The sequence below is a fragment of the Oenanthe melanoleuca genome, chromosome 2, assembly GCF_029582105.1.
Source record: "Oenanthe melanoleuca isolate GR-GAL-2019-014 chromosome 2, OMel1.0, whole genome shotgun sequence".
Lineage (NCBI taxonomy): Eukaryota > Metazoa > Chordata > Aves > Passeriformes > Muscicapidae > Oenanthe > Oenanthe melanoleuca.
In genome coordinates this window covers 17,124,683-17,196,771 of record NC_079335.1, presented here as the reverse complement: position 1 = coordinate 17,196,771, position 72,089 = coordinate 17,124,683, and positions in this window count along the sequence as shown.

Genomic DNA, 72,089 nt, shown 5'->3' with positions numbered 1-72,089 from the left:
ATCCCAACATTTAAAATTCTTGGTTACGTATTTTTTAAAAGGTAAGAATGGATGAGAAAAGTCTATGCAACATTTAATTATCAGTTCTAATTTTTCCTTATTCTGTACCAGAAGGTTTTAATCAGGGAATTTCTTTTAGTTCTAGGCATTTTTTGAGCTTAAAAGACCTAAATCTAAACCTCTTTCCTCTTTTCTGTAGTTTGTTTAGGTTGAAAACTCATCAAGAATAATATCTAGCATGTTATTTCTTTGCTAAGCTTTTATTTATAATAATTTTAAAATTTTGTGGAGGAGAGAAAAATGAAAGAAATATAACTCGGTTGTATTACTTTATTGTTTAAATTATTTTTTTTTCAGTTGATTAAAAGTTATGCATCTCATAAAATTTTTGTCTGATTCTTTTCTTCCTGAGCTGTATGAAAAATTTTTAATATTTTTTAATAACCTTACATAAAATGAGAACTCATATTGCATTTTGATGGGTTTAATATAGGCACCAGGATGAAATGAAGTGAAAATTAAAAAGAGGAGGTTCTTGTCAGAGAATGGTCTAGAAACCAAAAAAATTATTAGATTTGAAGAACAATTAATTATCTACTAAACACAATAGTCTAAATATAATCTTTGGCTCAGAAAGTCCATAATTGACAAGCACTGGGCACTCACAGGACATCCATCAGATAATTCTAGATTTTCTATGGGTTGTTTTTGGATTTTTTTTTTTTCATTAAACACAATTTTCTACAGATGATAAATTACCGTTGCCATTCTGCTAATAAAAATTGGGAAAAAATGTGTTTTAACAGTAAAAAAAGTCTGATAGTCATATTTGCCTAAATTTTCAGCTAACTTGTTGCTGTTCTCCAACAATCCTTTTATTATCATTCTTTAAAAAATAAGATATCCTTAATACAGGTATTACTGCTGATATAAATGTTTTAAAATACTGACCTCTTGGTGAAAGGAATTTTAAATGCAAAGAATTCTACAATTATTTTCTATTTAATACTTCAATTTCTTTTTGAGTGTAAGTACCTAGATAAAGAAAAATGATAACTATTAATAAAATAGTTTATGTATAACCTATTGAATATTATAAAAATTTTAAAACCCATTCATTTAACTGAATTACCTGAGTTCTTGGATCTGATCTGGTTCCACATGTTGAGCCTTAAACTCACATCCAATATAACAGAATGCTCCTTCCACAGGAGGGGATCTCACTGTGAGCAAAAAATCACCCTAAATTCTTAGGCAAAATATTTTTTTTTTGTGTAATCTTAAATCTTCCGTTAGAAACATGAGCAGTTCTCCAAAGTTTTATTAATTTGAAAGTTGTGCTTAAGACTGTATTCCTGTAGGAGTGATTGTATGTAAATCATTAACACAAAAATAATCCAATCCTTAATTAAATGAGTATACATAGCTCTTAGTTGTGCCATCACATCTTCCATAGTAATGTTCCCTTTATCTATTTTAATATAAAAGTTCATGTCAGCAGAATTAGATGTTTTGATATTCATAAGGTATTGGACATATGTATTGTGGATTTTTTCTTTTAACCTCTAGGACAAAATTCTCTACATATATTTTCAGCAGGTGCAGATTAATATTTGTCTTAATTGTGTTACACCAGTTCTAACCAACTCCTTTGTATTGAAAGATAAAGTCCAGTTTTGTTTGATCATGTTAAAGAAAACAAAGCAGAAATAATGAATGCAGGCTTCTAAACAACAGTTTTAAGAAATGAAAGAAATATTCCTGATTTCACTAAATTAGCTGACAGAGCAAGTTGACAATGAAGGACTGAGACCCAAAAATAAACCATGCATAAGGGATGCAGAAGTGAACAGAAGACAGTAGTGAAAGTGCCTGCTATTCTTTTGTGATTCCACTGAGGACTGGATCAGGCAAAACTTCTTCAGAACAAAGAAAATAACATGAAAGTGTCCTACCAGCTTCCTGGTGCCTTGCAGAATTCAGTTTTGGAGTGAGCACAAACTAATTGTCATAAAATGGTTTGGTCTTATTTGGTTAGAATTTCTTCAATTTTCCTTGGTTTGTTCTATATTGATTTGTAGTTCCTTGAAGTATAAAAGCATAATTCTCCTTGGTATTTCACAAAAGCTAATAATGTAAACCACTTGTATGGTTTCATAGGTGTCTGCATTGTTTCACATAGCCCCTGTGAATTGTAGGATATTTCAGAGAGAAAAGAGAAACAGTACTGAAGACTGAAGCTGCAGCCCCTCCTGTACAACTGCTCCAGATACACAACATGAGTTATGGCTATAACTAGATATTCTACCTTCTCTTCTTTTTTTCTTAGCTCTAGTTGAGACCATTTATGAATCAAATAATTCTGCAGCAGGGTACCTGTTTTGTCAAATATGGATCCACTGCCAGACTCTGCTAGAATAGTTAAGTAACTCAGTGGTTCAATTGGAGATGCAATACAAAGAACCATAATAATGTTCAAGTGATACTTGGAGTTAGTCTTGGTAACAAAATAAGATTATTTTCCAGAGGAAGAGGATAAATAATTTATTTTAATTTTAAAAAATAATTAGTAGGGAATTTTAATGGAGATTTTGGTACTTCAGATGGTTGAGTTCTGCTGGCCAGCATCTCCCAGGTAAACAAATGTAACATCAAAACCCTTAGACAGACAAGAGTTTTACTCAGGAAATACATGTGTTGTTGGTATTAACCTTAATAGCAAACTTAGAAACCATATGTACACTTTTAAAAATATCTTGAAAAATTTGAAGATTTTTGTTTTGCTTTATTTATAAACATTAATTTAAACCATATAGAATTAGAAGTATAAACAAATAAATATGTCTTAAGGCATTAGTTAATAAGAAAATCTTGCTCCATATTAGAAAATAAATACAGAAAACCAGAATGCACAGCTCTAACCAGATAATTTTCTCTATCTCCCCGTGGGGTAAATATGTCACATAAAATCTTTCAAATAATTTTTAAGGTCCAAAATTCAGGAAAGACTATAATTTATCCTGACCTCTTCCTGCTGGTAAATTGAGATCCTAACCACTAGGCTAAACAGCTATGAACATATTATATTCCTAAAAACCATGTTTCAATGGCATGCAATAACATTAGCAATGTACTGGAGGCCATGTAACTACAAGCAAAAAACAAATACAGAAATAGATCAAATAAAAAGTTTAGCTTAAATCACAGAAGTTAAATAGAGACATAGAAATGTTTTAGTTCTGGATAAAAATGTGCAAGGTTCTCAAGGATATTAAAATAATCCCCTAAATGTCTAGCCATTGCAAATTAACATCATATTGAAATGTGAAATCATATATGACATATGCAGTTTAATTCAGTCAATAGTACCTTTAAGTTGCAGGTCTATATTAAATTTCTGGTAACTGACACACAAGCCTTCAGTGTTGAGGTCACAACTGCAAATTTGAAACCTTTATTTATGAAAGGCTACAACATTTATTTCAAACAATCCCATCCAATAGCAGCAGTAAACCCATAGCAATGTGTGATTTTGCTCTTTCATATCCCTTTCAGAATTGTAAGCATCTCACCAAACTCATTAGTTAATTCTCTTTTGCAGAAAAAAGTATGAGATTCTTTACACTCTATTTTTGATTGAAAAGGTACAGGGTAAAAGAAACAGATTGCAATACCCGACTTAATAAAATTCCCCATAAATCTGTGTTTATTCACTAACATTAGATTGCCACCATCTAAACACATGGTCAACCAGAATACTCTGGTTATTGTATGACTTCTATCATCTTTTTTGATGGTCCCTAAAGTTACTTTTAAGGTTACCATCAGTATAGATAAAAAAAATCTGAAACAATATAATTAATCAAATGGTTCTTTTTATTACGATGAAGGCAATAGACTTCTCCTATTTTTTACAGATCTTTTTGCCTCCTTTTCATTTTCTCAATTGTATCTTTACTATTTAGATAGCTGAAGCTTCTGCTATTTTATGTGTATTTTATAATTTTCAATGACCTCTGTCTGTAAGAGATATAAGACAGACATTATTTTGTTATATAAACACCATTGGAATATAGAACATGGAGTTCACAGGATACAGTATCACAGATAAAAAACCTCATCCCTACTTTGTTCTGGCTGTAACCAACAAGGTAACATGCCTTGTTGTAATTTTGTCTCAATTTACTATGTATCAAGCAGTGGCACTATCTGCAAATGAATCATTAACATGATACAAATCTCTATGTATCTTTATCTATCTAAATGTCTATGTATTGTGTTGTGTTTAGCCTTTTCCTCCATTTGATGCACTGACAGATTTTTACTTTAGTTTCAATCTGTCCTAGAAAAAATCCAAAACCCAAGCCAGATCAGCTGCTAACATCTCTCTCATTCTTCTTCCCTCCTCCCACTTACAAAAGGATCCCTATTATTCTCTGCAGAACAATTGCATGTGAGTTTGATTAACAGCTGAATCTTGGCAGGATTGTTCCATCATTTTTTCTGATGACTTGCAGCTGCAGAATCAGCTCATCACCCTTGTAGCTGATGAGGAATTGGGAATGATGTCAAACAGCATCTCTTGTGGCTGAGTCTGAGCTCAGGACCACAAAAAGAACGTGGTGTGTGGTGGTGGCAGGGTGGCCACTCTGCAGGGGACAGAGGTCCTCCCTCCCCTGCTGGCCAGACTTGTCCCATGAAGAGGTTTGCTCCTTGCTGGGGGCTTGCATTTGTGACTTCCCTGAGAGGTGACCAATGCCTCAGCCAGCTTAGTGCTTCTACAGTTACTCCACATAGGCACCAATGCTATGGACAGGGGTGACCTGGGAATTGCCAAAGTGTGTGTGAAGGGCTCTGTGGACAGTGTTCAACAGCATATACATAATGTTTGACTCCAGCCAGTGAGGAAAAAGGCATTAGGAGGACTCAGCAGACTTTATGGCTCAACAATAGTTTGCAGAGGTGTTTGAGTAGGGCTTCAGTTTCTACAACCTCTCCTAAAGGATCAAAACCTTCTTGCAAGAGACTGGATCCATCCTGACCCAGTCAAGTGGGGCATCTTTCTGGTGAAGACAGCCTCCTCAAAATTCAACTGTGGAAGTTTTAGGTGGGGTAGATAAACTAAAAGCTCAGGATGATGGGAAAAAGGAGACAGAGTGATGAACTGTAACCACCCAGCTGAGCACTCCAGACACAGGACTCATCCCACCAGGTTTCCCTTTTGCCAGTGATATCAAACCTCTGGGACTGGGCCAAAACTTTAAACTCCTCTTGTTTGTTCTTCATTCAGGTGTGGTGCTTTGTAGCCAACCCCTCATGAAGCAGGTGAAGAAATCATAAATAGGTAAACTTGTGGATTTTTTTTTTTTTGTGGTTTCTCAAGAGGATTTTTTAACTCTTTGTGAAGTCATTGAAGAAGAACCTCCTTCCTAACTAGTTCTAAAACCTCTGAGAGGTATTATATCCCATGTATGGGAGAGTCACATGCATATCTTTTCCCATATGAACAAAGATATCATAACAATGGTAAAAGTCAAGACCTTAACTGCAGCCTCTGAGCTACTGGACTCTGGAGTGCTCTGTTGCTGCTGTTTAATTTTCTCCATTTGGTATAAAACAGTATTATAGCAGATATAATTTCAGTGCTCTGGTCACTAACTGTAAAGTTATTGTCTCTTTTTTAAAAAAAAAATCTCTATTATATACTCACATTATTAATATATTAATTTCTTTTTATTAAAACTGCTGAGAAATAAAGTAGAAAATAGGTTACATAAAAATTATTATTATATTATTATAAGAAAAATATTTAATGAAAACTTTTATTTAAAAAATGCATTCAATTTAATCTCTCCTCTTTGCTCATTTTATGCAATATAAATTAGATTATTGGCGATGGCAAATTTATCCTAAGAGGTGGAAGTAGAAGTTAGCTTATTCCTCCAGTTTAAAAGGTAAAATCTTTACTTTTATTACTGATTAAATAAAAAAACCCCTCAGTGTTAGAAATCTCAAAAATAGTTATTATGTATATATATGTTTGTTTACTTTTGCATTTATTTGAGCTTTCTAGTTTTTGTCTCCTTTACTGTATTTAGATATATTAGTAGACTGGACATATAATGATTCCATCCTGAATGAGTCTTTTAATTCAATTTCATGTTCACACACTGATTCATGACTTGGTTAATCACACCTTCTCTTTTCATAATTTGTCCTCACAGACTTTCCTCATTTTTTATACTTCTGTTTGTATTTGAGAAATATTTAGCATAGCTCTTAGTGGATTAATTTCTTCCCATTTATCAGCTCTGAAAAGCATCAGTTCTAGTGTAACATGATGTTCTTTATAGGAGGCTGTCCTATCCCTGTGCTCAATTACTGTCTAATACATCTTTGCAATTTTCCCAAATTTCTTAGTACTTGCTACTTCAATCCAATACAGCACTGAACTCTGTTATAGATCTATTATTAGAAGTGCATCATGATAAAAACAGAGCTTTGGAAATACTGCCAGGTCTTTCAGGTAGTTATTAACTCACAAAATGTGAAGTCTCTGTCCATTCCTTACAGTGGCTGAATAAAAGAGTTCCTTGTAGTTGCACATGGTTGTCTGCTCAAGGGAATATTGTGTTGTGCAGAATTGACAAAGAAAACCAAGCTGTGATCCAAATGACTTCAATCCACACCAAATCTACCTGTTCTTAATATTCCTTGAATGTTCTTCCTATTAAAAAAATACCAAAAGAAACAAAAACTCCTGTCATGGCTAAAAGACTCAAAAATTTAAAAATTCAGCACTTTAGCACCTAAAGTGCTAAAATTTTGTTAAAGGCCAGAAGATTGCACAGTACTTGTCAGATGCTTTTTTTTTTTGGTTTTTTTTGGGTTTTTTTTGCAGTGGGATGAAATAGTTTCTGGAATGTCATCTGCAAGTGACCTTCATAGTTTGTCTTTTTTACTGAAGCAAATTAAGATTGATGTTAGGTCTCGTCATCAATGACAAAATAATTAAAATACAAAGGAATAGCTTCTTCATCACCTTATAGATACTATAGTTTTGTTTTTTTTTTCAAAAATGTCAATCACCTTTTTTATAAATAGATATAGAATTTAATTGAAATGTGCATTCCGATAAACTTTTGTTGGCATAAAATCTTAAATAAAGTTTCGTAGCAATCTTGGAATCTGGGAAGTGGAGTTGAAGGAGATGAAAATATCATGTTATTCTCTTTGTGACAAAAATTCTTCAGTTCATTACTACAAAGATGGCACTGGATGAAAAAAACATTTCAGCTTCAATCAAATAATGTAAAATTCTCTTATACCTAAAGACTACTTTCAAGCAAAATATTGGCCTTTAAGTCTTTAGGCAGATTATATGGAGCCTGGATAATAAAAATGTGTATGTCAGAATTTTTAAAATATATATTTAATAAGCTACAATATGAGAATGAGAATTCTTGAATTCTTATTCCAAAGCTGTATTTTTCCCTTTCAATGTAATAACATTGTCTATGTTTAATAATATTGCCTATATTTTCAACTGTTACAGATAATTGATGCATGTAATTTATTTATTGCACAGATACGAGTATTTTTTTTGCACTTAGAAAAATTTGGTGCTGTTTTGATCAAGAAGACATTTTTTTCTTTTGCACCTACGATGTTCTAAATCATTGAATAAAAGGCCAGTGAACAAAGAAAGACGAATTTCCAGTTGGCTTCATTGCCATCTTTCTTTATCAGGATAGTACCTATAAATACAAAAGCTTCATAGAAAATGGTTTAGGTCTGGAACTAAATGTTAGGTAGCCTATGGCACACATACCACAAATAGACACTTAACAAGCCATTCTGCAAAGTGACAAAAGAAAACTCAAAAGAGAGGCATGTGAATAAAGTTCCAGACATGTTTTAAGTACCAAAACATGACAAATGCTTAATAGAAAATTCCTTTAACACCTCCTCCTCTGATAAATACAAAGAAGACAGTGATAAACCTAGACAAACTCAAATAATTTAAGTACTGAGAAACTCTTTATGGGAGAAGTGCCATCAAAGAGTTTCTACAGATGATTTTTCCTTTAAAGAGAGCTTCTTGCCAAGAAGGAGTGGGAAATGCCTCAAAATCCTTTGTAAAAGTTGATCACAATCTCTCTTTTTGAGAAAATATTGTCCCAGTATTATAAGGAAAATGTTTATTTCCAGTACAGAAGTTTTTCGACTGTGAATTGTTTACTTCTGAATTCCTGTTTGGAAGCAATTTATTTAGTCTAGATCTGTAGCTTAGAATACTATTCTACATAAATTTTATCTACTCAGAAGAAACTAGCTCTAATATTTAAAAAGCATGATTGTTCCTTCATAAGATTTCTGTTCTCTTTTTTTTTTTTTTTCCCCAAAAAGAATAAATTACAATTACTCGAGTTTATATCCAAGCAATATTTTCCATTTTGAACATAAGATATTTTTATTGCCTTATAGTCTGCAATAGATAACATAACCATGTGATACAGAATGCACTTAGATGCTCTCTATTTGCAAGTTGTGTTTGGATAATGTTTTAATAGCACAGACAGGTATTGAAGATTGTGCAGAATAGAACTATCACAAAAACATAGTTATATTCCCAGAGCAATGAAGTATCAAGAATATATCATTAAAACACACATGGATGCATTCAAAAGCTGTTTAAACTTAATAACTCCTGCTCAACAGAGATTAGAGAATGTAGCTGTCCTCAATTCATTTATAAGGGATGTTTAGTGGAAAGTTCAAGGTTGTCTCCAAACAGCCTTGCACTGTAAGGACAGGGAAATGTTTCCCCTACAAGCAGTTTTGTCTTAGATGACATTTCTGTACAGCTCCACAAGCACTTTGTAGATGTGGATGCAGATTTGGATGCTTGTTCTCAGCTGAGGTGATCATCGTGTCTGTGTCCATTTCTATGTGCTTTTGTGCAGACAAGAAGGCTTCTAAGCCAAATTGCTGAGAATCTAAGCTATAATTTTGATTTTGAATTTTATTTTATAGACAAAAAGTCAAGTATTCCCAAAATAGGTTTTCATGCATATGCCTTCATTTCTCACAGTACAATTAAATCTGTACAGAATTTCACCTTTATTTAGGATCAACTTTTTTTTCTCCCTTCTTTCCAGAAACTACTGAATTATTCACAAATAATGTATTAAAAAAAAATCTATTCAGTGCTGTCAAGAAACCCCAAAAGTAATTATTATTATTACATGTTGCAAATTATTAATTACATTAAAAATACTGGCATATGTTGTCTTTGTATATAGGATTAATTGAAAAATTACATTGGAAAGGTACTGTTCTCAGAATCACCAGATATATATATGCTAAAACACTAAACCCTAACAACAGTTCAGTACATATTCATGGGCATACATGCACCTGCTACCATTCTGTTTATTCTTTTAAGCAAAGGAATAATTCGTACAAGAACACAGAAATGTAGAACTGTTAAATCACTGAGGTTGAAAAAACCTATGAGAGTTGAGTCCAGTTTGACCAAACATCACCATGACAATTAGACCATAGTACTAAGAGTGATGTCCTGTCATTCTTTGATCACTTCCGGGGATGGTGACTCTACCACCTCACAGGGAAGTCTCTTTCAGTGTTTAACAACCCTTACCATGAAGAAATTCTTCCTGATCTCCAACCTGAATCTCCCTTGGCACAGCCTGAGACCATGTGCTCCTGTCCTGAGGGGCAGCTGCACCAGTGCTGAGTCCAGGAGACAATCACCTCTCTGATCCTGCTGGCCACACTATTGCTGATGCAAGCCAGGATGCCTTTGGCCTTCTTGGCCAGCTGGACAAACACTGGCCCAAGCTCACCTGCTGTCAACCAGCTCTCCTGGTCCTTTTCCACTGAACAGCTTTCCAGCCACTCTGTCCCCAGTCTGCAGCACTTCAGGGACTTGTTTTGACCCAAGTGCAGGGTCTGGCACTTGGCCTTGTTGAATCTCAGATTTTTTTCAGCCCACAGATCCAGCCTGTCCAGATCCCTCTGCAGAGCCTTTCTACTCTCCAGTGGATCAATGCTCCTGTCCAGCTTAGTGTGTTCTGCAAACTTAGTGAGGATGTTCTCCATCCCCTCATCCAAATCATTGATAAAGTTGTTAAACATCACAGGCACCAGTACTGAGCCTTGGGGACCCCAGTATTTTCTGGCTGCCAGCTGGATGTGGCACCATTTTCCACCACTGCCTGGGCCCAGCCCTCCCAGCACAGTGAGCCTCTTCAAGCAATGGGCTGCTGGTTTTTCCAGGAGGCTGCTGTGGGAGACAGTGTCAAAGGCTTTACTGAAGTCCAGATGGACTAAATCCATAACCTTTCCCTCATCCACTAGAAGAGTCACCTGGTCACAATAGGGAATCAGGTTGGTTTTAAGAGAAAATCATGTTGGTTAAGCAGGATCTGCATTTCCTAAACCTATACTGGCTGGGTCTGATCCCCTGATCATCCTGAAAATATCAGGTCCATAAAACTCAAGGAACTTCCATTACTAGCAGATTCCTCATAGATGCATCAGAGTTATTTTAATGACTCCCATCCAGTAGTCTTAACACTTTACTAAGCACAAAAACATAGGTCCCTGATGTACCAAGAAGTTATTCTGAAACCAGTCAGGCTAGACCCTCTTTCACTCATTCTTTTGCATTTGAGAGCAGTCTTTTCTCACAAATATTGCAGTTCTCTACAAGGTTTATAGAAGCAAACACTTTAATATTGAGGATCTTGCAAATATTGAACCAGAAGGATGTTACACAGATTTTGCCCTGAAAACACACTTGCCCACCAGCTCAGGGCCCTGCTGCCCTGGTCTGGCTGTGACCAGCACTGGGGTCCAGGATGCTCCCTCTGATCCAGTGTGTGTGTCCCAGCCCTAGCAGTGCCTCCTGGGACTCAGCCTTCCTCAGTGATGGGCACACCTGCAGGTGTTCCCACTAAGGTGTGAATATTTTCATTATTTGTCACTTTCTAACTCTCATGGGTGGCACCAGTTGCCAATGGCTTCTTTGGTGGTGTAGTCCTAGATAAACCTCTTTTATTTTGCCTATATCTAAAGGCAATTAGTAGTCTTTTGGGTGGATGCAGCTAGAATTTAATTTTCTCTCAGAGGTGCATCTTGGTAGATGTCAGCCTCTGACACATATAAACATGTTTTTCACTGAGTAGATGGGTGGCTGTGATCTGCACTTCTTAAAGTTGTTGGTCATTATGGCTTAAAAAGAGCTGAGCAATTTTAACCATAGCAGCAGTATCCAGTGTGTTTACAGAAAGGAAGCAACTTGAATGCTGTTACAATGCTGTTATGTGTTACAAAACACTATTTCCTGCAATGTCCAGAGAACTTCCAAGGCAAGTACACAGGGCTTGTATTTTACACTTTGATTTTTCATGTTCTGCACTGGACATCAACCTTTCAACCCACCAAAGAAGCAAAAAACCCACCTTTTCTTTTCTTTGCTACCAGCAAATAATTTTCATCCACCCCCTAGAGCATAGTATAGTATAGCAGGTAGTTTTAGTAGAATAGATTGATTATGCTAAATTTTAATTGTGGGATGCAATCTCTGCAGAAATGGTTTCCTTACTTCCCATCACCTTCCCCCTGGAAAAAAAGACAAAAAAGTTAAGCTGTCTACTTAAAACACAATCTTTCCTACCTAGGCAAGTAGAGAAACACACACTGCATTTATTCTCTCAAATGTATTTTATTAAACCTTTCACTTTGAGGAACTTAATTCCTTTCTGCAAACATTCGTTGTAGAAAAGAGGAAAGAAACCTTATGGCAATATAAAATTCAGATTCTACTTCATGGATTTTGTCTCAGAACAGATTAATAATGTGCAGTTTGAAAACTTTCTCTTTTCAGGCAAGACACTGCATTATCTAGTTGATATATATAAACAGAAGGAAAAAGAAAATTTGAATAGATTTGAGGAAATTCTTTGTTTGAAAGAGAGATGTAATAAACTGTATTAGCTGCATTGCTTTTGCTCTTAAGGAAATATTGAGAAAGGTATCACCATTAATTCAGGCTTTTGTTAAACTGAATTTATTTGCAAAATATAACAAGTATAAAAAGGTTTCTGCTTTATGTCATATTCATATTTGCATTCTTTCAATGTTTTTTCACTATAAAAATTATCTATATAAGCAATAAAACCCCAAATATACTACATCTAAATTAATCTAAAAGAAATCATTATCTACAAAAAGAAAACTTGAAAGGAAAAAAAAAAGAACATATTTGCTGCTATTCTCTTTGTATGTAAAGTAACATAACTGCTGAAATCTGATTCTGTTGGACATAATTAATTAAATGAAAATCTCTTAATAGTCTGCTGATAAATAACAATACCACCCCCCAATGCATGAGCCCTTGTCTTTTATAGCATTGGATTTCTTGATTTAATCAACTATGATTCTTGGTTTTTTTAAAGGAACATTTAAAATTTGCGTTTAAAGGGATCCATGGATTTTTTTGGAATAAAACAATGGATAACTTTATATTATCAAAAAATTGAGCTTATGAAACCTTTTTTTTTTCCTGTCATTTTGTTTTATTCACTATTGCTCAAAATGAGATTTCAGTTTTTCTAAGTCATGGGTTGAACCTGTAAACATTTCTGAATATTGGATCAATGAAAACCTTTTTATTTCCTTCTAGATGCCTGCTGATATTTACAATGGCTTTAATTTTTTTTTGTAATTCCTTTCTTCACTGATCTCTAAAGGTAGAAGTTATTAAATATTAGCTTTAGTGTAGTTTTTTGCAAATAATACCACTTTCACCTGTAAGCCATTATTTTATGCATTTTCTGTTTGGAAGGTATCTCTCTTAAAGGGACATGAAACTCCCTGCTTAGAAATGAAAAAAAAATTGTTTTCTTTGACAAAAAAACCCCAAGAAAATCACCAACCAACCAACTAAAAAATCCCCAAAAATGCAACAAAAACAAATCAAGCATAAAAAGCTCAGCTGTTGATCAGAAGGTGAAAAAGGAAAGCTTTTAAGAAGGATAGCAAAATACTAGACATCAACAAAAAATACAGGGAAAAAAATACTTCTTTTGGGTTCCCAGTCATCTAGAGCAGTGTCATTCCCTCACTGTCTGTAATATCATGCTGATAAGTTTTTTGGTTTTTTTCTGTTTGAAAAGTGCCTCTCTTATAATCATTTTCCTCTCCCTAATTTCAAATCAGAAATGCTTCTAGCTCTGTGGAATATATTAGAGCTACAAGCTACTCTCTCATCAGCTGACTGTACCATGGCTTGGAACTTAGGAAACTACTCTTAAGATAATAAGAGGCTGAGAGAATATGCTGCTCTGACTCAGACTGAGTCTTCTGGTAATGTGACCTCTTATCTTGGAAGCACTCAAAGAGAAAATGAGAGAACAGATTTCAGCACCATAAGCCTCTGGTAAAAATGAGACCTTTTTTCTTGAGGCAAGAGGGCTTGAGGACATAGTATCAAGATGTTTTCTGTTAGAACTGGGGGTGGAGAGAAATGAAACCGAGTATCATCGTGCAGGGACAGGAATCAGAGTGCACAACATACAAACCAATTCTTGCTCTCAGCCCCCTCTGACTCAGGCTAATCTCTTGCCACCTGGTTGTCTTGGAGCTGTGCACAGAAGAGCACAATTCCATGTGTGCCCATTGGAGGCAAGACAGAACTGATTGCTTACCCAACAGAGAGGGAAAAACCCCTAGAATCTAGCAGTCATACTTCTGTATGTGAGCACTAATATCTATGACACAGTCTGGATAACCAATTCTGCAAACTTATGTTATGGTGAGTAGGTTTGAGTATTGATCACAGTGAAATAATTGCTAGCAGGGAAAACTGGTGTGTACAGGGGAGATCAAGCCATAATTTATTTTTTCTTGGAAACCTGTAACATATCTACAGAAATTGTAGAAAAAATATATATGGAAACTACAGTTTGTTTGTTTTTTTTAAGCTTTCCTTAAGGTAAACTTCTCTGGTGACATACAAAACTCAGCAGAATCTATGGATTTTTATGGAATATTGTGGACCTGAACATGATGAAACTGTGTAATAAATTGATGAACTAAAAAAAAATAAGTATAACCCCTATTAAAATTAACTACAAATTAAGGCTAGAATCCAGAATAAAAGTTGGAATTATAAGACAAGATGTTCACTGGTGCCAAGGAGTCTGTCTATGCCTTGGGTCCTCAGGAAGTTGCTGAGTCTCTGTTCATTTATCTGTGAAGTCATCATTAGCAGAAGCAAACACATCTTGAAATATAAAGGTTCTGAGAGTTTTTTTTGAAAATTCCTTTTTTTTACAAGGCAATACTGAAGCTTCTTCCCCCTACCCTTTCCACCTCATAGCAGGACAGTTAGTACATGCATAGTTTGAAAACATAACATTGTCACTCACTCAGTAATTAGGGAGCAGGAGAAGTAACTGGCATTATGCAAGGAATGAGAAAGAGAAGAAATGCAATTAAAGGCTGAGAGAGAGAACCAAATTTAGAATTCTATGGAAGTGCCTTAATGGACCTATAACAGCAGTAATGTGGAAGAAGCCAGTAGGAAGCAGGCTTTGTTAGTCCTAATTAAGAAACAACTTCTCTGAAAAGTTTTTTGTTCAGATGTCAAATAATCTTTAGTTCCTTTGAGTCCATTGTTTTCAGTAGTGGGATGTAACACAGTACTAATTTTACCAACAAATACTGTGAGATGACACAGTACTTGCTTGCAATTTTTGTAAATGCACCCTGAAATGTTGCAATATACTTCGGAGGAGAGAGGGAAAGTAAAGGAGGGAGATATTTTCCTTCATGAATTTTGATATTTGGATAATTCTACTAATTCTTAATATATGTAGTTAAATATAAATGTAATTTGAGGTATCCTATACATACAAGAATCCAAAAGGATTATTTGATATATGGCATGGCACTTAGCTTAGCTTACCATGAATGGTGAAAAAATAAAATATTGTATCTGTATCAATTGCCTGTCTTTGAAAATTATATAAAATTCAATAAACATATTCTGTGAGCTTTGATAATTTTATCTGAAGTGGCCTTTTTATTTGCACTAAAATATGGTTAGTACAGAGACCATGCAAGTAACTTGCAAGTTATTTTGTTATGTGCTCTAAATGCTCTCAGGAAGGTTGTTGATAATTATTTTTATATGAAACACCAAGTTTTACTGTGTTTATTTTTTAATTTAGAGGATTTGATTTTTGGTCTTATAACATAATATGACTTTTGAAAATATGTGTTGGAGGCCATTTCTCCAGATCTGTGTTTTGACCTTTTTATAAGAATCTGTCTCAGAACAAGGATCTATGTTTGGTGAAAACACATATAAAAGTTTATAAATGATGAAGCTTTAGCCTACTTCTGATTTGGATCTGGCATCATACATAAAGTGCTGGCGTAATTTGGGCCAAATATTATTTCTCTGTCTTTGTCTTTTCCAGGTGGAGTTTTCTAGAGCTCCATGTTTTCAAGTCTTCCATTGAGAATCTATTACCGTGAATAGAATTTGTAGCATCTTCATATAGCTATTACTGCTTAGAAAAGCTGTGAAAATATTGCCTATATTCCTTATTTTTTAATATGCTATCCTTTTCTATCAGTTAAAAATCTGATCTTGATTCCCTCTTCTTTATTCCTCTTCTTCAATAATGAAATCTGTGAAAGAATATATCAGAAAGGAAATTGCCCTTGCAGAAGACTCTAATAAACATGTCAGGAGCATTACATGGAAACTGTGTTTATCTGGAGTTGAAACAAAATATTAGCATAAGAGAGAATCTAAACACATCTTGGATGTCCTTCATTTAGGCTTTTGGTAGGAAAAAACCTTTCATAATGTAGTTTAAACTCTTTTATCAAAATAGAAATCTATCAGCATTTCTTGTTAAAAATATGTTGGTTGACAGAGGTTTTTGGGAGACCTGTTCTGTATATATATAAATTCAGGACATTTGTACTTTGAATATTATTGGCCATTAATTATAATAGGTCAAAAGAAAATCATACCATTTTTAAACTTAATTGCTTCCAAGCCTATTAAACTGGTCTTTTAAAATCCTGTGAAATGGGAGGAGTGTCTCACTTCAGTGCTATTGTAATTTTAGTTACTCTTGTGCCTTTAAGGAACTTTTTCAAAAGCTATATTCTTAAAGATTCATGCTGGGATATTATACCTATGAAATGCCACCTACTTACTATTTTCTGACTGTGTGACAGGTGAAATCTGCTGAAAAAAGTGACCTTTGGCAGGAGATAGAATGCAGGGAAAAAATAACCAGCCAATTTCACATACTAGTGACACAATACATACAATATCACAACTTTCACTTTCTAGAGAAAGAAAAGCTGGTGAAGAAGAGTCTGAGGAGAGACAGTAGAAGATAACAAATGAGGTAAAGTCTGACAGGTTTTCAAAAACAGGCTTCAGAAGTAAGCAAGATTAAAAGTAAAACAATATGTATCAAAAAAACAGCACATAGCAAAACAACATCTAATCTCTGAAATCAAAAACGAGTCAAGAATAGTAAAATGGATCACAGGCTGTAGTAAAAAAATCAATCTGGGACCACTGGTCTCAATCCCAGGATTGTCTTTTGGTGCACAGTATGACAGTTTTTTTTAATTAGAAACACTTAATGCTGTCCCTACTCTCTAATGTTTTCATTAAGAAAATAACACTTCAGCTAAGGAAAGGTATGAACATTCTTTTGCAAGATTTTGTTCTCACTTGATTAGCTTCTGTTAACACATGCATTCAGTCTTACCAGTCTGACAGAAATCATATGGTTCATATGGAATTATTAGGTATAGATGCATTTTCTATTTTCATATATGCTTCAGTTTGGGAAATGTCTTTGTCATAGACCTAAGCAGAAAGCAACTGAATGTTATACTAACTTGTGAGGTTTTGAAATGTATTTCCATAATGCCTTGTAATGAAATAAAATCTTCCCAAATAATTTTCAATCTACTATGTCAGAAGGTTTTACTGGAAAAGGTAAATTTTGGGACTTCTCCCTCCTTGTCCTCTCACTTCTTTCTGAAATTTTACAGGAATCTCCACCTTGGACTAAATAAAACTTTGCAGAGAAAATACTGTTGAAATTGCAATATTTTTGTGGAATGATTCTGTTCTGCTCTCATCATTCTAATAAATATGTTCCTTCCTACCCTCGTGGTCACAGAGTCAGCTGTAAAATCAACAGTTCCTCTGTATATCCAAGTGCTCTGACTTACCACACATATTTATTCTAGCTTCTGCTGTAACCCTTGCTAGAAGTTTTCCACCAAATATTGGGATATCCTTTAATCCCAGTCTGCATTTTTTTGATGGAGAAGTAAGTATTCATGCAGAAGTTAGGCCAATCAAAAATCAAATTATGACTTATTCATTTTGTTAAGAATAAAATGGATATGAGTTAATTTTAAAAGTGGATTAGGTTTTGGATAAGGAACCCAGCCTAATTTAGAATCTTGGTCTTCTTGTGGATCTGAAAATGGACTTTTTGGTTTTTTTTAGTTTTTGTTTTTGTTTTTGTTTTTTGCTGTGTTATATAGGAACAGAACTTTGTTCCTTGACATGAGGTTATCCATCTGCAACACATCTACAAATGCAGTTTTATGGTCTGGCTTGTACAATCCTATATTCAGTCCTGTCATAAGAAATGGAAGTTCCCCACTTTGGCTGTGATGTATGATAAAAACTAAGAGACTTAAGGCAGTATAGGAAACTTCCAGGAAAAGAAAAAATTTCCTGTGACTTGCTATAGAAATGATGTATTATTAATTTAGTGCATGCAGCACAAATTCAAGGTGTGAGGGTGTTTGGAAAAGTATCACTCCATAATTGCCTCGTGTTTAGGTTTATCTTTAGGTACCTGTTTTCATCCACTCTTGTAGATGTGATACTATTCTAGAGACATCTTAGACATCTCTGGTCTCACTGTAGCCTGTCTCACTTCTATTGTTATGAGCAGAAGAACATAACAAACTTTTTCAACTTTAAATGCAGTCATCTGCCTTTTCTGGTTTCATGTTGCTAGGCTTTTTCAAGAACGGTTCCCAGATCATGCTGCTTTCCCCCTTCTCAGGTTCCCACACATATTCCTTTGCAGGCAGGATGGGAGTGAATGATATGAATTGCTCCTACCTATAATAGGTGATGAGATGCATGAATCAATTTATTCTGGCTAAAATCAGATATGTGAAAGTTAGTCCACAACATATTTACTTATTATTTAATCATATTCTCTCTCTTGGATGATCAGCTCTCCTCTCCCCTTATTTATCTCCTGCTAGTCTCTTAAAACCAACTGCTGGATTTTAATTGCTTCTTTTTTTATATTAAGCATGACATTTATTCATGTATTCTCTACTACCTCTCATCACTGCTCCTAACTAAGGGTTGGAGATGGTTCTTGGTGGTTTTCAAGGTGGTGGAATTGTCACTAGAGAATGTCTTTTGTACTTCAAACACTATAATTTTTCAGTAATTTAATTCCTATGTTCTCCACACCTTTGCTTCTATTTGCAATTTCTTTCCTTCAGGAAAAAAAACAAAACAACCTTACAATTTTTCTCACAAGGGAAAAGCTGTGCAAATAATTGGTAGTCATGTGGCACATATTTTCCTTCAAAAGTAATTATAAAAACTTAAATCATCATTATGTTATGATAAAAAATCCATTACTTAAGCTGTTTTTACTTTAAAATTCATATTTAAACAAAACATATAAAAATTAAATTATTATAACTTTTGAAAAATGCTATTATTTTAATCTTGTCCATTAAATTGCACTTCTCTAACAATTGCTTGTAGACAACAGCAACACTAGCTACACACTTAATATATGACATTGCAACTCTCTTAAGTAGGAAAAAAAAATGTGCAGCTCTGTAGAAAAATACCAGTAATGAGCTCATTCAGGCTAGAAAAATACAGATATTATGTTGTCAGCAGTAATTCAGATCAGGAACACATGAAAAGCTCTACTTGCTAAAACCAGCAGTCTTTGAAAACAACCTGGAATAGTTCACAAATCTGAAGTGTAGAAAGTTTTAAAACAGGAAATTTAAATCCAGTGTATATTGGGAAATACAGAAAAATTGTTTGACCATGTAATTCTGAAAAAAAAAAAAAAAAAAAAAAAAAGCACTCTAAGATTTAACAACAAAATGAGCAGAGAAGCAGCATTAAAGGCTAGAAAGCAGAATACAGAATAAAATACTAAAACTCATACTAGATTTTTAAAAAGGGAAACTGATTCACTGATTTTTTCCATTTTGCAGCTGCCTTTACTTTCACTTCAACAGAAACACCCTTTTGCTTTCATTTGCCTTTCAATATTTGTAAATTTATTTTATTAGTCTTTTGATGTAGCTGTTCTGTGTATGGGTTAGCTAGTTAATTGCCAGATTAAGTATTATTCTATAGATAATTCCTGTTACTTTGGAATCAATACAATGCTGTGTATAGATATTGCTCATAAAAACATTTAAAACAGTATAGTTATATAAAGAGTTCTGCACTATATATATTTTTGAAAATATTTTCATGCAAGTTAAGTAGAATGAGTTGAATGCCCAGATGACAGTCTCAATAGAATAAAAATATTAACAACTGGAATAATCATGATCCCTGTCCTCTATGCTTAAAAGAAACATTGGAAAAATTAGTATTAAACTAGCTAAGGTTCTTCTTTAAAACTTAAATTTGAAACAGAGAAAAAAGTCAACATCTGAGTATTTTTATCTTAACTTGAGGTCATGGCTGGTGTGATGAAACCATACAAATAAAAATTAAATTTATCTATATGGTAATTCTAGACTTAATGCTACATTAATTCAATAATAAGGTGTTATCTCTGATTTTGTTCGTGTGTTTGACATTCATTCAGTAGAACCAACTATTCTGCAATATTTATTTTCTTTTGCATTAAAAAGCTTCATTTATATTTATCTGATTCTTCTCTAGGTCTAGACATTACATTACACCGTGTCACTTGAGCAGATATGTGCTGGAGAAATCAATTTGTGAAATCTTGGAACCTAATTCTAAATGTGGATTTTACAGCTATATGTATTTTCTTATGGACAATATAGAGGACTGTGTCTCAGGATTTTGCCCCAGCCTGGAAGAATAGTTCTTAGAATCTGTATGTTCCAATTCCTGTTTGAGTGTCAGAATCATCTGCCTATTTTTCTTGCTGCTTTCAAATTAAAAAAAAAGAGTTTGAAATTAATTTCCCATTGAGAGTTTACATCATAACTATAGATAATACTTGAAAAAAACCCCAACACAACCTCATCCCTTTTTGTTTTCTATCCTTTACCATTGAATTTATTGAAGTGTCCTGCTACAACATGTGGTTACATTTTGAATTAATGGATATTTAGCACAATATTTCTTTTTGGATATAAGGGAGTCACTTAAGGTTTGCCTCTAGTCTCTGTGAAGAAATGCTGTCATCACAAAAAACAATTAGTCTAAATTTTCTTAGACATTTACTTTAACTGAAAGAATAGGCAAGCTTACAGGCACACCACCTCTCTCCAGCTGACATGCATATTCATTATGAGCAGAATTATTTGTAGATTGGAGTACAGCAGTATTTTATGCCAAAGTCATGTTACAAGGCTTAGTTAATTAATTAATTATTACAAAGCACTTTGAGAACCCAGGAGAGAAGACATTATAAAAGTATGTGATGTTATTTTAATAATTTTCCATTTAGCTGAGTGGAATGAATTACCTCAGAGCCCTCAGGGTTCTGGGCCTGATTAAAGACTGTTGACTGCATTACAGAAAGTACAGCTTCCACTTCCCTTCTGCTTGGCAACCTCCCAGCTTCTAGTCAACAGCTAGTAAAAAAGAGCACTCTAGATTTTTATATATGAGTTCTGAAATACTAGAAAAGGTTTTAGAAGAGCATCAGCTAATTTCATCTAATCAGAAGTTGCTATGGAGAGAAAAAGCTGTTTTTGTTTTAATGAAAACAGAGAGAACTGCAGAAAACATTCTCCACGTGGAAAACCTTGAATTTCTAGAAGGTGCTCATGACTACCAGAACAAAGTTAATGTAATGAATATTTTTTTTTCAAAAGAGCAAGAAGGGAAATTGTGACCAAAAAGCCTCACCTCTATCCCTAGACAGATCTTGGAGTAATGGAATCCATCTGTTTCTTTAGATGTAAAAAGCCAGGACAGAAATCAGGAGCAGTCAGTACGAATTTTTCAAGGATGATGCTTATTCAGTCTTCTTTCCTTCTGAAAAGAAATTGCTGTGGGTGACAGGAGAGTGGTGACTGTGACAGTCCTGGATGCTGGTAGGTTTTGTGACACCATCACTCACTGTGTAGTCTTAGCTGGGAGTGGAGGTTTTGAAGAATACTGGTTTGGGTGATAAAAATTGGATGGATTGCTAAGCTCAAAGGGTGTGAATCAACGAGCTGGTGTCCTGTTGATGATTGTAATAGTATCAGGGGACACTGGAATCCACCTTGTCCATTATTTTCATCAGTGATGGGGACAATGACAGAGAGCCCCCGTAGGAAATTTGCAGAAACAATGAAGCAAAATAACTAATTGACACAATGAAAGAAAGATCAGAAATTCTGAGGGACCTTGAAAAACTTGATTAAGCAAGCATAAAACTTATGAAGCCTTCGAAGAATGAAACTGGATGTTGTACTGGAGTCCATATTTCAAACCACACACTGGACATCCTTTAGGAGAAACTCAAGAAAGTAGTTTTTCATCTCTACTCTGTGCTAATAAGATTACATCTGGCATACTTCTGTCCATTTCTGGAGGAGTGTAAAGAAGCTGCAGTAAATCCAAAGGATTGATACTGTGCTGGTAAGAGGCCTTGAGTAGAGGACCTACAAGAGCTTATTTCTTTTTGAATAAGAGAGGCTAAGTGGTGGTCTAAGAGCAACAAGCTTTAAGTGCTTGAATGGCACTTTAATAGCTCCATCTTTTCTGAGATAAAATTGTCATAGTGGTAGAAGATGAAGTAAGGGGCCATAACAATATGACATCACCTCTTAATAAACTCTTTCACTATGAAATGCTGGTGAACATCCAATCAACAGGATCAAACCAAAGTTGATCTAAAATAATCAGCTTAAAACATACATAGTGTAGGTGTAGTGCCTCCAGTGCAAATTTGTTGTCTTTGCACGTTCACTCTTATCAAATGTTTTTTCCAATATAGGTGAAGTCCAAATCAGGTTCAGTCTTATCTAGATTTCATCTTAGCTGTGTAAATCACATCTTACCATCCTTATCACAACTTCTGTATTGCTTCACTCTTTCTTTTAGAGCTGGATATCCAACACTCAGAACAGAATTAACTCAGGAGAGGGAACAAAGAACAAGAAGCATGATGCTGCAGCATGGGTGGTTGGATGCACAGCTCTGTCCTCCTCCAGGATCTTCACAAGGTAATATGACAAACCTGTTCTCTTGCTGTTCCTGTATTTCTGTGTTTTCCAAAAAAAGTTTCTACTCCAAGGAAAATTCCCCACCTGTGTCAATGTGTTGTAATCTTTGTAGGCATGGATATCCCTCTGGGGGTGGGACTGAAAAACTAGATCTGTTTTCCTTGTTTTTCTGTTGCTGATCAGTGAGCTGTTAGATTTCAATATCCTTCTGGCAGGTCTGACTCTGCATGAACTGAAATGGATCCTAGATGATTGATTTCAGAGAAAAGGCCCCAAGTGTTTTATTTAGATATGGCCCATTGCCTCCTTTGCTAAAACTGCAGTTTGAAAAGCATCTAAATCCATGGTTCTAGGATTTTTAAAAGCTCATTCATGAATCAATGCCAAATAAATTTAGAAAATACAGCAAACAGCAATGGAAAAAAAAAAAATAATTTTTAAAAAGGGAACACTTCAGAGTCTCCTTCAGAGACACTAATTCCTTATGCTGAGCACCAGAAGAAATAAAAAATTAAATAAAAGTTATTCTTAAAGCCTCAAATGTGATGAAAAATCTGAAAGTACTTTATCATTACAAAACCATGCAATGTTATCTCATTAATTGGTCAGGGAAATAACAATGTCCAGTTAAAAATTTCTAGATCGAACCTACAATGAGGGGTTAATATATAACACATAATACAAAAAAGAAACCTAAAAAATTGCATCAATATTTCTCCCTTTCTAACTGAGTTATTATATGAGCAGAACTTGTTATGTATTTTGGATTTACCAATTCACAAGTCAAAATAAATGCTAGTACAGTAGGAATACAAGAACTTTAAAATTCTTTAAAATTCTTTAAAATTATTGAAATTCATATGATATATGATTTTATGACATAATTACATATCCATTTTTGCTTATATGGATCCTTGACCTGTGTTTCTGAATTTCTTGTTCTGTTTTGTATTTTTTCTATATGTAAAGACACTATAATTTTTTATCAGAATTATCAATACACACATACTTCCTAAAAAACATAACCAATTTATTTAAAATAAAATTTTTTTTGTTTGAGAATTTTATGAGTACATATAGACATTAAAATGTCCACACACAGTGTATGTATTACTGAAAACTTTTCTATCAGCAACTGTTAGCATGTAGAAATGGTAAATTGGTAGCATATTCATTTCACCTAAAAAGTAGTCTTTATATTTTTCTGTTTCCTGAGATTGTCTCTTCAAAAAACAGTTGTTCTAACGATTTGAGTAAGTTTAATGAAAAATAATAATTTTGTGATGCAAAATCTTCTAAATAAATTGTCTTAATTTCTAATTTCTGCTTCATTTTTGCATTTTTTTACACAATGGCACTAAATTGGTTGGCTTCCCTGAAATTCCTTTTTTTCCTCACCTCACAGATATTTTTACCTTTTTTACCTATGTAATCTCTGTATAGGTGTGTAGAGAAAGAGGGCAATTTCCTTTTGTATGCTTGTTCTAAGCTGTGTTAGTACTGTTTATTCAAAAAAATTTCAAGACAAGAAAGAATGTTTCTTTTAGGAACTGTTATCTCCAAGTAGAGCCTTACAGCATTGCACTGCCAAAACAAAAGAAAAACAAAACAAAACAAAATTAAGAAAAATAATCTGAGAATAAAGGTATTGTTAGTAAGCTCCATCATGAAAAAGAAAAACATTCTTATAGCACTCCCATTCTTAAATTTTTTAATTTTAAAGCTTTCTAAGAAGGGAAATTGTTGTTTTCATTCAGAATTTGATTCTGAAGTTGATCAGTTCATTCATGCAGTAAAATACGTTTAACATGAGGTTTCCAGAATAAAAAAATCATGATAACATTTTAAAAATCCATTTTCTATGAAAATTCTTGATATTCACTTTAAAATAACCAAACATAAACACTCTTTCCACTTCAAATACATGCTAGAAAATACAATAAATTTTTATGCAAAATCTTGAATTGATTTGAAAAAGTAGTTTGAATTGTAATCCAAGAAGAAATTAATGTTAAAAATTCATATATAAAAAGATGTCTCATGAGTCTTACACCAGTAGTTTGATTTTACAAAGTACATATTCCTCTCTTCTGGATGACTTCAACCTTTTCTCCCTTGCTTGTGCAAGGGGACAGCAGTAAGCCACAATCAGCAATTTCTGGGGAAAGCCATTACTTTCATCACAGCAAAGCAGTGGTAGCTGTAAAATAATGATGTTCACTGCTATGATTCTCACATATTTTCTTTACACATTGAAGTGAGAATGTCAGTACATATTACTTCAGCATTTTACTCTGCATCCTGACAGGATCTTTTACTTGGAATAGCACTGCTATTTGAGGCACAATAAAAACAGCATTCCAATAAATAAACTTTTTGAAATAAATGGACTGTATATTTGTTCTTCATGGTAATCTTGAAGAGCTTTACAATCAGCTGTCTTTTTGCAGCTGCCATCTGCCTGTTCCTGAACTCATTCAGGATGTCATACAGCTCTGAATAGAAAGCCTCATAAGGTCATTTTCTGCCTTAGAGCTTTACACTTAAAAGATTTGGCATATCTGCAGTTGCAAAATGCAAAGCATTTCACCCAGAATAAATTTCCTGTCAAATGACAATTTATATCTATGCAAAGCACAGCTTTTGTTTATGCATCACAGGTCTGATTATGTGTAGATTAGCTGAACCCTAGAGAGGTGTCTTAATTTTTCCTAATAGAGACTAGGACCAGACAGTGTGGAGCAAGAGAGCAGCTGGAAACCTGTGTGACAGAATATTTTTTAAATTGACCCAGGAACTGAATTTTAAATGCATTTTCCTTATTTTACTGTCTCAAACTCTGAGACAGAGGTACAGTTTTAGAATAATTCCATGTTAAATTAGGACTTTGGAAGGAGCTGGGATCACTAGGGATGCATTGTGTTTGGCTTTTAATCTTAATTTCTCTGAGAGTGTGCTACTTTTTCTGAGAATAGGTTTTATCATTAGTTTTTGATTTATACAGAGGAGAGCTTTGGACCAGCATCTGACAAAGAAGAAATATGTCATGAAAATCAAGGCATGCCTCAAAGATCTTTCCATATGAGACCCTTAGGATAGCAGAAATATAGATGCACAAAGAAAATTAATCCAGGTCTTTGTGAAGAAAAACAGTGAAGCCCCTTCTTAGTCACAAATATGTTTTATGTTAAAAGACCACTTTGTACAGAAGCACATATTAGAATACTAGCAGATAAAGACCAAGCTATTAGTGCATAAGAAAAGCAGAGAGATTAAAATATTCTTGAAACTTAAGTTTATTCAGTTTACCTGGGCATTTCTAAATGTATTTTACCCTATCCTTTGGTGAAAAGGAGTATTTTCTGCATTTACCCAGCTTTCAACATCAAAAGAAGGTCTTTAAAAGATAAAAAGTTATAAAGATTGATAATTAACTATGAAATAACAATTTAAATAAAGGTTTTTATGTGCATGAGGTGGAAAGGATATGAACAAATGTGAAAAATACCACAAGGTTGCAGAACTTACTACAGTTTTTCATAAATGACTGTAAAAAGACTCGTATTCTGCACTTGATTTTTAACTATGGAAGAACACAGAGGAATTATTGTGAAAACCATACATGTGATATATTCATCCATTTGCTTGAACTATTAATGTCTACTACATATGCATTAATCTAATTTCATGATTGAAGACTTATTCATAGTCTAAGCTTTTGGGAGCAAATGATGAATTTTGAGTCACCAATACTTTGACTGAATTCCCAATTTTAATCCAAGACTGATTCCTAATTTTAGAGCAAACTGGTTTTTCATATTTTTGGAAATCTACTTGGAAGATAATAATAATAAGATAAGAAGTGAGGCTGCATTTGGTATGGGATACTTTCTTGTTATTCAACAAAAATATCTTCCACTAGTTTCTGAAAGAAGCATAATTAAGTTCTAGGTAAACTTTTTCTGAGGTCTGCTTAGTGTGGAAAGCCAATATCACCACAGACCAAATAGCCATTGATGGAAATTATCCATGCTTCCTGTTTAATACAACATCAGCATAGATTGCAAAGTTTTTAAATAAAACAACAACAAAAAAAAATCAATCAAGCATGCAGAGAAGGTAATTTTTCTTGTCAACAGTATATGGATTCAGGAAAGAGATGGAGAGTTACAGTGCAGCATTAGCCAGTGGGCTGGAGAGATAACACTGCTGAGAAAATAGGGACCTAACAAATGACCCTGTTTTGGGGGTGGGCAGATAATTTTAATGCTGATAATAATTTTCTACATAATGTGATGTGTTAAATAGTAAAATGAAGTTTCCTATCACTTATCTAATGACAGTTAGATATTGAAATGTGTCAGAACATCTTAAGCTATTTGGGGAAAAGTTTATTAGAAAATAGCTAGAGGAGAATAATTCAAGCATTATCTTGATGAAAAGGAAACCTAAGTTTAGGGAGATTTTGTGCCTGAATACAACAAAAGAAATACAGAAAGTCACACATATAGTTTAGAAGTGAAATCTTGAAAGCTGTCAGTCTTCATATAGAATGAAAGCACAAAATACTCAAACATAATGCATGAAACTATACAAAATAATAAATAATTTCATAATTTAAAGACACTATTTAGTTTTTTCCACTGTCTTCAATGATGCTCCCTCACCACTGGCCTGCTTTAATAAGGAGTATTTTATTTGTAGGCTGAGCAATGAGTGAGAAAATAATGTCTTGAAGAACAAGGCCAGAGTTCAGGCCTTATATATGAAGTGAGATTTTTGTCAGTCTCACTCCAACATCTAAAAGACTACTTTCTTCATTTAGCCAAAAAAAAAAAAAAATTCTATTTTTAAATATAAAAAATATATAAATAAAAATATAAAAATATAAAAAAAAAACCCATTTGGATTGGATTTCCAAGGTGCTTGCAAATGAACCTGTTTTTTTCTTGTTTTTTTCTTCTGAATGGTGCTAGTGGAAGGCTACTGAAAGACATGGTGATTGGGGTGAATATGTTTCATTTGCATTAACATTATTCGTGTCTGAAATAAAGCTTAGTGAGCTAAGAAAGAATTTGTGTACTACAAAATGCTTTATCTTTCAATATTACTGATTTGGAAGAACAAGGAACAAAGAAACAAAACTACACAAAACAAAAGATTCTTTATTTCCAGGGATTTAGAATAATTGTCTAAATTGCCATTTCCCTTGTGGTTCACTGAATAGCACAGAAAGCAGATAAAAACAATAATGCATTTTTTAATACTGTATAGAAGAATACTTTTCCTGTTTCTAGCTTAATTCAGACTTAGCTTTCTTAATCCTCAAAAATAAACAGAAAAAAAAAAAAAAAAAAAAGACAAGTAGAATTTTACACAAAACAGACATTTTTTTTGAAAATTCTTAAAATCTTGGCTTTTTCATCTCCCTTCATGGTTAACAGTTAGTTGACAGTATTATAAGTTGATGCATAATTTCTAATTTATTGTCATATATATTAATCTTTCTATGAAAATTAGTCAGTTATTGCCTGCACCTTGCCAATAGCTTAGCTACAATTTAGTGATAATCATCAGACTTCCAATCATAAATTTTACCTGACCTAGGTTTGGGTTGGTTGACAGCTGCCTGAGATCTACTTTTATGAGTTATGGGGATTTTCTTCAGTATGTAAAATAAAATCTTGACATGAAAATGTGGTTTTTTATGGAATTCTCACAGTATTTCTACTGTGAATCTAAAGTTTTAGGTATTTTAAAGTTACTGTTATTCTTTCAATTTGCATATATTGTTTAATATACCATATATCTGCTTCAATGTCTTTTCTGTGCTCTTGAAAGAAAATATGTTTTCTGATAATATTCTGATTTTTGAAAAGTAAGTACATATATGCTTTTTTTTAAAAGGGGCAAAATTATGTTAACTTATGTTAATCTGCTGGCTGAAGCCTTGTTTGGATATATTTCTGTTATGTAATTACAACTCGATATTTATTTTGATTGTTGTAATGCTTGATTTTTTTTAAAGGAAATAGACTTTTAAAGAGGCTGAATTATGATAAATACCTAATATTCCCATATTCAGATATTAAATCCTTTCATATAATAAAGTTGTTCACATTTGAACAATTTTATCAAAACCTCAAAAATCAGAACTACTTTTATTTATTTAAGAAATTGTAACGGTTTCCACTGACTTTGACTGTAGACTTTAATGTAACTAGAGATCAGTTGAAAGCTTGACCAAACAAATACATATTATACTGTATTCAATACTAATCAATCTTGACTTTGGTACTTATCCAAAAGGATAGGTTCAGGACAGGTATTTGTAAAATTTCTGTGGTTTCTCTGGATTGTATACAACACTGAATTACATTCAGGTTTTAGGGTTTTTTTCCATTATCACAATCTTCAGTCAATAGAAAAGAATAATGCAATTAAAAAGAGGACCTAAGCTGAAACTTTAACCTTGATAGCAAACACATATACAAACACACAATAATTTCATGGCAACATACACTTCATTGTTTAAATTTGAACAACCTTGGGGATATATTCCCCATTTTAACAAGATTATTGTGAACTTTTAATTCAGTTGCAGTCTGGAACAAATATTTGTTAGGATCAAACTGACTACTTTAGTCATTAAATGATAAATAACATTATGTATAAACTCAAATTCAAACTGAAATGTCTTATAGATTAAGTATCTGATACAGACATATTAGTATAAAAGGTTTAGAATTTTTTACTGAAAATATAGAAAATTGAAATATCTCTTGAATAAAAATTATTTATATGGCATAATAGAGGCATGATAAAGTCTTTCTCCCTGTGGATAAAGATTTGGGGTGAGCATTGATGAAAAACTCAACATGAATCAGCAGTATGTGCTTGCAGCCTGGAAATCTGAAAGAATCCCAGGCTGCAGCAAAAGAAGTGTGGCCAGCAGGTCAAAGGAGGTGATTCCTCTACTCTGCTCTTGTGAGACCCCACCTGGAAGGAGCAGTCTTGGGAATCTGCAGAATTCCCAGCTGACTGAAAGCTGGCAAATGTTGTTCCAATTTTCAAGAAGGGTAAGAAGGAGAACCCTGGAAATGCAGGCCTGTCAGTCTCACTTCAGTGCCTGACAAAGTGGAGGTGTTGAAAAACACCTGAAAGACAATGCAGGCAATAGTTACAGCCAGCAGGGCTTCATGAGGGTAAAGTCCTGTTTATAAAACCTGATTTCTTTTTATGACAAACTAACCCACCTACTTGATCAAGAGAAGCCAGTTGATGTCATTTTTTTGTTTTTTTTTTAAATTTCAGTAAGGCTTTCAATAATGTCTCTCACAGTCTCCTTCTGGACAAAGTGTCCAGCACACAGCTGGATAAACAGGAGATAAGTGAGCAGCTGGCTCCAATGTCAGGCACAAAGGGTGACAGCAGACTATGACCTGTAACTAGTGGGACTCTGTAGGGCTCCATCTTCTATTGGGCTCTGTGCTCTTCAACATCTTCATAAACAAGACTGGGACTGGAAGGGATACTGAGCAAGTTGTCAGATGACAGAATGATGAGAGAAGCTCCTCAAAGGCAGAGTCCCAGTAGAGACACAAGTTAGAGGGCTGGGCAACCACCAACCACATAAAATTCAACAAGGGAAAGTGTTGGATCCTTCACCTGGGACAGGGCAATCATGGATGCATGGACAGGCTGGGAAATGAGATACAGGAAAGCAGTGCCATGGAAAGGGACTGGGAGTCCTGGATGATGACAAGTTGACCATGAGCCAGCAGTGCCCTGGCAGCCAGGAGGGCCAGCCCTGTCCTGGGGACATCAGGCACAGCATCACCAGCCAGGCAAGGGAGGGATTGTCCTGCTCTGCTCTGAGCTGGGGCAGCCTCACCTCCAGTGCTGGGGGAAGCTTTGGTCACACAATATAAGAAAAAAAAAATGAATCTTTTAGAGAGTATCTAGAGGAGGGAAACAAAGATGTGAAGGGCCTTGAGGGGAAGCCATATGAGGAGTGTCTGAGATCACTTGATCTATGCAGCCTGGAGAAAAGGAGACTGAGGAAAGATCTCTTTGCAGTTTACAACTTCTGCATGAGGGGCAGAGGAGGTGCAGACACTGATCTCTGTAGCAACCAGTGACAGGACCCAAGGGAATGGCCTGAAATTGTTTCTGGGGAAGTTTATGTTGGATATTGGGTAAAGATTTTTCAGCTGGAGGGTGGTTGGGCACTGGAACAGGTTTTCCAGGGAAATAGTCTCAGCACCAAGCCTGACAGAATTCAAGAAGAATTTGGACAATGATTTCAGGCACAAAACGTGGTTCTTGGGGATGGTCCTGTGCAGGGACAGGAGTTGTTCTCAGTGAGGCTTGTGGGTGGCTTCCAACTCTGCACATTCTGTGAACATTCTGTGAATATTGCATACAGCTTTGGTTTCTCCAACATAAAAATGACATAGAAATGTTGGAGTAAGTCCAGAGGAGGGCCATGAAGATGATCAGGGGATGGGAGTACCTACCCTAGAAAGGCTGAGAAAGTTGGGGAAATCAGCCTGGAGAAGAAAAGGTTGTGTGGAGACCTCACAGCAGCTCTCCAGAATGTGAAGGGGGCCTGCAGGGCAGCCTGAGAGAGACTTTTTATTAGGAACTGTAGTGATAGGACAAGGAGTAATTGGTACAGATTGAAAGAGGGGAAATTTAGGTTAGATAATAGGGAAGAGGCACTCTAACAGATTGCCAAGGAAGGGTGTGAATTCCCCAGCCCTGGAAATACTCAGAGCCAGGTTGAATAAGACTTTGATCAACCTGGTCTACTGGGAGCTGTTCTGTGCTTGGAAAGGAGGTTTGGGTCTAGATGATATTTAAAGTGCATTTCAACCCCTTAACACTATGATTCTATGAGTTTATGGTTCTATCTAAGCTTGACCAAAAACCAGACAAAACCAAAAAACCACAAAACAAAACACAAACAAACAAAAATCAACAAAAAGGAGTAAATAGGAGAATGGGTAAGATTGGTCTTTTAAAAAATTTGCCGTGAGATGTTGAGTCAAAATATATGAAAAATCCAGTGTATGTATGCTGAATTCATTCATCTCACTATCAACAGCTTTAGCATATGTTAAAGAAATCAGTTAAGTTTTTAGATCCTCAGAAGATTTGGGTGCATATTTGTTTCAGCTATAGGAAGAAAGTGATAATCAGTTATATCTTTCTTTGATGCATCTGACTAGTTGTAAAGGAAAATGCAAAATCTTGTTTATCTATGCTCTGGAGAAATGAACCACGAGAAAATTTATCTGCATATAATAAAAGTGCTTTCAATAAACCATCACTTCCAAGAGCCATTTCTCCAGACTTTTTCTGATATTCATGTTCTTGGGATATATTCTCACTGTAGCAGTTATGTTTCTTTGTTTTGCCTGTGGTGGTTCTGTTGGAATTTCTTTCTGTTTCATTCATTTATGTGGTTTCTCATTATGCCTTACGTAAACTAAATGTGGATCTCTGACAGATGCTGGCTGGCTCATTTCCCCACCTCCTGGGCTTTCTTGTTTGCTTCCCTGCATTCAACCCACTGTAATTGCTCTTGTGAAAAGAGCAATCTCAAGAGTTTGCAAAAAGATGTGGCAAAAGAAAGGCAGAGCAGAAATCTGCCTTCATACATTTAAATGCAGCAGATTAGGTCCAAAGGCAGAAGTGTGTGCTTGGATACCCTTAGCCAAGCAGCACTCCTCTGCCCACATGGGTCAGATGCATGAGTGAATTTGTGTGCTTACAGCAGCACATATCCTCCTGGAGACCTTGATTGCTACAGCTACCTACTTGTACAAAGAAAATTTCACACAATCATCATATGTAGCAGTTTAATTTAGATTTAATTGCCTAATGACTTGATATTTTATGTACAGTCCATATAAAAAATACATATTAAAGCTTCATTTTTAGATCTTGGGGTTGTTTTAAGCAGAACAAAATGAAGGCAGGGGCAGATAATCTAGGATATTTGACCAAACTTAAAATGTTTAGAGGATTAGAAGTCAAACAAGAAATTCAGTGGTTGAGGAGCATCTGGTTGATGCTCTTAGTCATGTGCCTTAGTTTCAGATAGTCTTGTGAGAAGCAGAGATTTGGACTTGATTATCCTTATGTATCTCTTTCAATTCAGGATATTCTACGATTCTATCATTCTAAGATTTATCATTCCATATCACATAATCTATGAAATCAATTGTTTTCTTATAAATTGATTTCTCTTGAACTGGGTAAAAACAAAAGCAATACTTTTTGCAACACTTAACCAAGGAACAAAAGACTGCTTGTGCAAGAAGAAATATTTTCTTTTAGTTTTATGCATTGAGATACTGTGAGGCTAAAAATAATTTGTTATAATATTGTTATAAAAGCAATCTTATTGCTTTTATAGGAATAAACAGGTTTCTGAAAAACCTGCTTTTCAAATTATCATAGGCTTAAAAAGTTCAATCTATATATGAAGTCTTAATTAAAAAAAAAATCAGTTATAGTCATGTAGGATAAATCTTTAATTTTAAATATGTTTCTTAACACTTTACTCATTCCTCTGCTGTTGTAAATATTTTTACTCTTTCCTGAATTACAAGAACTGGAGCTTACATTGGAGATTTCCATCAGCTGAAGCTAACCTGCATTTCACTTCAAGTTAGCAAGTGAATTCCTAATCTACAATGGAAATGACTCATCAATGTCTTGGATGAAGGGGAAGATGCCTTCTCAGCAAGCTGACTGATGACACAAAGTCAGGAGGAGTGTCCAATTCCCCAGGGAATGTGCAGCCCTTCAGAGGTACCTTGATAGGCTGGAGAGATCACAGAGAAAAACTGTCTGGAAAACAACAGAGACAAGTGCAGGGTGCTGCACCTGGGGAGGAACAGCCCCATGGGCCAGCACAGGCTGGGGGTGACCTGCTGGGAAACAGCTCTGTGGAGAAGGACCTGGGGGTCCTGGTGGAAACAAACTGCCCACGAGCCAGCAGTGTGTTTGTGTGGCCAAGAGGGTCCAAGCAGGTTGAGGGATGTGATCCTGCCCCTCTGCTCAGCCATGTGAGGCACATCTGCAGTGCTGTGTCCAGTTCTGGGCTCCTGTGGAAAAGAGAGACATGGAGCTCCTGGACCAGGTCCAGCAGAGAGCTACTAAGCTGGCCAAGGGTCTGGAGAATCTCTTAGGAGGACAGGCTGAGGAAGCTGAGCCTGTTCAATCTTGAGACAGTGGAGAGGAGACCCCATTAATGTCTACAAGTATCTGAAGGGAGGGTGTCCCAGGATGGATCCAGGCTCTTCTCAGTGGAGCCAAGCAATAGGACAAGGGGCAATGGGCAGGAACTGATGCACAGGAAATTCCACCTGAACATCAGGAGAACTTCTTTCTGTGCAGTGGTCATGCACTGGAATAGATTGTCCAGAGAGGCTTTAGAGTCTCCCTCACTGGAAGTATTCAAGAACCCTCTGGATGCAGTCCTGTGCTATGTGCACTGGGATGACCCTGCTTGAGCAGGAAGGTTGGAACAGACAAGCCACTGTGGTCCTTCCCAACCTGATGCATTCCGTGATTCAGTGAAAATAAAATACTTGCATACATATATATGTTTGTATATATATATATATATATATAAATACATAAAATATACTTATGAAAATAGAGAAAAAGTAATAAAAATTTCAATGAAAGAAAAAATAAAATAAATCTTAAATAAAATATTTTAAATTTTATATTGGCTCTTAACAGATATATGCCTATTAAAGATATTTGTGGTTATTTTGCTCTTTTTTATGGCATAACCTTGGTTTTGAAAGTTGCATAGCAATTAATTCAAAAGACAAGCAAAAAGAATGTGAACCTACCTTAAAGTGCCTCTGAGAGCATAAGAAAATAATTCAAAATCTCTCATACTAAAATATTTATTTGGAGCTACATGATTCTAATGAAATGTAATGGAAGAAAACCCTATAATGTGTATATGCTTCATGTACATCCATAAAGGAATTTCAGTTCTCTCCTGACTCGACTCTAAATCTATTTCTTCAGACATGCACATTGATTTTGAAGATGTTGTGGCACTAAGCATGAAACATTCTTGATCCCTTGCAGTGCTGTCACTGAGATTGATAAGCCACATTATGGTTTGGTGGCCATTTAACTCTTGTGAACTTGACAGTATTTCCCTGGAGCTGGAGAGCGAGGAAAAAAAAAAGGAAAGACAAATGTGCTGAACTTCAGCTGTGCTCAGGATTGCTCCATGTATGAAATGCAGGTTTTCTGACAGCAAGACCAATCTCTTTCTTCTTTGTTACCTCCTTTCTAAGGAATACAGAGAAGGCAAAGTTTTCATTTAAAGCTGTGCAATTTAGGCTTTTCATTCTCTGAAATGAAAAAAAATAATATTTTTAGAATTTCAGTGTCAGCAAGGGAGATCTACAGATTTTGATAACACATAAAATTAGGACATGTTTAACTAACCTGAAAACAGCATCACAGATGCCCAATCGACCTCCTCCTTCTTCCAGGCAGCTCTGAGGGCATAAGGAACTACTAACTGGGACAAAAACTTCTATGTATCCTTTAATCCTTCAGTAGAGGTCCAGATTGTTGAGATGAGCTTATAATTCAGAACATAATTAAATCAAGGAAAAAGGATCAGAACTCCCATGAACCTGTTCCTGGAAAATTTACTATATATATATATATATATATATTTCTGCTAACTGACAAAAGTTGACTGGATTGCCCATAAATAAACCCCTATGTAATTTTTGATGCTCAAGAGCATTAAAGTCAAGTACCCAGTGCTGGCAGCTGGGAGACACAAAGCTGCCTCCCAGAGCAGCTGGAGGCAGGGAGACACCCCCAGGCACTACAGCTGAAGCCTATGGTTAAGGAACAGGAGTCCTGGGATTCTCAAGGGACAACACACTCCACATGTAGCCCAAAGCTCAGATTAAGGACATAAATTCAATCTCAGTTTTGTGGTCCATCCATTTTTTTGTCCTTCATGTGCCTAATTAGGGAATGGATGCCTGCAGACCACAGTATTCCTATTCATTTTGGTTTGAAAAAACTTTTGAACATTTGTTGTGCTTGAGCTGCCAAAATGATGTGCCACAATGTGGTTGTGAGAGTTTCTGCTTCCAACTTTCAAGTACCTCAGAATCTTTTGTCCTAAAGCTAAATCCAGCAAAATCCAGTGTTTCATGTCTCTTTTCTCTGGTTTATGTAACATGAGAGTGGGAGTATTTATTGTCTTAGGGATTGATGTGCAATCTTATTGGCATGTAATAGTATTTTATAAAGAGCTGCTGAGTTATTTTAATTTCTGCATAATCAATATTCTCTATAATACTAACTGAAGGGCTAAAATTCAATCGTGACATATTTCAGCATTTGAAAACAGAAGCAATAAAATGTATTAATTAAAAATGTGATTTTTTCTGATGTTAGAGTGTTGTAAAATAGAAATGTTATTATGATTAATTTAATCAGAATGTTACTTAGCTGAGGTAATTATATTCAGCCGAGGTCCATCAATACAATTAGCTATCGGTTATATAAATTGTAGTGAGAATAGCTGCATAGAAAATTACTTTAATCTGAAATATTGCAGGGAATTGCAAGTATAATAATGTATTATTTAATTAAATTTACTGCACCTCTCTTTTGCTTTGTGCTTTCTTCAAATATTAGTATACTTCTGCTCTTCTGTGTTTGTGTTCTGATCTGTGATGTGGGAAAGTGCCATGTAATTGCACAAATTTATTACATGAGGAAAAAATTACATAGAAATATAAGATTCCATAAAGATGCAGAAACCTTTAAAGCTGTAGAAATTCAAGTAGGGTTTTCAAAACTGAGATTCAGTAGTATTTTGAAATTTTCAAAATATTTATTCCTGAAAATACTTGTAAAGCATATATTGAACGTATATTAATCATGATCTTGCAGAAGAGCACTGTGTCCAGGTTCCCAATGTCTGCAGAGGATGACAAGCTCTGAATTGCACAGAAGACTGTCCTGGCCTGCCACCTGCCTTAGAGCCCAAGGACAGTCTTAGGTACTAATGGAGAACATTTTTTATGTGAAATATTGCATGTGTAGGTGCAATAAAGTATTGCTTTTTGCTGTTTTCGCTGAGCCAAATTTGTATTTTCCATCTACAGGCTACCTGTGAAGCAACAGTGTACAGAGAAGGCATCTCCAGGGTCCAGTATTTTATTACAGAACAACACAGGATTTCCCTGAGATTTTGGAAGATCTTTTTTATTAGTAACAAGAAAGTAGGCACATATTTCTCAGCTTTCCAATGAGTATAATTTCCTGCCAAAACCTCACTGTGATATAGATCTTTAAACTATTTTTGGAGTATGTACTAGAAGAAAAAAAGTGTTTAGTAAATCATGAGTTATTTGCTGTTTCTGTGTGAATGCACCACATAATTTCCTCCATAATATCTTTTCATGGTTAGAAAGAATAGCAAGTTATATACAAGTTAAACATGTAGAGGAGTATCCCAGGCTGCAGAAGTCCCAGATACAGTTCTTTACTATGCTTGCATGAATATCAAACCTGCCATGAGTCCCCTTCATTTCTAGATAGGTGGTTTTCACAGATTTCCTGCTGACACTGATTCATGTTGCATGAAGTATTTAAACTTGCATTGCAGCAGACAGTGCCAAATACTTTCTCTGTTTAAAAGATGAAACAGATTTTAAGGCAAGAACACTGAAGGAAGTACTTAAGGAAAACATACTTTTTGCAACTGGGTTGTGCATGTGTGCAGTCCTTTGGGAGTGTGTTGGACATCTGGCACTTTTGAGAAGCATCAGACCTGCTAATGGCAGAATGACTGTGTCATACATTCATAATCAGCCCAGTGTTTCCATGTGCACTGGATATTCTGATGGTGTGTGCTGATATAGCTCACCTCCCTGTGGCTTATCTGGAGGTCTGGTATCCCAGTTAAAAATTCTGTACACATATCAAAAAGTTGCCTCTGATAAGTACCTGTCAGATGACAGATGTAGAACAGCCATCTAAAACCTCCCATTCAAGCTTTTGAAATCGGGAAAAAACTCAAAAAACAAGTCTTAGGAAAAAAAAAATAGTGTGATATTAGCATAATTTACATTCCATTTCACTAGATCAATGAATATTTAAAATAAATTTTTAAATTAAAGCAGCCTAAAGAGAAGAAAATAATGAAATACCTTCCAAATACTGTGCAATATGTCTGACACAATTCATTTGGATACTAGGAATGTAACAGAGAGACAAAATTCCAGTCCTACTAAACTCTTAGCTTGTGCTTTAATTATTTGTTCATAGATGAACTCTATCTAGGCAAACATATCATTTTACTGTGACCTGTGTCAGTTTAACTTGCACCTCATTTCAAAGTTGTACAAGTTATAATTGAAAAATCTAAATGAAAACTAATATATGGAAAACTGCCTATTACCACTCATAATGTATGTAGCATTGAAAATATTGCTAGTACCATTCCAGAAATATGTTTATTGACATTGATTTAGGGGGAATATTACCCAGTTTAAAGCCTTGATATGAACGTGTTTTTGGAGAATCTGGGAATAAAAGAAAAAGATCTATGGTAGAACTTGCCATCATTGTGCTAAAGAAAGGCAGCTGAGACAAATGACTGCCTTTGCTGCCATGTCCTGCTGATCAATCATCACTGACTGCAAAAAGAAAATGAAATAAACAGGTTACAAGGGCATGTCTCTCTCCTTAAGTTAGACAATGTCTTCAATAAATCACAGCATGCTTAGAAATAAACTGCTAGGACTCAGTCTAACTGTTAGTGTTTCTCTAATAAACCAAGCCATGACTATTTGATATTAATTTAGGCACAACCGAGGACCATCAGAGATAACACCAAACCTCAGAAGCCCTTGGCTAAATCAAAGGTCACAGAACATGCTATTACTGTCTGTAAAATGCTAAACTGTCTGTAATATTCTTCAGCTGAAGTAATTATCTGAACAAATGAAAAAGCAAAGAATAATACGGAAAAAAATCTTAAGGTGAAATATTTGTGTATTAATGCTAATTATGAGCAGTTCTCCAATATTTTCCAGCTGCCATATAAAAAACTGTCACTGGCTGTACTAAGATATTCAGGATTTAAAATTCATCATGATACATAGATGACAAACTTCTGAAACAGGCCACCCAAGGAGGTTGGGAGTCTCCTTCTCTGGAGCTATTTAAAAACAACCCTACACAATTCTGAGTAAAATTATCTGGGGATCCTGCTTGAGCAGGAAGAGTGGATTAGATATCTCCAGTGGTCCCTTCCAACCTTACTGGTTCTGTGATCCAAGTCCAGATGAGAAAATTACAAAATACTGGTCTTAGCCACAATCTAGAAAGGTGCCAAAAAAATGGAAAGTCAGGACAGACTCTCATACTGTAAAATAGTAGACTAAAAATGAAGTATGAAGATGCAGATGTATGGGATTAAGGAAAAAGCCACAGAGCCAGATAAACTAGCAGAAGACATTAACTGTAGAAAAGAAGGGAGAGAAAGAGCTGATATGAAGAAGAAAGATCTTCAATAAAATCATCCAGAAAATTGAAAATTAATTGGATTTACTTTGATCTTCTTTTAAGAAGGTGAGAAACTTCAACAGTTAGATATTTCCACACTTTCCACTCAAAATACATGATGTCATCAGTCTTTAGATTGCAAGGTTTCATACTTGAACTAAATATTTAGTGTAAATTGAGTATCCAGAAGATATTAAACTGCTCACATCTTATTTAACAAGGAATATGCAAGTGTGACAACTGAATGCACCAAAATACCAACTTATTATGTTAATAGTGATATAATGCAATTGTTCTGCTGGTCCAAGAAAAATGATTTGAAATTGCAATTTAGACAAAGAATTTCAGAATTAATTTTAAGACAATGTCTTATCTTTTTCAAAAGCTTTTTTTTTTTTTCTTTATAAGCTTAACAAATATTTTATTTATTTGATTTTTGCGGAAAATAAGAAGTAATCAGCTAAAGGCTTATATTTTTATTTTTTTCATTCATGAACGCACTGTGAATGATAAGTTGGAGCAGATTTATTGCATGTTTGTGGGGAGAGCCCTGATTAGTATGAGCAGATACATATTGTTTGTCACAAGACACCTACATGGTGATGTGTTGGTTTTATTTAGCAAATCTGGTTCATACTGCTGTGTGTTCAGGTTGTAGTCTAATTGGAAAGATGGCAAGGAAACATTTTTACTTTTGTGACCTGTTCAGAACATGCCAAAGGCTAGCAGTGTTTCACTTATCTAAAAACACCACAGTACACCATAGAATTTCTTTCTTTTAGCTGCCAAAAGTCTTTGGTCACCAGAGATCTAATCTGGTGATTACAGAACACAGATGCCCACAAGCTACAGATAATTCTGATAAACTTGCCAATATTCCAAACAACATTCTGCATTCAGTGTAGATTGACAGAGTAAGTAAAAACCTTAAAATTGTGACAAAAACTGCTTTAAAAATTGTAACTGAGTAACCAATGATTGCAAATTGGTGGCTACCTTGATATTGTCTAAGGTAATGAGTAGACAGGTTTTCATAATTTTTCATTCACATCACAGATTGAGATACCTGAGGTCATTAGGTATGGCAAGTACATATGGCTTCAAGATTCTTAATATTCCCTTCCTACTCCTTGTAGGGGGTTTTGCCACTGTCATAAAAATGAACTATTATTTGTTAATTTAACAAATAGAATCAAAGTCTACAAGATTAACATTATAAACCCAGCAGGAATTGTGCAGTAGTAATTCAACTTTAGTGGGAGCTGGAAAACTATGGTAGACATTGTAAAGGACTAGATAAAAAAGAAAATGTCAAGAGAGTGGGAACTAAAGAACTGTAATATAATTATTTGATTGTTTTTCAATGAAATGATAAAATTTGGGTGGTAAAATCCCGGACTTCTTAATCACTTTCCTTTTGGTTTTCTTTGTTTATTTGTTTATTATATAGTACCCTCTTACAACTCAAATTCCTTATTTTTTAAATATACAATTAAAAAAATAGTTTATTTGGAAAAAAAAATAACCCCAGGTATAAAAATCCATTATTGTTTGTAAAAAGCTTAGAGAGAGATGATAAAATCTGAAAATGTTCAAAAATTTGAAAAAAATAAAGTAATGAGATTATTGAAAGAAAGGACAATTGAAAGAAAGGATGATTGAGAGAAAGGTTATTAGAAGAAGGAGTGCAGGTGCATTTCATTAAAGTAAGTAAAGAAATTGTATTGGAGGAGGGGATTGAAGATGTTGAAAAATTTTATGAGTAATTATTCTTTGACTGTATGCTCCACTTTTTAAAATAAATAAATTCATACATACTTCTGTGTTTTCTATAGGTATATGAATCAGTTACACTAGGATGGACAAAATAATTAGAATTTTTTTTCACACTGAATTGCTGATAGACTATTTTGATCAAAGACATCAAAGCAGATGATTAAACTTACTATCAAACAAACATTTATTTACTGAGAAATATATAACATGATGACTGGATCATGTTAGAGAAAATTTGCATGTCTATTTATTGAGCAGTTATGTTACCCTTGAGTCTAGAGTGAAAATAACAGACATTCACTGCAAGTTGAGAAAGAGCTTATCATAGAATCACAGAATGTTTTAGTTTGGGAGAGACCTTAAAGATCATCTAGTTTCAACCTGTTTGCCATGGGAAGTGACACTTTCAGCAGGCAGGTTATTCTAAGTCACATCCAACTTGACATTGGATTCTTCCAGGAATGGGGCATCCACAACATCTCTGAGCAAGCTGTTCTGGTGTCTCACTAACCTTACAGTAAAGAATTTCTTCCTATTATCTAGTCTAAACCTGCCCTCTTTCAATTTAAAGCTATTTCACCTCGTCCTATCACTACATGTCTTTGCAAAAAATACTTCTCCAGCTTCATCTTCATCTTCATCTTCTACTTCATCTTCACCTACTGGAAGGCTGCAATTAGGTGACCCAGACTGCCCAGGTCCCTCTGGATGGAAACCCTTCCCTCCAGCATGTCAACTGCACCACACTGCTTGGTCTCCCTGGGGAACTTACTGAGGATAAATAGTGCAGTGCACTCAAGCCCATTGCAAAGCCAGCTGCCATTTCTAGTGATGTGGGAAATGGCATTCAGTGTCCACAGCCTACACTTCCATGGTGTCCTCAGTCAGCCTGAGGCACCACCAGAAAGGCTCAGCACAGCAATACCCTGTGAGTGGCACTTAAGCAGGACACCAGGCACCATTTTGACAAATATTTTACAGTATGTATCAAGTTCCTTTTTATTGTAATGTTCTGCAAAATTATTTTCTGACACTAACATTATTAGAATTTGAGGTACTGCCATGTACTTATTGCTACAAACAATTGTATGCCAAGAACATAGCTTTGCAGAATTTGCTTACATGAAAATATTCAAATATTATATTCCTGGCTATTCAGCAGTATGTTGTCTATGGTTGTAATGTTGACAGCAAATCAGAGATATCTATTGTTTCTGACCTTATTCCTGAGACAAAATATGTTCTACCAATTTTTTTGTGAGTCAGGAAGACTTTACTAACATTAAGTACAACATATTATTTTTATTATGTTTTCAGTAATAGTTATTTCAATCAAGGTTCATTTTAAAAGCTTGTAAAAACTAAAGAGGGTTTTCATCTAATAATAGAGACATTTATATTACCAGACTTGTCAGGCATTACTGATCATCTTGTAGAACTGTATGCTTCTATGTTTTACTTCCAGTTAAGTCATCTTACAGAAAGAAAGGAAAACTTGAACCCACTTTTTTATTTATTCTTTTTAATATGAGAGAATTATATGAAATACAACTATCAAACTGTCTGTTAATATTTAACATTGTCAATCTTTAACTGAACTTCAAGACAAGTATGATTTATTTTTTAAGTATTTAAGCACTTTATCACACTGCAAAAGTTTGTTGAGTAATGAAGTCAACATGTTAAAATGAACATTTCATGAGTGCAATCATTGCTTCAGAACTTCTCTAACAAAATATTTTAAAGCCACTGTACCAATAGGAAAGAGGACTAGTTTAATACAGAGGAAAAGAGGTTGAAAACACTTAGAACATCCAGTTCTGTCAATTTTTTCTTTGGCTATTACAACCATATGTTTATGGGTGTTTATAAGTTGGAGGGGAAGGGGTGGGGAGTAGGAGTTTAGAAATTAGGAAATAATACAATAGTCACCTCAAACTTGGTTCAAATAAAGATTAACTTGTCAGATTTCCTTTCGTTGTTGTGGGAGTAGCCAAGAGAAGGTCCCTTTAATAAAATCCAACATCTGTGAAATTGAAAAATGAAAAATGATGAGATTGACCTTAACCTCCTGCTGAGCTGTGCTAGCTGCCTCCAAAGCTGAGACAAAAAGAAATTCAATTAGGAAAGAGAATTTGAACAGCATTAATGTTTGAACAAGAAGCACACCCTTTTAAAAAAATAACAAAATACTGGAAAGGGCTAAAGTGTAAAATTAATTGATAAACTGTCAGACAGCAAGGACTCAGATCAGTTTCCATGAAGACACATCCAGTAACATTTGAGGCCTCCAAAAGTGTCTAAGAAATCCACATGGGGTTGGCTGATGTAAAGCCCATTTTGCTCTAATCTGTGAAGAAATCTCTGATTGACAAGATTTTGAAATGTAACTGATTTTGTGACAAGCATAATTTCTTACCAAACCCTGGGAAATATTTATATCACTTGTCTTTTCTAGAATAAATGTGAAGAAAGCATATTTATCATTGACAGATTAATACTTACAAACCTGCCATTATGATATCACTTTCCCTTTTATCTGTAAATCCATGAGAAACCACTGGCTAAATTTTGTCAGGCACAGGGAGTTACCAGTCATGAAAGGTACCAATTTAGTGCGTTACTTATCTTCAATTGCTGCACGTCCATTGGTATTTTTCCATGACCAGTTTGTTCATACATAAACATTTGGGTCCATATTTCAAGTATGCTCATTTGTTCATGCTCTATCTAGTTAAACCTTTCCACTGTAGTTTTGTTCCATCAAAGCCTAAAAACATTTAGTTCCTGTCATTCTTATCTGATGATAGCAATACTACTTGAAAAAGCTTCTTCCTACCTGGAGAGATGGTTGAAGACATGTTGGCTACAAAAGAATTATTTGAAAAGTTTGCATCATAACTGCTTGCACATTGTCTGTGCCTATTTATCACAAATATCAATGAAGCTAGCACACAAAGAATACAAAAAGAAGCCAGAGGTTACAGGTCATGGATGCAGCACAGAATTCTATATTTGTGCACAAAGTCCTTGGGCACAATGCTGAACTTACTGAGTCAGTGGTGAAACTCCCAAAGAATTCAGTGGCTGATTAGCACCATTTCTACAACAGTGTTTCAATAGCTAATGTTTGAAATAATGTCAGTACTCTCTTCCCTGTAAACTACTAAAATATTGATCTTTGAAAGCTTAAATATTTCATACATCAAAATTTTTTTCTTGTCTATTGTAAACCCAAGACAGTAAAAATTTTAAGAGCTTTTAAATTCTTAATAATTTAATTGATAGAGAACTACTAATCAAGCTATAAAAATAAAGCAGGGCATCTGACTAGCATAAAATAGTACCTGAATAATCTTTCATCAGAATACATGTGTGTAGGTAAGTCAAGCCAGAAAAATAACTTCTGATTGTGCCATAGAGGGCAATGCTAATCAGCAGAGAAAAATGAGTCTTTGCAGCTACGATTTCATTGAATTGAATGGGTCAGGTTACACCTGCCATGCACCTGGAATGCTGTATCTAGATCTGCACTCCTCAACACAAGGCTGGAGCTCCTGTGGGTGACAAAGATCATCAGGGGACTGGAGCATCCCTCCTGTAAGGAAAGGCTGATGGAGCTGGGTCTGCTTAGCCTGGAGAAGAGTGACTAAGAGGGGACTGTTGAATTTGAAACAGGTTTATTACCTTCTCTAAAACAAAAAGTAATTAAGTGTTGAAAAACAGCAATATTGATCTTGAAAAAAGAGGACTTAAAAGACAGCAGTGCTCTAGCATGGCTCCCAGCTAGCTATCATTATCAGAGAACTCGAGATTTTTCACACTCAATTACTCTGCCAGGATGCCACTGCTCTGTTAGCTTTGTTTAGGGTTACCTTTCAGGGAAAGCAAACATGAAATGCTATCTAAAGAGAGCCATTTATGCTTGGAAGGCCTTTTGTAATTGCTAGAAAAGTAGAGACATACCTTGGTTTGTCTGAGCTTAATAGACCTCTCCCAATTACACTTTTGAGCCACAGTTAACTGGGTAATGATACTGTCAACTTGGTGAACATTTAACTTCTCTTCCAGATGACAAGGACAGTAAAGATGCCTTTTGAATAACTGGTATGGAAGGGGGCTTTTGGTAAATTTTTCAGAGTGACAGTCTTCTATGAAAATGCATATTTGAGAGAAGAAGTCTGATATAATGGAAAAAATAAGCAGATTCATTGTTACAATGATTGTATGCAGCCTGTCTGTTTTAATTCTTTGGTTTCTTTATGCAATATCAAAACATTTTTCAAATGTTGAGCTATGGTCATACTTTTTTTAAAGTAAAGTTTCAATGGAGGTTTAAATGACTGATGAATATTGGAAAACTTGGAATCACTAAACCTTTTAAAAACTTTTGCTTTGACAGAAATTTCTGGTGATAAAATGTTCAGTTAGACCAATAAACTAGTTTTTATGTTTCAACTTCAGAAGAATACAGCAAAGAATGAAAATAAAGGTAAATCACAATATCTACTGAAGAAGTAAAGCTTAAAATTGGATATCAGATCAAACTGTTTTAATTGAGAATTACTTAAAGCAGATGTAGACTGAATATATTGAATTACATTTCAGTATATATTTTGCATGTTTTTAATTAAACAAAAGTAAATTATAATTACATCTGAAGACAGCAGATTAGAAAAAAGCAAGCAAGCTGTCCCAGTGAAGGAGTGATAACAGCAATTTGAAAGTGGAAAGGCTTACAAATGCTTCATACCTCTCTTCTTGTACTCCATCAGCTTGGAGCTGCACCTTTCCTTATTTCTTATGTCACTGTCTTAGATATTAGGAAGGGTTGCAATTCTCATTATATCAAAACAATTGCTGAAATCAGAGAAAATTTTACTGCAGAGAAAATGGCCAACAAATTGAGTCCAATATACAGAAATATTTTTTCTTCTTTTTCTTTATTCCATACTCATCTCTCTCATTTTTGAGATTAGTATCTAGTTATTAATTAAAATAATCTTTATTTGGTCTGCTTCAGACTCATTTTTATCCACTGAAAGTATAGCTTCAGTACTGGTAACTTTCAAAGAATTATTCCTTATAGAACCTTTCTGTTTCCTTTTGACTTTTCCTGTATCTAGAAGACAATATTATGATGCATATACCTCAGTGCCTCCAGGTAATTTAACCTCTATATTATTTATTATGCCTCTTTTCATCTTTCTTCCACTTTTATTAAATATAAAACTTTCCTAGACTCAGCAAAAGCTGCCTCATTCATCACAAGAAAATGTTGTTTGAAAAATCAGGTTTGAAGAATATTGATATTACTAAACTTCCTAAGTTTTAAGTTGTTGGAAATTTATCTGTTAATGGGATCAGTGTTGCCATTCCATTTATTATAGTAGCAATAGTATTGATTTCTCCTTTAGGAGTTTTGTGTCTTCATCTTCTTTTGCATATAATCTATATTTGCAGTACAGTTTTTTTGGTTTGGTAAGAGGGCTATTTTTCTTTCTGTATTTTTAGGCCTGTTGTCTTTTAGTAATGAAAATTTGGAAAATATAGCTTTGGTTCAAAATATGTGCATGCATAAGAAATAATAAAAGTATTTCCATAAAATATTTAATTAACATATTTGATAAGGTCTATTTTTATCCACAGTAATGTAAATTTTTATGTCTTACAGAAAGATACAAGTTCAGATATGAGATCTGGCATCCACTGTATTTTAGCTGCACCATGCTGTCATGTTATCACACTGCTGTGACAAGAATTTTGAAGTTTTCTCTATTTGCCCACATGTCAAATTTGCCTTCCTCAAGGGTATATCCAAATAATTAATATACAGCCAATTGCAATAATTGTGAATTATTTAAAAAAAATCCTGCATGAAAGTGAACATGTTGTGCTTCAACAGGTGTGGAAACTATTTAAGTGGATTTAACATGTCCAAACATTCATTAGTTTATACTTGAATGTAATTGATCCTTTTCAAATTTCAAAATGTATTTAATCACATACAATAAAACAATAAACTAAAATAATACATCAAATTAAAAAAAAATCAAATACTGCTCCTTTTTTTTTTTTTTTTTTTTTTTTTTTTTTTTTCATTCACATAAACCCATGACTATATATATATGTGATTTTGATTCAGGCTAAAATTTAATGTTCATTTAGATTAAAGGATTTTGAATTCTCATAATACTGATGAGATAACTAAGTGAAAACTCTTAATGTTCATGTACATCAACATTTTTCAACTTTAGCAAAATATCCTAGCACAGTATCCATGGTAAAAAGATACTGACACTGTATAAGAAAACTAATACTAATTTAATTTAAAAATATAACCAACAAAAAAATTGCTATTTATTTTCCATGTCTAAAATCAGACTTCACATTTCAGTCCTAAAATATTGCATAAGTTAAATGGCTTCCATAAGCATATTCATCAAAGAAAGTGATGCAGATGTCAGAGGAGATTTACCAAAGGAAGTAGAGAGGGTGGCTAAAAGCACTAAATAGTAAGATGCATGTCCATGCCAAATATAGGAGGAAAAGCTTTATTCCTATCTCAGAATTTTCTCAGGGCATTTATATTTCCTACATATTACTACTGTGTGCATAAACAGCTTCAAAGGAAAGCACTTCAGGAATTTAGACAAAATTTTTCTCTTTTAGAAAATATTGATTTATAGATTGATTTATTTAGTAAGATTCTGAGGAAGAGTCAAATGTGCTTTTATGCACGCTCACTTCAGAGACATGAAGAATATGTGGAAAAATACTGAACATCATAAAATAAATACAGGTGCAAAACTCTTCCTCTTCTAAGAGTTTGTCATTTTACAGGCAGCTGTCTTGGGGGGTTAAACCTTTGGATAGCCTATGTCATTCACTCTGTGTGCTGGTTTATTCCAAACTTTCAGGTCTGCTTGAAAGCCACATCCAAGTTGTGATCTTCTTATCCAGGTAGCCTCTTATGGATGTTTTAAAAATATCTTCTGAACAGTTGCTGCTCTGGTGGAATTGTGTTGCCAGACAGAGGGGGTTTTGTTTGTTTGTTTGTTTTATGTAAGAAACCTGTGAAGTTAAGGGTGTAATGTCAATGTCTATGCTAGTGCTCTCTGCATCACAGAAATGCTCCCCTGAGGACTATTTTGGGAAAGTATGCTCTCCCTAGACTATATTAAGACTCAAAAAACACTTCCTGATCTTTGCAGATTTGTGGAAAAGAATTTTTTTTTATTGATTATGTTAATTCAATGCAAAAAGTGTAGATTTGCTGTATAATACTGCCCTTATGTCTTTCTGAGCATTCTTATTATCCACAGTACTCCTCTACAGAATCTGATTTTATATTATTTCTCCCCAGATGTATAACCTCGTACTTTTCCAAGCTGAATCATCTTTTTTCTTTTTTCCTGACTGTATTTCTATCATCACTTATTAAATTGGTCCCACTGCTTCTCTCAAAAATAGATGGTTTCTTTACATGTTTTTTTTCAGAATGTAGAATTCAAATAAAGGACATGCAAAACTGAGTAATGATTTTGTGATGATCTAGTAAAATACGTCTCTGTTAGAGGAGTATAGAAAAATGTTTTGAAATACTAAACTTGTTGACAATAAATTACCTATAAACTAAAATAACATTTTAGAGCTCTTTAAACTGTCTCCTTGCAACAAGGAATGCTAAACAGATTTTGTTACCTAATTTTTCAGAAATACAGACTACAAACCCTCTGCAAGGAAAATTTGCAAATGGAAACTTACTGTGGGAAGATGACTGGGGATAAAACTATAAAAATCTGCAAAGTTATATTCACATTCTAATATAATGTGAATATAATGCTACAAATAATAGGGAATGAAAAGGGAAACTGCAGTTGCTACTTCCTGGATGGAATCCATTTGGCATGCATGAAATCTATTCCACAATGATTCTCCATGTAACACAACTGCACCCTTAAGAAGGATGGAACAGGGGGTGGAGTGAGACTCTGTATGCTCTGCTGAGATCCTTGCAGGGATGGGAACTCGATGGCATCATGTTGCTGATAAACTGCACAGCACCTGCCTGCCAAGGGATACAGGAGAAGATGTCCTGCTGAATCAACAACTGTGGCCAAATATTATTCTGCAAATGAAATTGCTTCTTTATAATCAAATATTAATATTGACACATGCCTCCATCCCAATGTTCCCCACCTCCACCATACAGCCACTCCTCACTGCGTGTGTGCTCTATATTTTATTAACTATATCTTTAACAAAGAAGGCTGGGCCTGTCACCTGAGTATTTTCCCTTGTAGGGATGCATATGGGGTAAAAAACTTACTTTATGCATATTCTATTATTAACTCAAGCTGAATTTCATTGGTGATATAGAGCTTGTCTGTGTATTGCTCTAAATACATTATTGCATTATTAGTTACTCTCAATGGCAATTTTCAAACCTTAACTTGGCAAAATTTTCTATTATCAAAGTCTTTTAATTAAGTGAGTTATTCTGTAAATTGTTTCATGTAAGTCCTGCAAAGGGCCATAAGCAGTCAATAACATTCTCAGCAAAAGTGGGAAGATCTATTAAGTATTCCCTCTTTCAAAATTGTAATAAAAGATGTACTAATTGTAATAAAAGAGTACTAGATGTACTCTGATGTACTATCTGTGTGTGTGCCTGAACAAGTCAGTCAAACTATCCCCAAATACAGTGCACTGTCAGTGGAGTCCCCATAGCAGCATGCTGGCAGGTGGGTAGGTCACAAGGGGCTTGGCTTTCCTGGGGCATCAGCAGACTCAGCAAACATAAAGGGTTCAAGGAAACCCTACTTTCATGTGACAGCTGGGGTAATTAATAATATGAAGATTGTGTTCCTTTATACAGGCATATGAAGTTCACAGTTAAAGAGTCATAAATGAAAAAACTCATTATCATACATTCAGAACAAAGACCACTAATTTTAATTTGAAGAGAGGTACCAAATTATTATTGTAGGTCTGCCCCTTACCTGTTAGTGTAAGTGAGGATCCTGTACTTTGACTGTGCTGTGTAATTGAGCAGCAGAGGTACTGTGCTGAGATTCTGGGTAACACACAACCTTGAAAACAGAGAGCAGTAAGACACAGAGGTGGCATAGGTTGACGTATTTGGATATCCAGTGTGTGGCAAATATCTGGCACCTTCCAGACACATAAAAAATGTGTAGCTCATCAAATCTGACACACTGGACACCTGTGGTCTAATGGTTGGAAGCATATCTTGAAAAAACTAAAAGTTTATTTTAGAGTGTATGCATTTCTTTGTTTCTTTCTGAAGCTCAGGTAAGACTGACTGGAACATTAAAGGATTTCATGTTCTGTTGCCTATGGAAGAAAGTAGAATTTTTTACCACTGAGTTGGAAAATGAGCCTATGACATATGGCTTACATAGCTAATATAAATTGGAATGAGAAATTAAACTGATTTGTGACTTGATTATTACAAATCCATATCTAAACATGGAAAAGAGGTACAGTAGTCCTGAGTTCCTGCTAAAGTTATGACAAGGTATAACAGTCTGCTGAGGGTAGCCAAATGCAGTCATGAAAAAAGACATTCTTAGCAGTGGGATTAGAATTATTAACTATTTATACACAGTAGTATTCTTGATAAACTCTAAAGTAAAAATCTGTTGCTGCTGTTTATTATTTCAAAAGTCATCCTAATAAAAATTTGTTTTCAGAAGGAGAGTGGATGCTGAAGGCACTCTCCCCTGGATAGGGACTTCATGTTGCACTGAATATGGCCTTTCACAGCAGACCAGTAACAGAATGTTTTTTCATAATATCTGCAATATTATCACAATACTTTCAGTTCTTTCTACCTGCTGATTTAGTAATGAAAAGTATTCTGTAGCATTTCATTGTCAGGCATTGAAAAAGGGTTAAGTAAATTGTCAGATATATTCTTTATTTTTGTGCTTTCTTTTTTGTTTTCCTCATTTGTTAGGTAGCAGAAACAAGTGGTGGCAAGGATTTAGAAAGAGTGATCTGGTAACTCTGTGTTGGTGAAGAAATTTTTATCATGAATGCCAGTGTGCTTTCCTGTAGGCTGGGCACCAGCCATAAAGATGGGAAGTTTTACTTGAGATTTAATACACCTTTGAGAGGATGCTACATTCATTCCAGAAAGTAATGGTCAGAAATTTTGATGTTTGCTTTCTGAAATGAAACATTAGCTTTTCCACCAAGATAATGTTGCTTGCTTTTCAGTATTTGAACACTAATGCCTTCTCCATTTTATTGTTTATATTGCTGAGGTGTTTAAAAAATAGAACACACGAACATGCAGACCTTTTTCTCAGAAGTTTCCCCACAGAAGTTATAAATACAATAAAATTGTCCTGATATCACATTAAAAGATCCTGACCCAGAAGTAAAACCCATAATTCTTCTTCAGCTGTACAGGAATAAGTGTCAAATATACTTTCAAAGATTAATGTTTTTGCATTCAAGATCTCAGATATCAAATCAGCTATTTGTTTTGCCATACTGTTGTCTTTGTACTTACACTTACTTTCACTGTGAAGAGGCAAAAAAATAAAAATTGCTTGTACTTGCACCTTTTCAGTTCAATAATATCTACCTCCCCCCACCCCCAGCTATATTTTATCTATGCCACTGTGTTTCAAAACACTTGTTTCAAAAGCTGTACATACTTAAATCACTTGTCCAACCATTATTTTTTGATGCACTGGAAGACTTGTCATTATTTCTGTAAGACTTTATTCCTTAAGTCACATGTACTGCTGTCAACTTAATCAATGTGAAAGCTATATTTAAAAAAAAACCAAAAAACACAAACTCACCATGGTTTTTGCTCTGTTGTTAATTTATGGATTTTTACTTGTCAGTTCAATAAAGAGAGATCATTGTTTTTGTGAAATAATACAGTTTGACAGTTAATCATTAAATGAAATATATCCTTCCAATTAAATCAATGTCATGAATAAATGTCTGAGTAATCTAGATGATAAAGTAATACTTATTTTGGTTTGCAACAAAAAAAAAAAAAAAAAAAAAAAAAAGACCCAAAAACCTGAATTGATTTGAAAAAAAATCATCAAATATAATCATGGCATCATCACATCCACAAGGTTGAAAGAGACCCTTAATACAATCAAGTCAATAAGATATAATAGGACCCTAAAGATATCAAATCAATGCAGCACTACTACTGTAATCCCTAAGCCATTAAACCACGACACCTGTAGCCAAAATGGCTACAGATGGACCAAACAATTCCAGAGATGGTGACTCCACTATCTCTCTGGCCAACCTGTTCCAGCTCCTGAACACCCTCACAGAGAAAACTTTTCTCTTTACCTAATCTGAATCTCCCCTGGCTCATCTTAAGGTTATTTCCTCTGGTCCCCTCACTGCAGGCACAGCAGAAGAGACTGGCCTCCACCTCACTACAAACTCTTTCCTGGTACTTGAAGAGAGTGATGAACTCCCTCCTGAGCATCCTCTTCCTGGGACTAATCAAACCCATTTCCCACAGCCATTCCTCATGAGATGTGTTTCTAGTCCATTCAGGAGCCTTTTTCCCCTTTGCTGGATGGGCTCCAGTACCTCAATGTCCCTTTTAAGTTGAGGGGCCCAGAACTGAAGGCAGCACTCCAGGTGTGTCCTCACCAGTGGTGAGTACAGGGGCAATCACTTCCCTGGTCCTGCAGGCTGCACTACTCCTGATGGAGGCCAAGATGCCATTGGCCTTCTCGACCATCTGAGCACAGTGCTGGCTCTTTCTGAGCCAGCTGCCAAACAGCACCACCAAATCCCTTTCTGCCCAGCAGCTCTCAAGCCACTCCTCCCTTCATTGGAGGAGTGCTTCATGGGACTGGTGTAACCCAAGTGCAGGACCCAGCACTTTGCCTTACTGAACCTCCTGCAGCTGTCCTCAGCTCACTTATCAAGTCTGTCCAGGACCCTTTTTAGAGACTTCCTATCCACAAGGAACTACCCTCACCACTCAAATTAAATAATTTCATTACAATATCTATCTTTATACAGTATAAGGAATTTGAAACAAAATGCACTGCAAACAAATTAAATAACTATTTTCTGATTCTCTGTATGGCTTTTATATTCATGCTTTCATCATAAGAGGCACTACTAAGGAAGAAACATCTGTGCAAAGAGTGGTTAGCACTACAAACTCTTAAGAAAAAGAATGTAGTGAAGAACTATTTTATTATCCCTTAAGATTTTTTTTATAAGAAGGATTAATTCAAAAGCATATTCATTATTCATAACTGACAATGAACTTTTTATGCTAATCCATTCCAGTCTACAGATTGTTACACTTTGTTTCAAGAAGGGTCATATTCTCATGTCACAAAGTAATATGGTGAACCATCACCTTTTTTAAGTGTGTGCATTATTGTTGTAGCTTTGGGTCACAAAAAGAATCTTGGGATTATCAGGCTATTTATTTACCAGCAGACAAAGTGCATTATAGGGAAGTGTTTTTACTCCCTGCTCTCATCACCATATAATGTATAAATAAGAAAGAAATCAAAGTAACATTAAGATGTTTACACTATGTCTTCTGTCAAGGATCTCTGAACAAATATATTTTCAAAAGTGTTTGTAAAACTTTCAGACAGCATTCTTACAAAAATAAATAGCTGGGAAATATTTTTGGAAACTAATATCAATGGCTATAAATAATGTCAAAATAAGTTTTTCATTTGAAATCCAGCACAATGTGAAGATCGCTTTTGCAAGAGTCATTAAATTTTGACAGTCATTTATCACATCAACATTCCCCCAAATGTTAGGAGGAACTGTTCTCTGTTCTTTGTATCTTCACAATGTTTCTAAAGACCTGTGAGAATTTATGCTGCTAGAACATAACCTTTGGAGGAAGGTTAACTAATATGGTGTTGATCAAAACTTTTAAAGCAGTATAGACAAGAAAAAAGTTGAATTTGCAATGTTATCAACTAACAGTTATCCACAACTAAAAATGTTAAAGTGTGGGATGTATAACTTACTGGTTTTTACAGTTACAGAAACCCAGAAGAATTCAACACAAAATCCCAAATAAAAATTAATTAATCTGTGCATTGGATAAAATTCTGTAAAAAAAGCTTGGGAGGAGTTATTCTCTAAAAGCTCTACAGAATTACATTATTGATAGAACACTGACAGTGCACATACAGATGAAAAGGATGAGTTAACCAGATGTTTTGCTTCATTATTATTTTCTCCCTAACTAAAATGGCACAGAGGTTAAAAAAAAAAAAAAAAAATAAATAAAGGAAAGAAAGAAAAGGAATCCCTATTTATCCTTCATGTAAAAATGCACAATGGAAAGGACTGAAGGAGGACTGCAGTATCCCAATCTGTCAATCTGAGCACCAGTATGCTTGTTGCCTCTTAATGCAGTGTATGACAAGAATCCTGAAAATTAAGTTTTTGTATTATGTAGACAGAATACATTAGAATAAACTATATTTGATGTTTAGAAGTCTGTTTGATTTAAGACATGTTTTCTGTCAAACAATTACAGCCATTGAAAAGGATTGTTCTAACAGCTGGCTTTCCCAGGAGTCTTGCTTTGACTGAGAAGTATTTTAATTATTTCATCATTTGTACTATTCTTAATTGGTGCTACAAAGGTGACCAACCAACTATGATTTGTAAAATTTGAAAACTGTAAACATTTTAGGAAAATTGTTTGTAGGTGCAGTATATGGCTTTCTTATATGTCAAGGAATTGTTCTGATTGATAAAAAAACTTTACCTTGGAAAAAGAGAATCTTTAAAAGTCTTTTTATATAGTAAAATATATTGAAAGCAAAACTGTTTTTTTGACAAAATGTTCATACACACAAGCATGTGTATAAATAAACCTATGCATATACAGAAAAAAAAAATAGAGGGGAAGATTACTATGTGTTCCTTTAGAATTAAACCAATTTCTGAAATTCTAGTACACCTCAAAAGTAGGGTCTGCATGCTGTGATGATCACTCAGCTCTGAAATAAACTGGAGCAATGTTGAGGGAATGAGGGCTAAAGCCATGAGATATGTGGAGAAGGGAGCACCATGGGAGTGATGGCATCCTGGGGGCTGACAGGTTATCAGGCTGAAGGCCAGAGGACCCTTATTGCTGCCATCAGCCAGGTGAGAGAGTGAGTGACACCCACAGCTCACTGCTCCATTCCACCCCTGTGCAGCTCTGTAATCTCTCTCTGTAACTCTCATATTCCTCACTATCTGTCCTTACTACCGTTTATGATGGCAACAACAGAATATTTGGATGCAGTCTCATCTCCTCTTCTTCTAAAAGTATAAATTTGGCATTTGGAAGCCCTCATGGCAGTGGATGAGAATGCACCTTGCAGACAAGTTGATGGGCTTGGTCCTCTCTCCTCCCCTAAGCAGAGACATTTCTTTCATAAAGTTTGCACCTCCAGCTGTGTCAGAGCATACCCTTACACATGGCACTATACACTTATATTTTCTAGGTCTAGTTATTTATATGGCAATCTAACAAGAATCTATAGACTGTTGCTTCAATAAAGTGCATTATTCAGGAATCTGTGGTCATGAAAGTACTTACTGAACCTGACTTACAGTGCCAAATTGATTCTAATCAGAAATTAAGTCCAGACACATCTAGTCCCTCTGTCTCTGAGGACCAGCCAGAACACAAGAAAATTTATTTTCTGCCAAATATCTGTTGTACGGGCCAAAACTGATGTGACTTGAGAGTCTGAACTACATTGCAGGCAGACCCTGTGACAAAAATCTTCGTGTGGTGGGGCTGCAGTGACACTCTTTAGTGGCCCCAGTCTAAATAAGTTCTACCTGCTATGGCCAGAGGAGTCAGCTGAGTAAGTTGCAAATACTCTGTGAGCTCTGGACACATACAGCAGGGAAGAGGTTAAGGTCTTTTTGGCATCTAAGTAATATATCCCCATCTGTCTTCTGACAGTTCTTTTGCATACTCCAAATTCAATCTCTTACACTTCAGCTTCTGTGGGATGCCTAGGGACTTTCAATTGTCATATATAATTTCTGAACAAAGAATTGGCACCAGATGTTAATAAATTCAAAAGTGTCTATAACTACTAAATGACAGAAATAGAACACCCTTAAGTTCAAAACAGCTAAAAAAAACATGATGAAATGACACTTTTTTCCATAAGAAAACTTATAAAAGCTAATTCATCAAAATAATTGAAAATAGCTTGAAAAACATTCCAGCAGATACAGGTAGGTCATAAAACTCTAAGGACTTGAATGAAGGTTTTCTCAGCTCTGCCTGAGCAAAAAATGAAATTCAGCCCTTCAAGAACATTTTAAATGACTTCTAGTGGAATGTGCTTTATAAAACAAGTATCTTCATTTTGCAGCTAAAATTACTTCAGAATAGTTGGGGTTTTTCTCTGATACCCAATTTAAGTGGTACAGCATTTTCATTATCTCATGAAGTTAATGTCTATAACTCCTTCTGCAGGCTATTTTAATCTTTTCTCTGTCTGTTGAGTAGGCTTTTCCTAAGGGCCTGGAGTAAAGTCCTGTAAGATCTTCAGAAGTGCATTGTCATTGCTGGATTTGGGTTCAATGAGGAGCTTTATCCTTGCTCTGGGAAGTGACATTCAGCAGACTTCTGAGACCTTTTAGTGAAACTGTTTCTTATGTATCTTTTCAATGCTCTCTGGAAGTTAATCTGCTCACATTTATCTACAATTCTCTCTCTGCACCGTTTCAATCTGCTTTCTTTAGCAAGGATACTGATGGTGGTATCCTGGCTATTGTCTGCCACCAAAATAGTTAAGGTGACTTCCACCCATTCTGCTCAAAATTACCTTCTAACTTAAATCACTTGCAGAACAGGGTAGCCAATAAAGTCCAATGACTATTACTTCTAGTACAGTTTAGCCTGCAAAAAATAAACTAACTTTGCTGGTTAAGCTCAAAAGTAGTGATGATACAGATCATCACAGTGGTGATGTTATTTTGTCATTTGTCCTGTATTGTCAGCTTTAATTATGCACCTTTTCTCTCTATGCCTTGATCATTTTAACTGTAACTCTGTTAAAACAGACATACTTTTTGGGAATAAATTAATTTCCACATTTAGCATTTCCGTGATGACATCCTCCTGTTTGAGATGGGTTAGGACTTTTGATATCTTGTACCATCATAGAGTGGCTGCAAACCACTACACCCCTTTTTCCTGCCCTGTGTTGACCATTTGTCTGAGTGCAGTGACACCCAGATGTAAGTAGGGCCCATGAAAGATGTCATTCATGGATAGGCTGCTGCTGCTACCAGATCTGCTGTGTTTCTCCCCTGGCTCCCGGACTGTTCCTGAGAAGGAGTATTTCAAAAGCAGGCATAGACAGCCTGTGATTTCTGGGTGAAGGCTGCTCATGTGGAACATCAAAGATGTGCAGGAATAAATTTACCCATCCTCCAAGATACCATTCATTGTCACCTTTCTCAGATGAAATAATGAATCCTTATAAGGAAGATGCAATCCATAAGGGTTTAGCTATCTGGAATAGGCACTAATGAGCATTAGCTGAACTATACCTGCTAACTGCATGTTAGCTGTCACACACATTTGCAAGAAAATATAACTATTTATGTGTTAATGATTCATATGCAAGTCAGTACATTCCACCTTTTTGTTCAGAGCCAGCCCTTAGATGCATGCAGCAGCTCAGCTGGCCTAAGATTATACAGCTTTGTGCCAGAGTTCTCAAGCAGAATATTAAAAATTGGAAAAAAAACAGAAAAGAAGAAAATCAGTCTCAAAAACTGCAGTGTTTGTGAGCATATCACCAAGTTCCCACAAAACCCCACAAGTTTAAATAAGGTTTTGAAAAGGTTGAGGCTTCTGTCCTAGAACAAGTTTTTGGAATGGAAAAATGAATCATTCATTATAGTTCAGTTATTTTAAGCCAAAATTTTTATTTGGAAGTGTTGTATACATGGCCAGAAGATTAGGGTCCCTAAGTCTCCTATGCTTATTTGAAGGGATATATGAAGAGATTTTGTTTGCTTAAGTCTCACATGGCTTCCTACTAAGACTAAGCTCTAGTCTAACAAATGACCTTTTATTGATTTATCCTGGAACTGCATCCTTGCTTTCAGCTGAGTGCAATATGACAAAGCCAAGGTTTAGCTTATAGAATGAAACCACACAGGAATCCATTTAATTCACCAAGGTCATAAGCTCACCATATGTGGCTGCACAGTGGATGTTTTTTTCCAGAGCTAATTAGGCTTGGAGCTAGGCTAGTGATTACACAACCTCTTAATCATAAGAAAAGAAGCATTTCAAGCTGGGAATCATGCCTGTACACCTACTCCTGCAAACTGTTTTTCCTGCCAGGGCTTCTACTCATCTCCTAGACTGGTATGGTGCCCTCTTGCAAATTAATTGAGGACTTGCTGAAGAACAGAGATGCCAGTCAATTACGTGTTCACAAAAGGAAAAAAAAAAAAACCCACATACATTCTAAAAATGCATTCTAAAGAGCTATTATGTGAATGTAGCACCAAAACAGACACTGGGACCTTTTTGTGTTTCAAACCTTGATATTTCTTTTGAAAGTGTCACTTTGAATACCTTAGGAAAAGCTACATTTAAGGAAAATATGTATTTGCAACCAAGTTATATTTTGCTCTTGGTTTTGTGTTTACAATAAAATGCCAATGAAAAGATTTTTAAAAGTCACTGCTATTCGTAAGAAAAAAATTTTGTAATTATGGTGACAATCAGAATTTAACATGAATTAAATGGGTGGGCAAGTCTATCACCCCAATAATTTATTTTGTTAAAAAGAAGAGATAGACAGACTTTTTGTGCAAGTGGCCTCTGAAATTTTTATTCAGCATGAAGGATGATTTGAGCACATTGAAGAATTTAATAAAACATTTTTCAGAGCTAATAATTAGCCCATTTTGGAGTACTTCATAGCAGGAATGATAGAACATATTATGATCTAATTTTTAGAACATTTTAATTTTTATAAGTGTCACAAAAGATAAGACCTATTGGGATATAACATAAGTGGGAATATCCTTTACATTATCTGTGAATAACAGACAAGGTAAATCACATGGGAAGAAATGGGCTGCAGCTGATTTATTGTCTATTACATTGTACCAATTGAAAAAAAATTTACAGTTTTAATAAGAAAGCAGTCTTGGAGAAAAGGTGTAGAAAATGTTTGTGAAATTTTAATAGGAACATTTATTTTTATTAATTAAATCAATCTTTATGAAGTTCTTTAATATTTGAAAATTGACTAATAAGTCTGTGGTAGTAATTCTGCTTCCTGGTATGAAAATGCTTCTTATCATTTCATATCATGAAAGGGCTCTTATTTTCTTGTAAGGTGAGCCAAGTTATTTGCTGAGTTTTTCAGCAAGCTGAGAAGCAGGGTAAGGCATCCTGATACCAGTTCTGCATTCCTGAGATAGGTGTACAATTTCTTGCTTAGACTACTAGAAATGTCCTAGAGGTTCCAATGATGGTGTTATGACTAAAGAAATATAATATATTTCTCCTCAATCCTGTGCTTCTATAATGGTGAACCTTCAATACAAGGGCCGGTTTCTTGCCCTAGATATTCCCTGAATATTTTTGTCAAGTAAAATATTTTAGTACCCAAATGTCAAAGACTTAGATAAATGATGCCCAAACCCAACATTATAATGTTGAAAATCCCTACTTATCTGTTAAGTAATTTATGTGTCTGTTTTGAAGTTAAAAATAATTCAGAGTCTCCAGAGTTGTGATTTTGCATACACTTAGAGCTATCACTGAACACCATCATGCAAGACCAAGTGATTGATGCTTAGCTAGGTCTTGAACCCTGCCTCAGGTCTAAAAGGAGAATATAGCATCAAATCATATAAGAGCTTGATTTTGGAGACTGTCCTAGAAAAGGAAAAGAGAGGCTAGAAAAATCAGACCTTTCACACGAGACAAAGGTTTCCTTTCTGTGGTTAGCCTTTATTTAGAAAATGCTGCTTGAGATGCTTCCTCAGACACAGGAGATGTAGCTCTGGCTGACAACCAAGAGGTTGCTTTCATTCTCTGCAAGATTATGCCTTACACAACAAGATGGAAAATGCACTGGTGGGGCCTCACCTCAAACACTATGTGCAGTTTTGGGCACCACAATATACAAAAGATATAAAGAAATTGAAGAGTATCCAGAGGAGGGCGAGGAAGATGGTGAAGGACCTTGGAGGGAAGACATGAAGTCACTTGCCCTGTTCAGCCTGGAGAAGGAGCCTGAGGGGAAACCTCATGGCAGTCTATAACTTCCTGGCAAGAGAAAGTGGAGGGACAGGCACCAATCTCTTCTCTGGTGATCAGTGACAGGACTGAGGGAGTGGGATGAAACTGTATTGGGGAGGTTTAGGTTATATATTAGGAGAAGGTTCTTCACACAGAGGGTGGTTGTGCTCTGGAACAGCTTCCCAGGGAAGTGGTCACAGCACCAGCCTGACAGGTCAAGAGCATTTGAACAATGCTCTCAGGCACATGGTGTGATTCTTGGGGCTGTCCTGTGCAGGACCAGGACTTGGACTTTGATGATCCTTGTGGATGTTCTGTGATTCTAACTCTCCCTTGGTGCAACTTTTCTACTTTAACTTGTTGGTTGGGAGAAGAAGCTCCCATGCACATGGCTACAAAAGTTGTAGAGAGTGGTAAGGTGTCCCCTGAGCCTCCTTTGCTCCAGGCTAAACAAGCCCAGCTCCTTCAGCCACTTCTCACAAGACTTGTGTTCCAGACCATTCACCATCTTTTCTGGACATGCTCCAGCACCTCAAATTCTTTGTTGTAATGTGTGGCCCAAAACCAAACACAGGATTCAGGGTGCAACCTCACCATCACTGAATACAGGAGGACAATCTCCGTCCTAGTCCTGTTCATCACATTTCCTTGTACACATAATTGCTGAGTCCCAAGGTTTTACATTATGTAGTTAATTAGAATTTTAAAGAGAGGCTTGTCTGCCCACAAAAGTTTATCTATAAAAATACATTCTTACCCTGAAGTGTCTTCATTTACCTTGGTGTCTGATCAACACTTCACAGGAAGGATGTGAACATCATCTGCTGAATTTTTGTGAAAAGGGATTTAGACAAATTTCAGTGCCTCCTAAGGTTGTAGAGGCTTCAGCAGTAAGTAAATTATTTAAATTTGGATTGCTGCATCCCTATTCCTTTCATATTCATTACCCAGGCTGTGGTATATCTCCCCTTCCTGACCAGTTGGTGACACAAGCAAGATGGAGATCTTCAGCTGGAGAGAAAAGGAGTGGTGGTCATTGATGCCAAATCAGACAAACTGCCTTCTAGTCACATGTTTGATATTCAAGTGTTTTGTCTTGTATTTCCATGCTACCTTATTGCAACAATCAAGCTCCATGGCTCAATAAGAGAATATTGTCTTATTTAAGTTAGAAGAATATGAAGAAAAGAAAATCTAGTGTAAAATATGGTATGATTCAAATAATATCACACTGACTCATACAGATAAATATAGTAAAAAGGTTTCCCTCAGCCTGCAAAAAACAGTCTAGAATCTAAATTTCTCCTCTTTCTATTGTTTCATTTATTAAATAGATGATTATTATAACTGGTTACTAGGGACTGGAACCATTCAAGGAAATAGATACCTGTAGAAGTTGGTTTTATTCCCTGTGTTTTCAACATGTAGTAATTTGAATTGTTTCACTTACTGTTTCTCTGGTAGGGAAGACATGAAGTCCAGTTTTGGAGTTCTTTTAATTTCTTGAGCCTAGGAGGAAATCTAACAATTTCAGAATTTTGCCTATTAAATATATCTGTTTCTCCATGTGAATCCTGTTTTGCAGGCTGTCATAGGGCTGAAAGCTTTCAGGAACATAAAGTTTTTGTTACTGAGAAGAAATACAAGTATGACCATTGCTTTAGGAGCAGAAATGCTAATCCAATGTGAAATTAGGAAATCTAAAGTAATTTCAGTCTCAATTATAGATCTGCTACTTTTACTCTTCACTTGGCCTTTTTGCTTCTCTACCTGCAGCAAGAAACTCTGAAAACTTTAAGATGTCTGACCTGATTCAGCTTAGGGATTTTGGATTGTCAGTTTTTATGCCTGGAGCCTTGGGAACTGTGCTAAGGTGAGCTGCACTCCTTGGCTCTGACTTGTGTCAGAACTTTGCAAGTCAAAATCTTCTGATTAGAATTTTTTACTCCATTGGAATTTCAAAAATAGAACATATCCTTTTTTATTATTATTATTCTTTTGCAACTTCTCTTCTGAGGAAGTTTTTTTGTAATGCATTCTACCAAAAAATGACTTTATAAAACAAGCAGAAGTTCAACCAGTGACATGCTCACTTACCATTTCAAAACTCTGTCATAGTTGAGGAGCCAAGGTATGCTCTAATTTCTGAGAAACAGGAACAAAGTAATTGCGTTTAGTGTAGTAAAACAATTGCAACAGCCTCAAATTGGAGTACAATAACCAGAATATAAAAGTTTGTACATTATAATTTCTGTCACAGTTTGTCAAAGTTTTATCTAAATGCTACTTATTTGATTTCTTGTGCTGTCAGGAGTCACATTCATTAATATCTTCTACTAGAACTGATGAAAGTTAGAAGAAATTGTTAATATATGTTGAGAAAAGGGTCTAGGACACAAAGATACCACAGACAGATTTGATGAAGTTACTGATGAAACCTGTTTCACTCTCATCTCTGATCACATTTATTTTTCAGAGCTCCTTGGTGTGTGGAAAATGCAGAATGTCTTAATCTAGCCTTAAGTATGAGAGAAACAACTTAAAGATCCATCACAGCATCCTGCACTGAACATAAGGATTTATATAGTCAGGAACTGCTTCAGCTACCCAGCTTGTATTCCTGAATTCCAGTTCAATGCAGATCTTTTCTTTTTTTTTACCCTGTGGATAGGTGCAATTCTGTGGACTTTATCAGCTGAGAGAGATTAACTCTTACAGCTATTCTGAAATAATTTTGTTCTATGGTAGTTTCTCAATAATTTCCTCTTAATAACTGCTCTCTTCAGTATTGGTAATACACACTAATGAGGGTGACCTATGAGTTCAGTTGCGTCTCTCCTTTGGCCATTGAATGACTACAGAACAAGAGAGAAAAGTACCACTGCTACACTAAAATAGAATTTTATTACAAAATAAATATGATCAAGCACTTTGCACAGATAATCAACCATTCAGGAACATTTACCTGAAATTAAACCAATTAAGACATATAAACCTTAATTTCTTACAGAAAACACACCAAGTATCATGACACTTGTGAGCAATGTTCTCTTATCACATGCAAATCATAGAAATAAGGGAACAAATTACTATTCAGGTAATTTGTTTTCCACGAATCTGATTAAGCATTTTGACTTCCATCTCATGCCACCTCAAACCAGCAAGTCTCTGAAAGCTTCTTAAAACATTTTTTTGCACTTAACCAACTTCTTAGTTGACAAATAAGTTCACAATTACCATAAATGTGTAAGAACTTGACATGCTTCTTTTAACAAAATCCACATTAATCTATGTGTGAGGTTTCTGTGCAGCCCAGACAAAGATATGAGAACACTAAAAGCTATGAATAGTTCACTAATGCATTTAGCTTTCCATAAGAAAACAAATATTTTTCAATAAGGGAAGATATGTATAAAAGTAATCATTATATATGTTTTACATGACTGAAAAATATATTAGAGTGTTTTTATGTATAATCTAGACTAGAAATTATTCAATTAAGCGAATGAAAATTCTTGTAAAGACTCAAAACAAAACCCACAAAAGTTAAAGTACAATGTCAATGCTAGGATAGAAAAATGAATGGGATGGGTTTTTAAAGTAATTTCAACAGTCCTATTAAGCAAATCAATAGAATTAATAGGAAGAATTAATAGAATGTTAACTAATGATGTTCACTGTTTGTTAGCAACTGGCCAGAAACAAGTAAAAAGAACTGTATTTTGCAGGCAAAATAAAAGTTTCAGGAATTAAAACAGGAAAACCAATGTAGCATGTGTCCAGTTACTGACTACATAATTTTTTATGTCTGCAATAGAATTATTTCTCCTAGCTCATAAAAAATTATATGTGGTGGGCATAGAGATTGATCATAACATTCCAGAAATTCCTTTTATATAAAGTCCATGTAATGCCTTTCCAGTATTTTAAGGGGTCTGATATTGAGTGTGGTAGTGTTAATATCTTCATGATACAGATTAGAATTGAACAAAGTAAAAATTAAATGCCTTGCTCTTAACCCCTGACATTATTCATTACTGTGAATTCAGCTTTGTCCTCGGGATCAAATCCTGTACAATATGAAGTAATATCCATTTCTTTACCCATTTGTCTCTGCTGTGGAAGATCGATTTCCCAATGGTTGTTCAGAGCACAGACCAGAACACTGCAAGTCAGCCTAACCATGCAGATCTTTCACCACAGTTCACAGACATCTATTAAATTCAGGAGGTTTTTGATTGGATACTGTTCTGTACAAAATAGCTGTTAAATAGGTAGTGCAAGTTTTGTCTGTCTTTGGCATAACATTTAGTTTTTGGATAAGCTTGGGAGTTGTAAACATTTCCAGGAACTCCTTGCATGTCATCTTTATCAAGCTAGATTATGAAGCTCACCAGGTATTAAAAAACCCTGTTACTGATGAATAGTTAATGTGACACAATAAAATACTTATGCATCCCCAACTTCTGACTGGTGAGAGGACAAATATATGTGACTTGCACACTTTGTGATGCCATCAGGCCATATTATATAATGAAGTCCAGTGTCTCAGAAAATACATCAAAAGAAGGCATAAAAATTTCAATTTTATATCTCATTCACTATAATATAATTCCCTACCATATAAGAGTAGGTAATAAAGAACTAATAAGAAGTGGGGATGTTTCCTCTTCATTTCACCAGTCTGTTTGGGAATCACAGGTAAAATCTTCTGGGTTTTAAAAAATGCTGGTTGCATATGAAAGAAAAGACTTTGACCTTCTTGCAATTAATCCATTTTTGAGAAGATTCTCTTCAAATTTCATTTGCTCATTTTCTATCTGCTGTTTGTTCTATCTACTTTTTCTTTTTGTTTCTGTTCCAGAAAGCAGAATTTGCTTAGGCACTATGAAAATCAAACAGAAGTGTATGAAATGACCAAAGAGATATTCACTTTTATTTTTCTCTCATTCACACTCACTCTTACAAATAGATAATATGTAGGACAAGAAACTTTACCATGCTGCTTTTATTTGGCAATATTTTCCTTAGCAAAACAAAGTTTCCTTTGAAATATTTGAGACATGCTCTGCAACAAGAATTTTGAATGGCTTTTTGTTTTAATAATAACAAATATTGTACAAAAAAACCAATGTGGAATTTTGAATGGCTTTTTGTTTTAATAATAACAAATATTATACAAAAAAACCAGTGTGCCCTTGTGGCCATGGAAGCCAATGGTGTCCTGGGGAGCATTAGGAAGAGCATGACCAGCAGATTGAAGGATTTGATCCTGCCTCTCTACTAAAGCCTAGAGAGGCACATCTGGAGTACTGTGTCCAGTTCTGGATAATGAGGAGCCCCACATTATCACTGCATAGAGGCATCTGAAGGGAGCTGGAGGATGCCAAGAGGATGGATCCAGGCTCTTCTTGGTGGTGCCAAGCAGGCAATGGTAAGAAATTGATGCACAGGAAGATCCACATAAACATGAGGAAGAACTTCTTTCTGTGCAGGTGACCTAGACAGATTGTCCAGAGTGCTTGCTGAGTCTCCCTGTCTGGAGACATTAAAGAGCCATCTGGATGCAATCCTGTGCCATGTGCTCTGGGATGACCCTGCTTGTACAGCGATGTTAATCCAGATGAGCCACTGTGGCCCCTTCCAGCCTTACTCATTCTGTGAATCTGCAAGATATATTTATGTTTGTAAATAAATTATCATTTCTTTGGAGGTTTTTGCAATGTCTTAACTCACTGAGCTGGAAGCAGGATGATCAACAAACTTTTAATTATCTTCTTTCAAACATGTTTACTTTCTAACAGAGAAATATCAGAGAGGTTGTTTTTTGTTTTCTTTTTTTCTTATAGGTAGTATTTTTTCTTCACCAAAATAAGGTTAAGGCAAATTCTTTCTCTTTTTGAATAAATAAACATTTCCAGGTTAGGTCTACAATGTATAAACTTCATTGTGTAATACATATTTTAATTATTCTTGTATGTACCCTTTAGGGATCAGATCTAGGGAGAGAACCCAATGGGACTGCATGCTGAGAAAGAAAAAAAAAATCTGTATTATTATTCAGCATATCATTCATGGGTCAGTGGTGAAGAAGGATGCCCAGGGAATATATTCTGCATATCCTCATGTTTATTGGTTGAAATGTTATGCTGATTTTAAAGTAAACCTTTTCAATCAATCTTTTTAAATAATCTAGTTGTAATATTTATACATGGGACATCTGAGCATTCTGCAGATCTTAAGGCCATATATCTGTGATCATTTGTGAAGAAATTTAAATGAACTTGTCTAAACATATTGTTTATGTTAATAGGCTTGTAAATCTTGATTGAGTCCATGATATCTGCTAGAGAGAATCTAGGAAATTTGCATTCTCTGCAGCAGTTATTTGATGCTGCAGTTTCTTTCCTCCATCAGATTAGTACTGCTGTAGTCACTAGATCTCTTTGTTGTGCTGCCTAGCCCAGCACTGAGCAAGTAAATATATCATGATTTCAAGTTTAAATTGTATTCAGTGGATCACTGTATGGTTACGTGTCTGGTGTAGTGTAGGAATGAATATTATTAGACTGCACTGCTGTGGTTTGGAAGAGAGATTATGGAATTTTATGTAATCATCCTTGCACAAAAAAAAAAAAAAAAAAAAAAAAAAAAAAAAGGAAAAGAAAAAAAAACTATAAAGGGAAACAATAAATAAATTAATAATACATTTTCTCATCTCAGTCAAGGATAAGAGGAAACGGCCTCATGTTACACCATTGCAGATTTGGTGGGATGTTAGGAAAAGCTTCCCTACTGATAGGGAAGTTAAACACTGGAACAGGCTGCGTGGGGAAGTGGCTGAGTCACCACATCTGGAGCTATTTGGAAGATGTGCAGATGTGGCACTTGCAGTTTGGTGATGGTCTTGGGAGTGCTGGGTTAACAGCTGGACTCGATGAACTTAAAGCCTTTACCAGCCTAAATTTTTCTATGATTCTGTGATGAGGAAGGGAGAATCTATAAGTAAATAATGCAGGGAACTAATTTCTGCAGACAGAATTGTTAGTATGCAGCTTTGTGTTTATTATTTCGACTACAGTCACAGAGCAGGTAAATGAAGCATGAAGTGTGATGCATTTAGATCACTATAATACAAAAACCAATTAGATCAAGTTTTAGAAACTGAGATTAGCCTGAAAAAAAAAATTTAATAGACCTGTTGTTATAAAAATTATTGATTCAGTATGGATCCTATGACTTTTGTTTTTTCTTCCTATTAAAGATTTCTTATGAGTGCAATAAAATACAGATAATTGAACTGAATCATTTTTCTACTTCCATGTGGGGTGATGAGTTTCCTATAGACTGATAGTCCTGGGTAAAACAAGCAAAAATGACACTGGATTGAGAAAAATGTTATTTAAGTATAATTTTTAAAGGGGGTAGATAGCTCCCTGTGACGAGTTTTTAGACAAAATAAATCAGTTGCAAAGCAAAAACTATCCTTTGTTATAAAATATATATGATATACACTTGAAAATTATTTTAAATATTGCATCATATGGCTATCACTTGATTGAAACTTGTTAAAGCCAAATATAAATTTATGTATATTTACATATATCAGGTACAGAAATAAACCTCTGTGTTGTTGGGAACAGTCATCTAAATATTGACAAAGCAAGACAGTTTAAATTTTAAAATTACATTTTGCTAATTTAGTTCAATAATATTACAAATTATACTAATGGTTAATTATTTGCTATTATAAATCATCACTATTACACCTAAAAAATTGGAAGATTATTTTCTTTCTTCCAGTGTCTGTATCTGATGAATAATGTGAATTGGCTGAAGACTGATGTAAATAGAATCTGAATATGTATTGGAAGTCTCTTTGACACCAGCTTTGGTGAAAATGTTTCTCTTTAATAATGCTGGCATTATGAAAATATTTCAAGCAAAGGACTGTTCTGTGTGCAGACTTTAGTTGTAGTGAAAATAGCTTTTCTTTCTGCTAAAAATGCAATGGTTAGAAATTCCTACATTAAGTTTCAACCCTCTTGCTTTGACCCATATCTTCCTTACTTAGAATTACATGTTTTAGCGATTGGAAGCAACACTTGTATTTTGTCTAGTTAATTCCACCTCTACCATGTTTATCTATGAACAAATATGTTATCTTTTCAACAATTTCCACAGTTATTCAGATGACAGTTGTTGAACACTGTGTAGTCATGTAAGCCCTAAGATGCAAGAAGTCGACCTTTTATTAGTATTTAACAATTGAGTTTAACAGATTTAAGTGAGCTTGATGCTCTCCAAAAGTCAGTTTCCTGCTGTTCCTACTTTGTGACCAGGATGAAGGTATTTAGAAGAAATGGGTGTCACCCCAGACTATGTTAAAACAAAAAATCATGCTTCAATTTCAGACAAAGCCAAATTGCTAAAAACAGTTCTGGGTGATTTTGTTTGAATTACTGTGTGTTTTTTTAAGGTGATGTTTGGTTATGCAAAGGATTCTTTTAAGATTAAATGATACATAAGAGATTAGTGGTCGCTATAAAGAGAAAATGGCCAATGAGTTAATATTGTACTAATGGGCTATGATTTTTTCACTTATAAAATATTTCTTTTTCTATTTTTATAAAAGAAAAAAGTCTCAGAGGAACAGAATAATTTTCAAATATTTGTTGTAGGCTCCCACTGATTAATTTGTGTAGAAGAATTAGATTTTATTAGAATAACTTAACAGCCATAATTTTATCACAGATGTCAGAATTTTACATCTGTAAATAAAGTACCAACATAAACTCTTGCTGGTAATATATTGATAATGATCAGCATTATTTTACAGCATTATGACAGTTTGAACATTTGAACTTTTACTATTCTTCTTTTTTTTCAGATTTTTGTTATATTTTACTATTTCTGGTTCGTCTATGGCAAAACTATTGCTATCTGAGTATACTACACCTAAATTGTTGATATCCAGTTTTATCTAGCAAAACAAATAATAGTTTAATTTTATTACTGAAATATATTAATATGTAACCAAGTTGTATGAATAGTTATCTGATATAAGTTATCTGTATAATAGTTATATATTTCAGAATGGGAAAATAGTTAACATACTGTAAAATGAATTCCCATTTATGGAACATCTGTGCTAAACAAGCCATGATTCCTTTTCTTCCTCAGCTAATCATAAATCCAGAAAACATGTCCAACTGTAATGGTCAGATAGAAAATGCAATGCTTGGGTAAAACATTTCCAATTAACAATGCATTGGTATCTAAATGGATAGGAATCTAACTCATTAGCTGAAAACCTTGGCAGAAATTATCTTGGATGCACATTAATATTGCATGAGGACTGAGGTCTTGAGAGACTCAATATTGGCATTGAATTGCTTTGTGCTTTTGCTTCCATTACTTTGTTCTTTCACTTGCATGAAGTGACCTGATATCAATCTATACCTGTCCATACCTATCTAGACTCTTGAAACTTTTATTAAATTGTTGTTTTCTGAGTTATTAGAAGGGAATTTTTAAGAAGTAAGTTAAAAATATAAGAGAAGATATAATGTTGTTTGCCAAAATATGGATTACAGTAGTGGAAAGTACCTGTAGCTTTCTTGGGTTTTTATGAATCTGGAAATCAGTGGTTGACATGTCTTGTTCAACATGAATTGTCATTGACAGGCACTGCAAATTACCCCTCAGCCTTCATTCTAGAGTCATTTCTGGTCCTCAGCAATAAACCCAAAAGATTTGAAGTCCATGTTGTCCTAAGGCACAGAAACAGGAGAGCAAAATCCTGAAATGTATTTAAAATAGATAGAAGAAAGAAAAAAGAAAAAGGAAAAAGAAAGAAATTGTAATTTACTGCTTTCTTTAGTTTCTGCAGTGGACAAAGTGTTGGTGACTGATTCAGACAATTATATATTTTTTTTTTTTGAGAAAATTTTCAGGGAACTAAGCAAAGGAGAGTCCTGATTGTTAAGTTTGAGCATTGTTACTTACCTTTTGCTGAGACAAATTATTCAGCAGATGTGAGATGTAAAATGTCATCATTTCATGATATGAAGTTCTTCTGCTTCAAAGGTTTCCTTCTGTACTGTCTCCTCCTCTGACAGAAGGATCCCTCAAGCAATGTTTGAAGTATAAACTCACATTTTCTTTGGGTTGAGTTTTGGAATGCCTTCTGGTTGGAAAACAAATTTAAACCAACATTTAAAAAGAAAATTAAAAGGAAGTGTTTAAAATTTTATATTTGCCTACAGGGCATTCTGCCAGCAATACTGAAACCATGTAAGTATTAAGAATTTTTAGAAGCTTATGGGATAAAGAAGCTTTTCTGTTGCAAGATAAATTATTTATCAGAATATTGGCAAGTTAAAGATGTTCTTCCCCAAGTTATATATATAATTTAGAAAAGATCTGATCTAAAGGCCTATGTTCATCATCCAAAAGTAAGTCATCTGGATTCTTTGGCAGGTTTCTTATCTCCCTGAATAAACCAAACTCAGTATGCAGACTCTTCACTCTTCATCCTCATCTGTCCTTGGAACACTCATGGGGTTTTATGTCAGCACAAATTAAGCCTCAGGGAAGCTATGACACATAAATAGCATATCACCATGTAGTGCTTTTAGGGTTTGGGAGTAATTTTCTCACCTCAGAGTTAGTAACTAGTGAAAGTGGTTAACACCACTCTTGAATTTTATTTTTTAATTAAAAATTTAAAAACCTCAAAAGATTATGCATTTCTAAATAGCTATATTTAGAGATATGCAAAGATTGGAGTACAGAAATTCTTAGGACTTTAATTCTTTCAGGGAATACATTATAGGTTGTCAAAATAAACCCTTTTGTGAGATTATGCAGCTTTGATGGATGTTTGAAAAAAAGATGCAAAATAGATTTCTGGATCATTCAGATCACAAATTTGCAGAGCCAAAAGTCTCCATTGGCCTGTCGAATTTATTTATATCTTACAGTCTTAGTCCCAGAAAAGCAGCTTTAGTTTGCTCACAATATCACTGTTACAAGAATATCTGACAGTTTCAAATATATCTGTGTAAATAATACATTACTAGGTATATCATGCCTTTAGGTATTCAGCATAATTTTTAAGATATAAGCCTAGTATTCCTTAGTGGGACACTTCACATGAAACTGCTTGGGAATAACACGTGTCATACATGGGTAAGTTTCAGCAATGAGTAATTCTTGCAGCTGTGTGCCATTCACTCTTGGTAACTGGAATTGCTAAGGAGCAAATAGTTCCTTTTACTTGGTTGGTTTTTTTTTTTATTTTTTTTATTTTTTTTTTTTACCTATTTTTTCGTGGAAAGCTGATGCAAGAAAAATTTGTCTTACCCTACATGAAATGACAGCCGGTCAAAAAGATACATTTGTTTTGTAGTTGGTAAGAGAAAATGCATGAGAGTACAAAGTTGAATAAAGGTTTTATCAGCATAAGCACAGAATGGCTACATCAGTCACAAGTGACAAACTCCTTAGTCAGCCTTACAGGTCATCCCATGCATCTGTCAATAAACCTGGAAAAGCAGCCTTACCCAGGCAGTTTTTAACTGCTGCAGGTGTTGCATATTGTCTCAGCTTCAGAAGAGCTGAATGAGTAATTGTAACAGTTTGAGTATGCGAAAAAATGCCTGTAATTTTTTTTATTTCTAAAATATATTTGAATTTTAAGAGTTGCAAACGAATAGAAATTTGGGGGTTATAATTTTACCTCTCCCAGTAATTGAAATAATCTTCAGACATTTCTGTAATTTTACTGCCATTAGAAGAATGTTTAATGTTGTCCTTCTTCTATGACACAAACTTAATCATGAATTTTGATGAACTATGTTTTTAGAAACTTCTGCTG